The 63261-nt window shown below is 33.6% G+C and overlaps 3 long non-coding RNA genes across 3 annotated transcripts; all 3 read right to left on the reverse strand.

Annotated features, from left to right (window-relative positions):
• Positions 1-2749: 2749 nt before the first annotated feature.
• Positions 2750-11102, reverse strand: LOC134241854 (uncharacterized). Its single transcript, XR_009986737.1, has 6 exons — positions 10937-11102; positions 10553-10693; positions 10036-10115; positions 8443-8546; positions 8057-8223; positions 2750-2985 (listed from the first exon to the last, which is right to left on the reverse strand). It is a non-coding gene; the product is annotated as an uncharacterized LOC134241854 (long non-coding RNA).
• Positions 11103-13288: 2186 nt separating this feature from the next.
• LOC134241855 (uncharacterized) lies at positions 13289-21171 on the reverse strand. Its single transcript, XR_009986738.1, has 6 exons — positions 20208-21171; positions 19025-19124; positions 15601-15676; positions 14580-14712; positions 14164-14245; positions 13289-13410 (listed from the first exon to the last, which is right to left on the reverse strand). It is a non-coding gene; the product is annotated as an uncharacterized LOC134241855 (long non-coding RNA).
• A 38299-nt stretch (positions 21172-59470) lies between these two features.
• Positions 59471-61392, reverse strand: LOC134241856 (uncharacterized). The gene is made up of 3 exons (XR_009986739.1): positions 61151-61392; positions 60557-60695; positions 59471-59913 (listed from the first exon to the last, which is right to left on the reverse strand). It is a non-coding gene; the product is annotated as an uncharacterized LOC134241856 (long non-coding RNA).
• Between the last annotated feature and the right edge of the window lie 1869 nt (positions 61393-63261).

Here is a 63261-nt window from a genome sequence, read left to right on the forward strand (position 1 = left end):
CATCTTCTTTCCTTTTGAGAAATTTGGGCAACAATTATTTATGCGCTCACCATGTACAGTTTTAAAAATCGAAACAGCATTGAACAGGTCTGGACGATTTCTAAATATGGAAGTCAAGAACGATAACTGAAAGTTGCTATAAATGGACATCAAGTAAACGTAATTATTTTTGTGACCAATCAGACAACAGCATTTTTACACACCCCAAAACATATTTTAAAAGAACAAAAAGATAACACGTGCTTTTGTTTTTTTTCCTCAAAAAGATTTTTTCAACAAAAAATCTGTAGAAGCAAGATGAAAATTTTTGAAGAATAAAGTATTCCCCACATTTTTACCGTGAACAACCTTGACATTTTTATTTCGGTAAAGAAAAAATAATGTATGATAGAATGTAATCGTTTAGTACGCAGGTAAAGATCGCACCAGCAAGTTCCTATCAAGTTCAATTATAACATTTACCAGAATATATTATACATGTATGTTGGTAAATATAATTTTGCTTATCCGTCCGATTTTCATCGATAATGCTTAAATTCCATGTGTATAGATCAACTCACTCAAGTGTTTATCGTATGGACTATACGCATACAGTTTTAAATTATCACGGGTTTCATGAGCGCCGAATACTAAGCTATGCAGACTTTAAATGGGTATAAGGAAAGGCTTATAAAGTGGAGAAAATGTAAATATGTACATGAATGCGTTTTATCCCAATATCTTACCTCGCATATCAGAAAAAGCATGGACTATTTTGTTTTAAAAAAACGCTGAAAAAATAATAAAGACTGATATCTTTTCGATAAGATTTTTATGTCAGGCTATAAAAGCTGAAAATTTTCCGTATTTATATCAATTTTTTAACGTACGTTAAACTTTTGGGATTGCTACCTCCTAGTGACAGATTTTTTATCCCACTTAAAATGTATTCAAAGCTTTCAAGTCGTGTTTGTTCACGGTAGAATTGTCATAAATATTATTTAATTTCCAAATGCGCTTTAAGTTTACAAAAAGTTTGTTCTAAAAAAATCTTTTTAGCAAAAAACTTAATAACCACGTGTTTTATTTATTTTCTCATGGGTTTGTCTAAATGCTGTTATCTGATTGGTCAGAAGGACTAGCGCCTTGTTTATTATTTGTATTAATAGCAATTCACGGTTATCGTTCTTGACTTCCATATTTAGAAATCGTCCAGACCTGTTGAATATAATGGAGATTCGTGAATTGCAGTGACCCCTCTTTCAAAACACAGGTTCTTTCTTTATTTTTAATGACTTTTAATTCCTGAAATTTCCCAAAATTGTGATTTAGACCTAGAAGAATTGCTTTATTAATATCATGGGGCTTCTTCCTACGTGTATACTTTATTTTTGCGCAATTTACCGGGGGCGTGTTTTGTACAGTAAGTGCAAGCATTCTCTATAAACTTGTAAAAAAAAAAATTTAACTAATGCACAAGGAAAGACTTGAATGTATGTCACACACTGATCCTAATAAATTCATCAAGATGTAGGACTAACAAAACTCATCTTAAAAGTTAGAAATAAAAATGCTCAATTTTAAGACACGTGACAGCAGAGGTAATATATTTAAAAAAAAACTTATTGCATACAAAAATCTTTATTTACAGAAAAATTCTTAAATTCTCAAATAACTATTTTAACATATTAACTAAGATTTTTTTAAAAATGATAGATCTATTTAAAAAAAAAAGCCCTGATGAACTGAATTTTAAAAAAAATACCAAAATAACATTTATATGTAACACTTATTGAGCAAACAAATAATGATTTAATAAATTACAGGAGAATTAAAAATTCAAAGATGACAGTAATTAATCTAATTGGCGAGTCTTTTGGGATTTTTCTTCCAGTCCTCCTGCAAAGAAAAAATACAGATAATTTCAGAGGAATCAATTAAGATAATGAAATTAAAAATTAGATCAATGGCCTTGACCATCAGATATTCACAAATACGTGGTCACGTGGTCTTACAATGACATTAATCTTATGAATCCAAATCATATCGCCAGAGATCATTGAATACAGGAATTATTTAGAAAAAAATGAATGAAATGAAAGCTGAAATATAATTGTAGTTTTTGCTATCTGCTAAAATAATTTTTTTTACACTAATTAATGAGCTCTATTTAGCTAAGAAACAGGAAGTTAACTGATTTTTAAGGAATTAATCAGCAAAAAAGTGAGAATCTTAATTCTAAAACAAAGTCAGAGACTGGAAAAAATGGTGTCAAAAGAGACTTCAATATTACACATTGGAGCTTTGAAAACACTGATCACTGATTAATGGCTGGTGATTAAGACAAGGGGTTCTTCAGCAGTAGGGGTGATGAGGCTTTTCCATCAGTCGATCATCAAAGAATGGAGTTTCTCTTAGAAAAACAGGCAGCTCTAAAATAAATAAACAACACAAAAAAATTACAATATTAAAAATGTGCACCACATACAATAGCATATTCTTAGAAAAAGTCTGAAAAGTTAGAAAAAGTCTACAAGTAAACAGTTAAATTATGATTACTGTAGGAAGTACCTTTTCCGCGTGGTATTAATTTACGCTTTGTACTCACAAATTTGCACAAAATCACAAATTTTCCGCAGAAATTTTTCAAGCGTACTTAATAAAAATGTAAGGCATATAGTGACAGAAAATACTGCTAATTTGTGGAACAATATGCATTTAAAAAACACTCACATAAGTTCCCAGACTGTGATGGTCTACTCAGGAATGGTATCGGCATGGGGAGGAAAAAGGAGGCCTGGCATGGATCCTTTCCATCCAATTTAAGAAGAGCCACTTTACCAGTCACCGCGAAGCTTAAAGATCTTGCAGGGGACAAAGAGCTGCACAGCTGAATGTGGCCGTGGCTGTCGGTCACTTGGGTATCAGTCTTACAACAGAGGGTATCCGTGGTATGTTTCTTGGTGCAAATATTGAACCAGCATCAGCCGCCAACATGCAACAGACCTGCAACAAGGTGGAGAAAGAAGAAGGTATGGTTTCCATATTAATTTTGCCCTGTGATTTTCTAAAAAATGAAACTGGTGTAAAAGTTGAAAACTCGTGCTTTTTAAATAATTGAAATTCAATGCAGAAAAATCATACAAGTCATTTTTCTCATATGGGTTTTTAAATGCTAATTATGACATCATAAACGTGAATTTTCCTGTATTTTCTTTAAAAAGTTGCAGAAGACACCAATTTTCAATGGAATTTATTCTTTCAGATAACATTCACCGTATACAACGGGTAACGCGGGGGAGTCGCTAAAAAGTATGGGGGAGTCGTTTTCAACGTATGGGGGAGTAGATTTTCACCGCTTTGGAGTCAGAAGAGATGTGGGTCACGTCTTTTTTCGGTATTTGCAAGATGTATTTACAAAAAACAAATAGCCCACGGAAGGTAGCAATAATTAAGCTTTGGCTTGGTCATTTGTCCTGCTAGCATATAAGTCTAATTTTCTCAAACACTTCGAAACTATTCGACAGATTTCATATTTACGTTAATCGAGTGGTTAAAACATGCATGATTTGGACAATCTACGACTTTTGTTGGTATTCCGACAGTTAAAACAGCAAAAGCAAACGTTTATCTTTAAAATGCAACAATTAAAACTTGTGTAGACTTTATAAAAATTAATAATTAAGACATTTTCTCTTCAGACAGTATTGGTTACGTAAGGGGGAGTCGTTTCTGGAAAAACACAACGCATGGGGGAGTTGCAAAATAAAGTCAAATGCATACTTGGTGTTGTTTTCATTTTATTTTTTTTATACTGCCAATACCTTTTTATTTATTCGTAGACATCTATAAATCAATGTTTGGTTAATTTCTTTATAATTTGAAGTTTTGACAAGAGATTGTTTTCTGTGGCTTTATCATATCTAGAAAAAAATCAGCAGTATACATGTATAATTCGATTATATATCTTCGGAGCACATGTGCTAGTATTCTCTATTGAAAAGTTGATGGCTAGTTTCACTTCTCAATAGAGAATAATGTGCTGGGCAACACGACTCTCCCCTCAATATGTATTTTTCTTACATCACAAAATTTTTTAAAATATTCAAACCCTCACTTCCATCAATGACAGCCTCTCCATAAAGAAGAACAACCAGATTAATGATATCGAAAATTTCCTAAGAATATCAACCATTTTTTATTAGAAAAAGGGAAAGCTCTGGTGTCAGTCCCGCCCCTTGACTTTTTTTTCTTGGGGGGGGGAAGGTAGAAATTTTTAAACTGATAACATTCATAATTAAATAATTTCTATATCATATAAAGAAACACATCTTCAAGTACTTACTAATTAGTATGCTAAATGAGAATATTTTGGACAATCTGGGGTTAATACACATATGATAATATACACTCAGGATCCAAAAATGCTGAAGACATGACTGCATTGCATATTTCCCCTATTCTCTATTGAGAAGTTGATGGCTTGTTTCAATACTCCCCCTCAAGGGGTAGTATTGAAACTAGCTATCAACTTCTCAAAGAGAATATATTTCCCCAAGCGCTGGAAATGTTTGTATACAGTATGATAAATAAAAGGAGAAGTGTAAAAATAATTAACTTTGAACAGAACAAATACCAAAACATTTCTGGTTCACTGTATACATTTAATTATTTGATACCCTCCCTTACCTTTTCGCAGATGTATACAGTTCCTCGGAATATGAAACCTCCTTAATCTCCCCCCCCCCCCTCTTTTCGCACTTTCGTGAACACATACAATGACGGGTTGTTACATACCAGACTCAGTAGAGGAAAACAGTATGTTCTTTAAAAAATATTTCAATAAAGTAAGAATTTCACACTTTTAAATTAAAACTTGTAAATTTCTTGTATTAACTAATATTTCAAATGCACAATCAGTTATCAAATTAAAGGCACGAAATTGAAATAAAGAAATACTAGTAATCAAAAAGATACCTCTAATTATATTTGTTTTGTTTCCCTGATTAATATCCATGCCGCGTTTAAACTTTAAGTTGATATCCATGTATAATGAAATATTTACATCTCTTGATCAGTGGCTGTTCCATCAATGAAACGTATAAAGACGTTTGCACCATTAATACAATAATTAATCTTTTTAATATCCTACTTTAAATGATTATTTAAACAGATATAAATATAAACAATAAAATGTCTTTCTTTATTTGTTATTACTGGAAATAACGGTCGCAGCTATTGCAGAAAAAATTTACATAAACTGCTTACGCGGGTTATGTATTTTTTCTGCAACAGCTGCTTCCGTTAATTCCAGTAATAACAAACAAAGAAAGCATTCTATTGTTTAACACAGGCACATGAAAAGTTCTTTTGAAAGGATGTAGTTTTTGAAAGGGGGCAACCAGTACTATACATTCATAGACAGGTTTTCAGGGCAATATGTGTCTTTTCGAACCGATCGAATAACCAAACTTTGCCCGAGGCTGTTAGGCTGAAGGCAAATAGTTTTCGAGGGGTCAACAAAACGCATTTTCATCCGAGAACACATTCAATAAATGATTTGTTATAACTTTTACTGTTTATTATGATATTATCATTTTGAAATTTTGTTCATCCGCACTGCAGTTTAAACTTGGTCAATTCCGTGAAGTTCTGACTACTGACCCCACCCACACTGTGACGTAAGTGGTGCAATATGTACTTCACAATAATGAACAGTAAATACATGTCATTTTTTAGTTTAACTTGAACATGTTGCTTATATTGATTTTTTTTCATGTTAAATTTTACTAAAATTATCAAAAAAAGTGTAAAGAAGCATTTAACAAAAGAAAAATTGAAATTGAAAATAATAGTACTATTTAATTGTGCGACTCCCCCATGTGTTGTGTTTTCCAGAAACGACTCCCCCCTACGTAGCCATTACTGTCTGAAGAGAAAATGTCTTGATTATTGATTTTTATAAAATCTAGACAGGTTTTAATTCTTGCATATTAAAGATAAACGTTTGCTTCATCTGTTTTAACTGTCGGAATACCAACAAAAGTCGTAGATTGTCCAAATCATGCATGTTTTAACCATTCGATCAACGTAAATATGAAATCTGTCGAATAGTTTCGAAGTGTTTGAGAAAACTAGACGTATATGCTAGCAGGACAAATGACCAAGCCAAAGCTTGATTATTGCTACCTTCCATGGGCTATTTGTTTTTTGTAAAAACATCTTACAAATACCGAAAAAAGACGTGACCCACATCTCTTCTGACTCCGAAGCGGTGAAAATCTACTCCCCCATACGTTGAAAACGACTCCCCCATACTTTTTAGCGACTCCCCCACGTTACCCGTTGTATACGGTGACATTGTCCACAGGCATCGCCCACAAAGATCTTGAGATATGTGATTTGTTATTAAATTTTGCACAAAATATCAAAAAATTAATGTGGGCGACGGCTGTGGACACTGTTTTCTAAAGGAAAATTACCCTTGAAATGTGCCATTTTGAGGCTTTTTCTGTTGAAAATAAAGAAATGCTTCACATTTATGATGTCATATTTGCAGAATGGTAAACCTTCATGCGATATTCTTTCCTGATTTATCAGAGTCATTTATTTAACTAACATTTAAGTCGGTTTCAAAACTTTTTGATGTCAGTTACATTTTTAGGGTGCAATAAAGCTGAAACCATACCTTCTTCTTATAACCGATGTAAATAAAAACAGTATGAAGAAAATTTGGACGAACATTCAAGAACTTATAATGAACCAGAAGTCTCTGTCTAGACTGTAGCCCTACTGGTTTGTACTTATCAAAAATTATGTATCTTAGTATAGTCTACTTGTGTAATAAGTTACATTGAAATCAGACCAACACTGTAGAAGGAGTAGCGTTTTTAAGGAATTTCACAGAAAATTCTATTTTTAGTAACCATGGCAACACCATTCATCGAAATCAAAAACCGATGCACTATTCTATGTATCTTAGTGTAGTCTACTTGTGTGCCAAGTTATATTGAAATCAGACCAAAACTGTAAAGGAGTATCATATTAAAGGAATTTCTCAGAAAATTTTATTTTTAGTAACCATGGCAACACCATTCATCGAAATCAAAAACCGATGCACTATTTTAAGTATCTTAGTGTTGTCTACTTTTGTGCCAAGTGATATTGAAATCAGACTAAAACTGTAGAAGGAGTAGTGTTTTAAAGAAATTTCTCAGAAAATTCTATTTTTAGTAACCATGGCAACACCATTCATTGAAATCAAAAACCGATGCACTATTCTGTGTATCTTAGTGTAGTCTACTTGTGTGCAAAGTTATTTTGAAATCGGACCAAAACTTTAGAAGGAGTAACGTTTTAAAGAAATTTCTCAGAAAATTCTATTTTTAGTAACCATGGCAACACCGTTCAGAAGAAATCAAAAACCATTAATTTTTGCACTATTCTGTGTATCTTAGTGTAGTCTACTTGTGTGCAAAGTTATTTTAAAATCAGACCAAAACTGTAGAAGGAGTAGCATTTTAAAGGAATTTCTCAGAAAATTCTATTTTTAGTAACCATGGCAACACCGTTCAACGAAATCAAAAACCGATGCACAGAATTATGTATCTTAGTGTAGTCTACTTGTGTGCCAAGCTATATTGAAATCATGCTTCACTTACGTCATATTGCAGAAGGACCTTAGCGTTTTGATTTATCAAATTGTTTAACATTTAAGTCGGTTTCAAAACTTTTTGATGTCAGTTACATTTTTAGGGTGCAATAAAGCTGAAACCATCCCTTCTTCTTATAACCGATGTAAATAAAAACAGTATGGAAAATCTCTGACGAACAGTAGAACTGAAAAATGTGGACTTCCAGATATCCCCATCAAGCAGAGTGGAAGGAGATGCTTGGTGCAATAATGCCACATTCAGTGCCATTGAAAAAAAAACCCATTCCAAGCTGCGACCCAAGTGACTTATACCGTAAGTGAAAATGTAACTCAGAGGTAAAATGTGGTTGCAGTTTTCTGTGGGAATAAACTGTGTAAGAAAGGCGCACACCTACATGTACGAAGCAAAGGAAAGGAAGTTACCTGTCCAGGACATGAAGACTGCACTGCAACCATTCCTCCTGAGACCACCATTGGAGATGAGAAGAGATGGGCCACTAATTGTGTTGGTGAGTTACTAAGTGATGACCGTCCACTAATCATATCCCATTTCACTAATGATGGAGACAGTGCCGCTGCATCTGGTGCATCTGAAAAACACGGACGTGTGATTGAAAACCTTAAGGACTTGCGTCACTTCTTTGACTCTCAAAGAAAACAGACAGCTAAGGCTCCATTCAGCAGTCACATGTTTCCGGGAAGAACCAAGACCATAAGAGAATCCATGCAGAGAAGATTTGCCTTGGACCTGAAGCTTCGATGCAGGACAGAGTACGAGAATTGCTACAAACACTACTCCGGCGACTTACCTTTGATGAAGCGTGCTATGTCTACTGCGGTTGGTTTCCTCATAAACTGCTACCAGGGACAGTGCGGGAAGTCCTGTCAACTCTATTCCTTTTCCTGTTGTGGACTAAAAAGCAATAAGTGGAAATCTTCAGTGTTGCCTAGTGCATGACTTTGAATTAAACATGACAGAAAAAGACAAATGTTTGTTAAGGGGGGACCTATGTCCGAAAAGTCTTTGTGTGAAATTTTTAAAACTTTGACATTTCTGTCCTGATTACTTGATCTTAATATTTACGTATTAAAAACAATACCTTTATACGCTTATTTTTACACAGGAGCAAGTGCAAAAACAGTATGAAATGCTAAAAATAGATCATTTTCAGACATTATTGTTCTACCACAAAAATGCGCTAAAAAGAACCAAAAATGTCAAATCACACTCAAAATCAACAGGTATTTAATGTATATGACTTGTATCTTTAAAATGAGTGCAAATTCACTGTAATTCATCTTGCATGAAAAAATATAATGGAGCACAATGTAAGTATCATCCCGTTTTTCTTGTCATATTTTTTGCAATTCCGATATGCATAACAGGTAATATCTTGAAAAGTCTTTGTGTGAAAATGTTGTAATTCATATTTTTTTAAAGATGTGATTCATCTCTTTATTTTAACAAAGAAAAAAGTATACCTTTATGGTAAAATAAACGAGAAATATGACGTTTTCTTTTATTTTCGTACTTTTGTGTCATAAATATTGACCTTTCTGCACTAAAAAAAAGGTATGTAGGCACTGACAAGTATTTAAATATAAAACTATTTTGCGAAAAACAAGTATTTTGTTTTGATTAGAAACAATTAAAAGTTTAAATTTTTAACAGATTAACTCTTTTCTTCTTTATTCCATGCAATCATTCTGCCCCCCCCCCCCCCATTTCTACGTCAACAACCAACACCTATTAGAACCTAGAAATGACTTTATACAATAAAATCTACATGTACTATAAATCAATCAGCAAATATAAGTACAAGTACATTTCTTAATTTTTTTCTTAGTTTTATCCAGAAAATACAATTAATGGTAAACATATAATTAAACATATTTCTCTGATTTAAGCTGCTTTCTTTGCTGAATTTTATCTTATCCTTTTGCGCTTATATATCAGCAAATCATCAAGGTATTTTTTCACAACTGAAATTGCTATGAATTGTTAACCAAAGGAAGAGGATTCTAATATTAACAAACTCCATAAATCAAATAAAACTGTTATTAATGATGAATAAATTGTCTTTTTTGTGAATTGTATACGTTATTGATTATTAACAATGGTATATATGCCTATATCGCAGTTGCAAAAGTCAACAGGTAAAAACAAACGTCGCTATTGTGACGTCACATAACCCTGCTTTGATGTAGAACGACATAGGTCCCCCCTTAAAAGACTGTATAAATTTGACTTTAGGACAAAGTAATCTTGATAGAATCAAATAATTCATACTTGTACACAAAAATCTGAATCTGTAAATAGGGCATATTTTAAAAATCAAATCCAAAATGTATTACAAGTAGTAAGAATTTTGAAAGTAGAATACATAAAGTTGTGCACTCACTGAATAGGGGTCATGGAAACTCAACACTGGAACTTTGTGAATCTGTAGGCCGGGGCACCTGTTGTCAAAGGAAATATCATCTAAAACAACAACAAAATAGACAAAATTACTTTAAAATGAAACAAAAACTGTTAAAATAAAAATTTCAAAGAAAATTGACTACAGATCTAAAAGATATCAGCTGTACGATAAAAAATCTAAAGACACTTACAGTAAATCATTAACAGATCCAAAATTAAAAAGGAAATTGTAAGACTGTGAAGGGGGGGCATTGAAGATATGTACATGCATTTCAAATGTATAAAATTTGATGATAATGATTGTTTTTATGGTTCATTATGCATTGATTATTTTCAACGGTGTAAATGGGGAAAATGTGGACATGTGAATAATGTATTATTGTATATGTAAAATGTGACATTTTCTTATACGAGAGAGTCTGTACATGTAAAAATGTTATATTCTTTATTATTTAGCTCATTAAAATTTTTTGAATTAAAAATCTTGTTTTTCTTACCTGTGTGATGAACACAACAAAGGTTACAGAGGTAATTGGTAGAAATCCAGGTATACGGGTGTCAAAACTGTCCGTTGGTGACCAGACTGCATGCCGCATTGTTTATCCGCCATTATTGATCTTTTCAAGGGGAGACAACTCCTGAAATCAGAGAAATTTTAGTGAAAATGAGAGTTACCTGTCCCTCTTTAGGTCTCACACAAGGAAATAATTTCACTATTATATTACTATATAGCTTGAATTAAATTATTTAATTTATTAGACTCTCAGCAGAAAATTCATGAAAGAGAAAATAAAGATTAATGCTTAAACCAAAATTTGAGATCAGAAAAAATATGCCTTATGCGGCTTTTAAGAAAGAAAATCAACAGTAAACTTACCTACCCCAAAATGCACGTGGGATTCACATGTTGACAAACAGCCTACACACCATCCAGGAAGTTGCATCATGCGCACATGAAAAAAAGAGTTCCTTTTAATTCAGTGGGATAATTCTGCTAAAGAAATGATATTCCTAGTACATGAGTCCAACTTTAATATTGTAGGCCTAAAACAAATTGCCAAAAATGAAAAAAGAAAAAAAAATTGTCTCTATATATATGGAACTTCAATTGACTAAGTTCATTTTGATTGGCTATTAAATTTCCTTGCGTAAGACCTTTAAGACATCTGATTGGTACATCGTGTGCTTGCAAGGTGTGTCTAAGCTGTCGCTGACGGATGTCAAAGATACAGACTTTAATCCCCTTATCGTCCTCTAGATATTAAAAGCTGGTGATGTGGTGCCTATTCAATGGCTGGACAGCCGTGTTCATGACAGATGAATGCTGTTGTTAGAGAAAGCAGATATTTCATTCATGACAAAAATCCTATACATTTTAATTACTTTTTCTTTTAACAATCATAGTGAAATATTTACATCCACTGAATATTTTCTTCTTTATTTCTTAAGAAAACCCATTGCGTTCATCCCTGCATAAACTACATTAGGCATATCACCTGTACAGATTTCTTGATCAGTGGCCGTTCCATCAATGAAACGTACAAAGACGTTTGCATCATTAACACAATAATTAATCTTTTTAATCCTACTTAAAATGATAATTTAAACAGATATAAATATAAACAATAAAATGTCTTTCTTTGTTTGTTGTTACTGGAATGAACGGTCGCAGCTATTGCAGAAAAAATTTACATAACCCGCTAACGCGGGTTATGTGTAAGCGGGTTATGTATTTTTTCTGCAACAGCTGCTTCTGTTCATTCCAGTAACAACAAACAAAGAAAGCATTTTATTGTTTAAATAACCAGAAGTCTCCTTATCTACTTATAATAAAGGAAGAGAAAAGTATATAGCATGCAGTTGAGACTTAAAACTTTAAAAAGCAAACAGTAGAATAATGATCCTTAGGATCAAGTCTCTTTTTGTGGTAAGACTGCAATAAGACTTAGTAACAACTGTACGTAGGAATAGCTTTTAATAAAACTTAGAATTTTCAATTTTATTTACTATGGCAACATCAATCATCAAAATCAAAAACACAAAACTGATAATTATGTATCTAAGTGTAGTCTACATGCATGCCAAATTACATTATAATCAGACTAGAACTGTATTTGGAATAGCATCTTGAAAGTATTTCACAGAAATTTCTACTCTTAATTAGTAACCATGGCAATACCATTCAGGGAAAAAAAAACAGTACAAAGAATTATGTAACTTATTGAACTTTACTTGTGTGCCAAGTTATGCTGAAATCAGACCAAAACTGTAGGAGGAGTAGCATTTTGAATGTATTTCACCGAAATTTCTATTTTAAGTAACCACAGCAACAGCGTTCATTGAAATTTAAAACGGATAAAAAGAATTATGTATCAAAGTGCACTCTACTTGTGTGCCAAGTTATATTGAAATTAAACCAAAACTGTAGAAGGAGTGGCAATTTGAATGCATTTCCCAGAAATATCTATTTTTAATAACCATGGCAACACCGTTCATTGAAATCAAAAACTGATATACAGAATTATGTACATGTATCTTAGTGCAGTCTACCGGTATATGACAAGTTATATTGAAATCAGACCAAAACTGTAGAAGGAGTAGGGTTTGAAAGTTTGAAAGTTTTCCTTAGAAATTTATATTTTTAGTAACCACTGCAACACCGTTCAACAAAATCAAAAACCGATACACAGAATAATGTATTTTAGTGTAGTCTACTTATATGCCAAGTTATATTGAAATCAGACCAAAACTGCAGGAGGAGTAGCATTTTGTAAAAATGTTTACAGATGGACAGACAGATGGACGGACGACGGATGCATTACTATTGCATAAGCTCTTCTGGCCCCGGGATCATGAAACATCTTAAGCTTAAGTCAAAATCTCCATTTGATAATAAATGTTGTAGAAGTCAAGCAGACCAAAATGAAAATATTTTTCAATATTGCTTTTCAGAAGTTTTAATTGTTATCTCTGCACATTTCGAAATGAATTCCATAATTAATGAATATTTCATAGGAAATTGAAAATTTGACTTAAGTCTAAGTTTGTTTCATGATCCTGAGGCCTGGTCTTCGACCAGTAGAGCTAAAAAGCATAAACAAAGAAAATATATTTCTTGATCAAAATATCAAACATTGCAACACATGGGACAGTCCTTCTAATTGTTTTTAATTTTTACTCTCCCCCCCTTCATCTTTTTTTGTACTCACAATGTACACAAGCACAGGGGGCAGCAGTGTGTGGCATCAACAGACATTTCTGCTCTCTGACGACGGAGTGGCCTGCTGTAGCTATGAGACTGGAGGATCCAATTAAAGCTTAAATCACTGGTGGTCTTATTGTGGCAATGTAAACTCTGCAAATAATCCAGGGGAATGAAACAAAATACTTGCTTTTAATAAAACTTGATGGTTTGTCTATATATCAAATATTTGCATCCCCCTTTCCAGGCACAGCTTTTTTTTTACTTTCAGACTTCAGAGTCTCTACAGAATTCAGGTACAGTTTTAACAGATCTGAAAGTAATTAAACACACTTATAAAGAAGTCACAGGGACTGTTTAACTGACAATTTTACTTCATTTCATTCTTTATACTGTAGTCTGAAAACCTATTACATTTGGCAGTGTCTTCTTTTAAGCACTTTTGACAGAAAGCTAATTCATGCAAGTACATCGCTAAATGTCTTAAACATTGATACATGAATAAGAACATCAAGAAATGCGCTAAATCAAATCTACGCTAACTTGTTTAAAAATCATTTTCCACTAAATATTATACATTTACAGTATCTGTTATAATTGTTCAATAATTGTTAAAAACATTTCAAAGTGAAGGGGACTGTAAATCACTTCTGTTTAAGGGTCAACTCGTAATAAGCATATTCGCTATAAGTGTGTTTCACTGTATATTGACATATAAGGGGACTGTAAATCACTTCTGTTTAAGGGTCAACTCATAATAAGCATATTGGCTATAAGCGTGTTTCACTGAATTGACATATAAGGGGACTGTAAATCACTTCTGCTTAAGGGTCAACTCATAATAAGCATATTCGCTATAAGTGTGTTTCACTGTATATTGACATTCATACATTGTAATGTACATACCAGGATGGGTTTGGTGAAGTTGCTGACTGGAGACAGACTTGCCATTGACCTATATGGCTCCCTCAGTGTCACTCACACAGCACTAAAAAAGGAATTAATTTATACAGTAAAACTCGGTTATAATGAAGTCACTGGGACCTATGAAATTACTTCGCTTTATCCGTAATTCATTATATCCGAAAAAGAAATTCGTTAAATTTATATAGCTGGGGATCCAAGATAACTTCACTATATCCGTGAATTCACAATATCCGTGTTCATACTAACCGAGTTTTACTGTAGTTTAAAGAGATAAAAACTTAGAGACAAGCCTAAAATGAAGCATGCTACCAGAACCTTTCCATCTGAAATGACTGTTAAAACAAAAGAACTAAGCTAATAAGCTGAAAATCATCTGTAGGATTTTTAATTTTTACCTTGTTTCCTTGGAAACTAAACAAAACCTTTGTGACTTTGGAGAAGGGGCCCCTGTTTGTCAAAGCATTGTCAGTGTCTGCAAGTGACCCCAATCATACAGTCTGACACTCCCATCTGCACTTCAAGTCAAATCTTAAGAAAAAAGATTTACTTTCATTGCAAAGAACTTGGTAAAGATACAATTAAAATTCAACATTTACATCATAACCAGAAGTCTCTGTCGAGACTGAAGTTTTCTTAGTGTAGTTGCTTAATGCATGCCAGTGTATTATAATCAGACAAAAACTGTATTTGGAGTAGCATTTTGAGAGTATTTAAGAGAATTTTCTATTTTTAGTAACCAAGGCTATAATGTTCATCGAAATCAAAAACTGATATAGAGAATTGTGTATCTTAATGTAATCTACTTGTGTGTTTAAGTAACAACGCTAACACGTTCATCAAAATCAAAAACCGATATATTGAATTATGTATTTCAGTGTAGGCTACTTGTGTGTGAAGTTTAATATTAAAATCAGACCAAAACTGTAGGAGTAGTGGCATTTTGAAAAAATTTTACAGAAATTTCTATTTTTAGTAACCACAGCAACACCATTCATCGAAATCAAAAACCATTGCTCAGAATTATGTATCGTAGTGTATTCTACTTGTGTGCTAAGTTATATTGAAATCAGACCAAAACTGAAGGAGGAAAAGCATTTTGAAATTATTTCACAGAAATTTCTATTTTTAGTAACAAGGCCAACATCGTTCATCGAAATCAAAAACCGATAAACAGAATTATGTATCTTAGTGTATTCTACTTGTGTGCCAAGTTATATTGAAATCAGACGAAAACTGTAGGAGGAGTAGCATTTTGAAAAATTGTTTACAGACAGATGGACAGACAGATGAACGGACGCCGGACACAGTACTATCGCATAAACTCTTCTGGTCTCTGACCAGTAGAGCTAAAAAATTTGAGATCAGAAAAAATATGCCATATGCGGCTTAAAAGAAAGTAAACATACATGTACCTACCCCGAAAATACATGTGGGTTTCACATGTGGAAAAAGAGCCTACAGTCACCATCCAGGAAAAAACATCATGATAATTCTGCAAAAGATGATACTCCTAGAACATGAGTCCAAATTAAATACTGTGGGCCTAAAACAAAATGCCAAAAATGAAACAAGAGGCCCATGGGCCTTATAGGTCACCTGAGTATCATGTAACAACTTTCCAGCGATTGTATTTGGTTCATGTTTTAAGCCAAAAGCCATGAAATTCAAAAATTTTGAAAGAGGCACCATTGCTTATCAAAGGGCAGATTTCAAAGCATTAATTATTTTATTTTTAGTCAAAGTACCCCCCTGGTACCCCTGACCCAGCAGCCTTTGAAAGAGGCCGCTTTCTTCATTATAAGGCCAGCATTTTTTTTTATGTTTAGGTTTAGTTATGAACATGAGAATAAAAAAGTCCCGAAGGAGAAGGGAATAATTTTTTTTTTGATAAATCAATTATTAACATTTGTACATTCTTTTTTATGCTATCCTAATAGGCTCCTTACTACTGGACACATAAATGCTTACAAATAGGAAAGTAGAACATTTAATTGCTTATTTCATCATCTGCCAGTTTGGGCCAGTTATATAAATTTTGTGATGTTGATCAAAATATATTTTAAAAAAATCATTTCTTTAAAAGTCTTTCAATATATCTTCATTTTTTTTAATATGTGTTAGGTGAATGTGTAGACATTGTTCTAAAATTTACTTGATGCCTAAAATTATAATTCCTGTCATAAAACAGACAGGGAGTATTGGGGAGTAGGGTCAACATTTTTTCAATTAAGTGTAAAATAATTTTTCTGGCTGATACAAAAGATACTACATGCCTGTATATATTTGTATGTTCTTGCCTTTTAATAGTTGAATTTTTTTTTTATTTCTTCAGGTTATTGTTTATTTCTTCCTCAAATGGACTTCACTTCTCCCATAGTTTTATTCATTACATCTGATGCATTATAAGCAACCCTTTTCTGAAGAATGATGCTAATAGACTGTAAGCTATAACAGAGACCTAAACAATGTCCCTGGCAATATGCAATAGCTACCACGGGCAGTTTAAAACCTGGGGGAGGAAAATAATTTACAGTTACTTTTGAAACAAATACATAATTATCTCACCAGCATGTCATTGTGCAACAAAGTCGTCAGCATTTTATGTGTCCCTTGAACGGGTGAAACGTTTTGAATGGCACTCGTATCGATGAATTTTACACTAAACCAAGCTATCTTCTCAGATCTAGCTTTATTTACCTGCCGTTTCATCGTAAAAACGGAAGTGCGAGTTCGTAAATTTGAAATCTCGATCCCGACTCAAATTTGACATCGGAAAGAAAAAAAATTGTTTTATTTTCTTCAGAAAATTCAAAACCTTGAGCGGAGGGTTTGTAAAACTGAAAATAAAAGAAATCCTGGCCTTAAATATGTAATTAGATCATTAGCATATTAACCAGGAGCAAAGGATAAGATGTTCAAAGAATTCATGCATTTCACTATATAATCAAATAGAGTCCCACCCTAAAACAAGAACCCCTGACCCTGGGGCCATAAAATACACAATTTTGGTAGAGGCACTCTTGCTTATCATAACTATGTACTTAGTTAGTTTATTTAATCCCCAGGAGCAGAGAAGAAGATTTTCAAAGAAATAATGCATTTTCACTATATACTTATTTAGCCCCGTCCTAGCACTAGAACCTCTGACCCCAGGGCCATGAATTTCACAATTTTGGTAGAGGACTCATTGCTGATTACAATCATGCAAACAGTTTGACTGCTCGATGTCCAGGAGTAAAGAAGAAGATTTTTAAAGATTGCATTAATTTTAGTGGTTTTGGCCCCACCCCTTAGGCCCCAGGGGGACAGGGATCATGAAATTCACAATTTTTGTTCCCCTTCACCCATAGATGCTTTGTGCCAAATTTGGTTGAAATTGGTTCAGTGGTTGCAGAGAAGAAGCTGAAAATGTTCAAATGTTATTGCACGACGAACGACGCACGACGGACGACGACGGACGAAAACAGATAGCAATAGGTCACCTGAGTTTACTCAGGTGACCTAAAAAGAAAAAAAACAAAATGTGTTTGTGAAACACTGATGCTCCCGTTAGGCGACATAGCAAAGGTTAAACTTTTCTTCAATGCAAATTTAATATGATGGTACCAAAAGTACAATATTCTCACTGAAAATACAATTGTGAAATATGAAAGTAGGCCAAGGTTAAAGGTTCTGAGGTACCGAAATCTCCAAGGTCAAAAGGTCAAAGTTGTTGGTATCGAATGAAAGGTCTTCAAACAAAGAATACATATTTGAAGTATAAATGTCCTGGTATCTACTGCTCAAAAAAAATATAGCCAAAGTAAAAGTTTGGATTTTTTGTGTACAAGTGCGTCAAACTTCAAGGTCAAGGTTAAAAGGTCAAATTTAGTGGTACCCAAAGAAAGGTTTTGTCACAAGGAAAACAAGTATGAAATATGAAAATCATAGCTCCTCTAAATCGAAAGTTATGGGCAAGGTTGAAGCTTTTGCAGACAAACAGCTGGACAGACAGACGGATAAACCCGACAAAAACAATATACCCCCGAAACTTCATTTACGGTTATGGGGAATAAAAATTGTACATGTCTCTATATATATATGGAATTTCAATTGATTCATTTTGATTGGCTATTTCCTTGCTGAGACCTTTAAGGCCTACATGTATACCGTATAATGTCTCTCTATATATATATGGAATTTCAATTGATTCATTTTGATTGGCTATTTCCTTGCTGAGACCTTTAAGGCCTACATGTATACCGTATAATCCCTATTAACCGCCCTGGGCGCTTAGAAAATTGCGAAAAGGGGGTGGTTAATTTGGTATTCTCTTTATGATATTTGATGTCATAATTTAGCTTCGAAAAATCTTTTGAAGAAAAAAAAAGTAAATTCAAAGAACCACTAAAACAATTTCTAACTTTACATGAAGATAATCTACCCAAAATGGTAAATTATATGTTAATTGATTCATTTTCCACTGAGAAATTGGTTAAACGACAAGTTTCATTTTCACTTTTTTCAAATTTTGACAGACTTTTCATACCATTCTAGATGATTTTAATCACCTTACAGGGGGCCCTTATTACCTGAAAATTGAAAACAGACCTAGGGGGCGCTTATAGGGGCAGGGGCGGTTAATTGGAATTATACGGTATGTTTAGAAATTTAAATTGAAAGCTTTATATTTGAAATATATATAATACCTTCAGATATATATATTTAGGCTAATACTTTTTGGGGATTTGTACTTTTCAACTCTGCTAGCGTGACTGATCATGGTTGGATGTAGGGCTGGCATGGATGTTGAAATCCTGAGCCAATTGCTATCTGGCATTTGGCACATCTGAAAGCTTACTTTTATGTAGCTTCTGACACTTCTTCTGCTTTTTCATTCCTTTCCCAGGGTAGCAGGTCCTCTAATGTGTCATCTTTATGGGAGGAATGAGGTCTGAATCCTTGACAAGTCAAAAAAAAAGTTTGTAAATCTCTGCATGTTATTTGAAGAAAACTACATGTACAAACTCTTTCCTGCTTATCTTTTCTTTTGGTTATCCAATTAATCACATTCATAGCTGGCATTTATTGATTCCCATATTTGCATTTTTCAAGTTCATAGTACACTGTAACAAGAGGCCCATGGGCCACATCGCTCACCTGAGAAGCTTTGACCATTCTGTTCTTTACCAGATTTCCCCCTTGTAATATATAATTTATGCATCCCTACCCTACCCCACTGTCAGATCATAATTAAGACATTTTGAAATCTACACTACCCCAGGATCTTGCGTGTTAAAAAGTCCCTTAATTGTTATTATGCTTTGTTTTATGGATAAATGTTATGCACTTGATCTATTAAGTTTTCTTTTGCTATATTTTGCTAGATATGAAGGGGTATATAATAAATACATCATTATAACAGTAACTTGATCCGAAGAGCCGACGTATCACGTCTCGTTGACAGGCGTTGATCATCAGATCAAACTTGACGCTTCGCGTCTCGTTAGATCTGATGATCCGCGCCTGTCAACTTGACGTGATACAACCCTTCGGATCAAGTTTACTATTATAATAATATATATTTCTCTTGATACTGACAATCTTGACCTTGATCTTGGAGTTTTGTTTGCATTTAAGAAACCACACTCTTTTGCCATAAGCTGCCATACAGGGGCATCAGTGTTTCACAAGCACATCTTCTTTTTTTCTATAAAAATAACAGTATTTGAATTGCTGCTGTTGCTGTGATGTACGTAGTATAAGTATTAACTCTTAAATCTATTTTGTAAGTGGAAAAACTTTCTCAGTGAGGTATTTTTATGCGTCATGCACAGGTGTCAAACTTTTTCCACCAAATTCTGTCCCTGCATACTTCAATTACATCTTACATAAAACCTTCAATCTAGGAAATGGATTATTTACCAGTTGTGCCCAAAAGTTGAACAGAAATTGTTATTCGATAAAATCATAACACCGTGTAAAAAGTACATTAGATTTTACAGTATGTTCATTATTTCATTGTAAATTACCAGTATACTGACCAGTTGGCCATAGTGATCATATCCACAACTTTCTGGTGATTAGGCAAAGGTTTAAAGATCTTAAAGCATCTCATCTGATGAAAAGCTCCTTTGGAGACATCAGTCGGATGGAATCTTCTAATTAATGTATTCTAATTTCATAGTCGTGGTGATGTATCCAAGAAATAACAGAGGTAAAAACATCCTACATTCAGACTCTGCACGCATCTTTAAAGTTCACGATATAAAATAGCTTTGCCTGGATCGTATAAATGAAGTAAGTTATGAAGAATTGCTTACAATCCTTCAATGGTTAAAAGCATCGAGGAAGTGGATTATTGCAGAGACATGTTAAATGTGATTAGGAAGAACATTCTCCTGATGTAAAAGAAACAAGATCCTTTTTTGAATTGGACAAGGATACACTCTCCATGATCCTGGCACAGGACTCTTTGAACACAAAGTTTGAATTGGAAAAATCCTTAATGGTATTCCTTGAGTTCTTCTACTGAGGAGCAATTAAGATTGAGGCAACCATCATTTCTGATCTCCTCAAACTTGCACGTCTTTAAAGTTCATGATCTTAAAAAGCTGTGCCTGGATCATATAAATGGAGTAAGTTACGAAGAATTGCTTAAAATGCTTTTGACTGTAAGAAGCATCGAGAAAGTGGATTATTGCACAGACATGTTGAATGTGATTGGGAAGAACTTTCTTCATGTAAAAGAAACAAGATCCTTTTTTTGAATTAGACAAGGACACACTTGCATGATCCTGGCACAGGACTCTTTAATTAAACACTTTAAAAATCTCAAAAGGAGCCTCATGAAGCCCCCTTTTCACAAGTTTATTCGAAAAGGATCGAGGCATTTCATCAAGAAGCAGTTACCTCTAAAATTATAAAAGTGCAGGGAGTGTCAGAAGAAGCCAACACGATCTTATGGGCAGGAATTATTTTCTCCCCTATTCTGAAGGCTACATCACAAATCTTCTGATTGTAAAACTTTTCCCTAATGTAATATATTGTGTAATGATGATCTTGATCTTTAGAAAATGGAGTTAATTCAATTTCAGACTGAGCTCCGTGACTTAATGAAGGAGAGAGAGGAGACTTGTACTCTGTTTTGGATTTTGAACTTTGTGAAGGAGATGATTTATTGTTCAAAAATTGGTTTCTGGAGCTGGAGGGTGCAACAAATGAGAGCTGCTTCCACAACTCAATGGAGGATCAGGAGGAGCTGGGGTGTTGTTTTAAATGTTGCTCCTTGCCAGTTGCCACAGAGTCAGATGAAGGAGAGGATTTAGACGAGGTGTTGCTCCCAAATTTCCTGGAGTCCGTTGGTGGCTTGTCCCTCCCCAGCATAGATGGTGTAGCAGTCGGGGAGCTGTAACCAGAATGGATTCCATCCAGATTCACTGAAATATAGCAGTCATAGTTATGTTTAACATTGTTAAATTCCATTTTCATGGTATTAACTGTATCATTTAATGAATAAAAGTATACTACAGTATCTTTGTCCCATTTTAATTCATCTATCATTATTTTCAGTAATAGCAAAGGGAAACAACTTCTTTTGGAAGATTGATTGATTGATTGAATGTTGTTTTAATAACATCCCTCTTGCGAATTTTTCACTCATATGGAGACACCACCACGCGCTGCTGGAGAGCTACAAAGTTTGTCCTATACTCGGCACTTACGGCCATTTAGCAGGGAGGGATCCTTTTTGTGCCAGCACCTACTGTAACACCTACGGGACCTCAGTTTATACTGTCTCATCCTAAGGACCCCATCAAGCGGTAGCCCGATGACCGAGGCTAGTAAATCCGGGATCGGGCTACCAAGAATTATTTACGCGCTCGCCCGATGGGCTAGTTAGTAAATTTCCAGTGGCGATTTTTAAGTATGATTCCTTTTATAAAATATCAAGAAGGGCTATCCCAGGTCAGTGATTCACAAACAGGAGGGCTCTTGCAGAAAAAATAAAAGTTGGTTCACAAAATGAAGTACAGAGAATCAAAGCGTCAGCAAAATTGGCTGGAAATCTGACCATGGACTGAATACACTGGTACTACGAATCACCGAAATGCCCCTAGGAATCACCGAAATACCCCTTATTTTCTTATAAAATAAAATAAATAAAAGAGTAATAAATATATGATATCAACTGTTCTAAAACCAAGATACAAAGTTAAATTTTCATAATCTTACTGTAAGTATTTTTTATTTAAAGATGTATGCATGTCACATTGTTATCTGATGCAGCAAAGTGTTTAAATCTTCGCATAGTAAAGGTGTATCAATATTTTTTCATAAAAATTTTACATTCAAAACCCTAAATTTACACAAGTCTCTGCTGATAGTCGAATCTTATTAATGAATATTGAACATGACAACAATATTATTACTTTGGTCAATGTTTATGCCCCAAATTTAGAAACCCAACAAATTAGCTTCCTTAAAAAGGTTACAAAGTGGATATCACAATATGCTATGAATGAAGAAAATCTGATATTTGCTGGAGATTTCAATTGTAATGTAAATAATGAAAAAGATAAAAGTGGGAAAATAGTAAGGGAGATAATGCAAAGATTTGATTTATTTGATATGTGGTCGGAACTAAAACCTGATAAAAATTGTTTAACGTGGTGTGATGGAAATGGGTCACCCAAAAGTCAAATTGATTATGTCATAGCAAGCAAACATTTTTGTTATGCTCCAGAGAACATTTTTTTACGCAAAGCCCCAAATGTTAATACTTAATTGTAGAATGAGTGATCATATGTCAATAGTTTTTAAATTTAGAATATCATGTAACACTAGAGGAAAAGGCTTTTGGAAATTAAATGTATCTATTTTGCATGATACAAATTATGTTAAAACAATAAATGACTTTTTAAATAACCTTCCAGATGAAATAGAAAATGAGGAAAATCCGCATATTCAATGGGAATTAATAAAAATACATATAAGAAATTTAAGCATTAATTTTTGTAAACAAAAAGGTAAAACGATAAGAAATAAAATCCAACTAATTGAAAAAGAAATTGAGGAGATTGAAAATAGGAATTACGCACATATTGACGTTAAAAAAAAGAGAGAACTAGAAAATGAGTTAGACGAATTATATAAATACAAAGCTAAAGGCGCACAAATCAGATCTAGAGCAAAATGGATTGACGAAGGGGAAAAAATATGTCATATTTTCTTAGACTGGAAAATAAACACCAATCTCACAATGTAATCAACAAAGTTAACAACAATGGACAAATATACACTAAAACAGATGAAATTTTAAAACAACTTAGCTCATTTTATGACGATCTCTACTCGAGTAAACATGTTTCGGATGAATGCGTTGATAACTATTTAAGGGAAATAAATCTTGAAAGTAAAATAACAGATGAAAAAAGAGAAACAATTGAAAATTTTCCTACTTTAAAAGAATGTGCTGAGGCAATTTACCATATGAAACAAAATAAATCCCCGGGCAGTGATAGTATACCAGTAAAATTTTACAAAATGTTTCTGAAGCACTTAAAAACGTTTTTTTACAATGCCCTTATTTATTCCTTTGAACAAGGTGAACTTTCTAATACACAAAAATGTTCTATATTATCCCTTATTTATAAAAAATGGTCTCTAGACAAATTAGAGAATTACAGACCTATCAGTCTAACTAATGTAGATTACAAAATCACAGCTTTTGTTTTCGCTAGAAGGCTACAAGATGTCATAGATACCGCTATAAATGAAAACCAGACAGGATATATTAAAGGTAGATTTATTGGTAATAATGCTAGACTTTTCGCGAATTTTACACCCGCCAAGAAAACCCGCTATACGGTAGATTTATTGGTAATAATGCTAGACGTATCGTAGAATTATTCTAGAATACTGCGAAAATAATAACAAGAAGGGCATTTTACTCTTTGCTGATTTTCATAAAGCCTTCGATTCGGTTGAATGGAATTTCCTATTTAAAACTCTAGATAGGGGGTTCAGGTATAAATTTTCGATGAGATATATTCAAATATATTTCATAAAATGGATTCAATATATTTTATAAAAACCCCTTCTTTTATGTAATAAAAGAACAATGGATGGTTTCAAGAAAATGTCAAAAGATAACGTGGAATTAGACAAGGATGTCCAGTATCTGCGTATACCTTTCTTTCTAATGCTTTCGTAATGGAAATAATGAAATAAATTATTTTCAATTATTACTTTTAAAAGGAAAATGCTCATTAAAAGTCAGAGTTCTGTCTGGACATCACAAAGAAGAAAGCTGTCAATATTAATATGAAAATGGCAAAGATCGGGAAAAAAAAAGAAAACAATTAAAATTTGTAAAGATATAAAAGGTTTCAAAATTAATTCACTGGAAAAAGAAATACTGTACACAGTTATTCAGGTACATTAATATTTCAGAATCTAGAGGAAATCCTGGCAACATAATTAAATTTTTATTTATCGCCCCTGTTTATATATCCTGATTATGTGCGAATTTAAAACGGTGAAATGATATTTTTCAAATTATACAGCATAATTACTTAAACAAAACTTAGACTGGGCGAATTTAAAACGGGTCAAAATAGTTCGCAAGTGCAAAAGGGCGAAAATAACACGGGGCGAAAATAACCCTGTATACAGTAAATGTGTACAACACGCCGATGATACTACGTACGCTTCCACTGGAAGATGAATTATCATTGGAAAATGCGTTAAACATTATTTACGATTTTGGCAAGGTGTCATGCACAAAATTAAATATAACTAAATAACAGATTCAAAATGTATAAAAATTTTAGGACCATGGTTGTCAAGAAAAGGTCAAAAAGAATTAGCTCAGTATCGAACACATATTTGAAAGTCACACAAAAATAAATAAAGATACTGGAAAATGCGTTAAAATGTTTAGGCACAAAATTAAATATATCAGAATGTATCATTTTGGAACTAACAAAGAAATTTGTAATGAAAAAAATTGGATATGTAAACTAAAGGAGTTTGAAAAAATATTGGATTCATGGAGATGCCGAAAACTTACTATTTTCGGTAAATGTCAAATTGTGAACTCGCTTATTTTATCAAAAATTGTTTTCCCTGCAACGGTTTTAGAAAATCCAGGCAATTATTACATCAAAAGTCTGAATAAGCTCATTTTTTCATTCCTATGGGGCAATCGAGAACGCATTAAGCGACTTACATTAATTCGAGAAATTAAAGAGAAGGGTGTAGGAGTTTTTGATCCGAACACCAAAATTAAAGCTATTAAAGCAGCTTGGGTATCTATTAACTTATACAAAATAAGAGCAATCTAAGTAAGCTTTTAAATGCAGTTTTAGCAACTCATAAGATGAATATCCAATTTATTGCAGAGTCAAATGTAACAAAATTTTCAGACTTCAATAGTCTGAAAGGGCTTTCACAATTCTACAAAGAGGTTTTTACTGCCTTTAATGAATGCAAGACTTTAAATAACAATGAAACAATAGACAAAATTTTACGACAAAATCACGCCTGCTAATCGATCAATTGCACAACCAGCAGTTGTGTATAACAATCAAAAGAGATCGATTTCCGGTTGTGCATTAGAGGCGAATAATTCCAGTACACAGGTAGTAAATGGACCCGATTCAGGCAATAATTGATATTTTTATTAAAATATAAGAATGTGATTCCATGAGCAATTTATTTTTCGTTAATTTTACACTCTCATAAAATGCAGTGATTGTCGATTAGCGACGATATTTGTTTTGAAGCAAGGGCTGGTAGAGCGAAAACGCTGATTGAAAATAGTATTCGCCGACTAAAATTCGTTTTAATCTCAACTAACCTTGACAATTCAATGTCCACCATGAGTATATGCTACAAGTGTATCCTATCCACCAAAATTGGGACTTCGATATGTGTATAAATTGACAAATATTCGTAGAAAATAACATTGCTGATGCATGCGATCATTCAGTTGTGAAAGAGATCCCGGGTTATGCATGAGATGAAGGATAAAAAGTTACGAAAGTATTAAACAATCTCCATAATTCACCTCTTATACTTTTTTATTTTTGGTAATTATAAAATTTTAAATATTGGCTATAATATGAAGACGTTGCAGTGGCAGATCCGGCAATTTTTGAAAAAAAGGGGGGTGTTGTCCAGGTGTCCAACTCATGCATATAGAGACTTCAAACCTGGCAATACTGAGTTTTCAACAGTTCTATGGGGGACTTTGACAAGTCAAAAACAAACAAACAAACAAATAAAACAAAAACACAAACAAGCAAGCAGTAGATATACATGTAGCTATAATTCGATAAGATGACATTGTCAACATGCCATTTTGCGCGCACGTGCTTGCAAGAGCGCACACGTGCAACACGTGAAATGACCAATATATTGAATATAGCCGTAACTTTTCTATTTTTTGATGAAATCTTTTGAAATCTATAATGTAAGGATATATTAATAGACTCTATTCACGCACGCGCTAAAGTTCGTAGCGATAACGAGGCTGACCTGACAAAAAGCACATGTGCGAGCAGACGCTGAAAATGAACGGCCATGCGAAAACAGGCTCCGCGGCTTATTGTTGTGTGCCGCTTTGTAATGAAGACAGTCGTCGGGGTACAGCAACATCCTTCCACTCTTTTCCAAAGGATCCATCTGTACGGAAAGAGTGGATTATTAAAATACGGCGAGACGAAGGCCCCGACTTCCATGTAAGTTTTTCACGTGCCTAACACAAAGTTGATCGATTTTGTGGATATAAAAAAATCCCTCACTGAAACATCTTAAAAAAGCTACAGATTTTTAATTTTGATTATATTTTCCTTTAATTTCATTGAGTTTTGACATACAGGACCCCTTTAATTAATCACAGTGAGGCGATAGATTCCACATCACCAGTGTTGTTTACGTCCATCATGCTAAAAGGTGCGAGCGAGGTTTCGTATCATCTCGCACTTCATTACAGCTCTACACACTATTAAGTTAGATGATTACATTTCGATATAACAACTTTTAATAAAATTTCTAGTCATTTAAAATTTTTTTTGGTTGATAAATATCTATATAAACGTGAAATTCCAAGCCCAATTCCAACCAACACGCAGCTTAATTAGTTCTTAACAGGAAAACAACTCTCTTCATAACATCTGCAGCCTGTATAGTATTAAATCATATACACTGTATCATGATACATGTTCAATGTTTATACTGAATTGATCAGGCCTATAATTTAAAGGTCATATGGGCATCAACAAAACAAAATAAAATTCCAGCCATAAACTATTCTGACAATCGGTATTCCCTATTTAGAATATACACACAACACTTGTAATCAGGATGTCCAGTTCCTTTCTGTTTAACTATGAACTACTTGTCATCAAATTTTGTCGAAGAAAAATTCTTTTGTTTACAATATCCTGATTTATTTTATGCACCAACTTGAAATTTTTTTTTCTCAAGCAACCCCTTGCATAGCTCCTTCACAATAAGTGTGGTGGTACTCTTTTGCAGGGCAAAATGCTATATTTTGGTTAAATTTGATGTAAAAGTAATTGGCTTTTTTTTGACATTTAATTATCTATCTGTATATACAAAAATGCCATCAAACATTACACATAAATTTGCCCTGCAAAAGAGTAGAACCACAATTATGGTGAAAGGGCCAATTGACCTAATAAAGCCAAGGTAAGCAGTTAAAACCTTGTGCACCCGTTAATTAATTAATACCTTCCTAACATTATATAGATGTTTTAAAAGAAGCATAATAAATAGTGTACATACTTTTTAATACATGTATAACTTATGAATTGTAATTGAAACAATAACAATAACAATGCCAATTAGATATTCTACAACTTGATTGGTATTTTTCAGATATCAAAGTCCACATTTGTGTGTTCCAAGCATTTTAAGGACGATGATATTGTAAGAACATTGACAGGTACAAGGCTACAAGCAGCTTCAAAGTTTGAGTTCTAAATTTTGCTGTTACTTTATAATATTGTTGAATATTAATTTATTATCAACTTAAAAGTTTTAATAATGCACATTAGTTAGCATTGATCACTTAGATTTATAATAAATTTATATCGATAAATGTTCAATTCTAAATATATAAACTTTCTGAAAAATCAAGGAGACATTTCTATTTAAAGTTCAAAAATAAAGTTGTAATTTGGAGTCAAGTACAACAAACATGTATTAAATATTTTAATTTGGAAATAGATAATTAAATATTTTAGAATGGTTAAAATTAACATGTCTACACACCTTGTAGGACTAAGAAAATTGAAGAAAGGCACAGTACCAAGTATATTTTCATGGACTAAGAGTGCACCAAGCCGTAAACCACCCAAGAAGAGGGAAGGACCTCCTCAGTAAGACTTAATAAGTCATGATACAATTTGCAGTATTAATTTTGCTTCTGATAAACAAGGAATGCTGCATTTGTATTATTTAAGCACTGAGTTGTAAATTTTGATGTCCATCAATTCACAACATGGACAGCTGTGCTCACAAACTGAGTTATGCATAAGCACATATACGTATCATGTTTGTACAGCTGGTCATGTTACGGCATGATGGACATGAAAATGGACAGTTCGGTACTTATATTACCATTTAAATAACAAATACAGCTTGAATAATGCACACCATACCTGTGCAAGGCCATAGTAAATAAAAACCTAGATTTTTCCTCTCAAATTTTAAAACAAAATCTGTTTTCTTAGTCTTAAAGATCGGAATCGGTAATCAACTAGTATTCAACTTTCGTTCTCTATCCCCCATATTTCAGTGTGATTTTCACGGCTGTTAAGATCATTAAACAGGATCATCAGTAGTTGTGAAAGATTCCTGATGCGAGATGATGTGTAGTAAGAGATAAACATATTTAAATTGACCTCTATAACTATGTATGACTTTTAGATGTATAACAAAGATATATACCTGACAACGGATATAACGCTTAAATCTGCACCATTTGATAAGGTCAAAAAATATCTGTATAATGGAAGAAACGAAAATTTGTTATGAAATCCACCACCTGCCTCAATTTAAAAAAAAAAAAAAAATTGGATGAGAATCAAGTTTTTTTTATTTATTAAATCCTTATTATAGGTTATTGGCTGATTATTGTGCCATAAATAGCTCACCTGAGCAGACGGAAAGCTCAAGTGAAATTTTATGATCAAATTCACAGGCCTTTTGATTGCTTAAAACAATTGTGTGTGTAAAAAAAAAATAAAGATATTGAACTCTTATACTGGGTACCCTATTTCGCTAATAAAATATTTTTTATTCAAATGCTCTAAAATTCTACTTTCTATTCAAATCTATTCATGTAAATTTCATTTCTTTCAAAGCTCACTCCGAAATTCCATATACCGGGTATTTCTCGAGATATTCTGAAATCAATTTCAAAAATGACCTACTTTCTTGTACTCGACATTAGCTTGGGCCCCTGGTCATTCACGTGTAAACAGATGATGTTTAAAGTCCAGCGAAGAGTTGCAAAGTATTTGTAAAATTTTTCAACAATTCAAAGTTGATTTCTTACTCCAGATTGTAAGGTTAAGTCAGTAGTAATTCCTTTCGTGAAAAATTAATTTGAAAACATTTGCATCAACAACTGCACCCCCATGTTGATTAAGAATGTAAATGAAGCAATGGTAGAACAAATATTTTCCGGAACGCATTGTATACCTCATCGTCTCAAGCCACGGTCCGGAGTCCGCATTAAATTAGCTCTCTCCTACCCATGGCTGCTTGATCACAAAAAGTGTCGTAATCTTGAATATTTACGCCTTTCTATTGTGACGTCATATTCAGTCAGTGGCAAGTTTTGGTTCCATCGCAATCGAAATCAACAGCTGGCGTCAACAGTATACAAGAAATATTTCCTATACTGCGATTGGATATTGAAAGGTCGCGATAAAGTTCATCATCCGACTATACTTTACTCGCATTGGTCAATATTTTAATGAGCTACGAAGAATTCTCTCCTCGTTCAACCACGGCCTGAATGGGAGAGGAGCATACATTTTGGCCGTGGTTTGCGACGATGTGTATACCTTTCAATTTTCAAAACATTTAGACGGCTAAAATGTTGTTGGTGACAGTAAGATCATAGATCAAATTAGAGAAAACCTTGTTAAGCTCGAATGCAAATGAGCAAATATTTATTTGTAAATTCCGGGAAACATTTGTTGATCGTTCCCGCTTTACAATTAGTGTAGCTCTTCTAAGGCCCAAGCTGATGTCGAGTAAAAAAATTAAGGTCAATTTTGGAATTGATTTCAGAATATTTCGAGAAGTATAAGGAATTACGGGATGAACTTTGGTAGTAATGAAGATTGTTTATATTTGAATTGATATGGATAGAAAGTAACATTGTAAAGCATTTGATTTAAAAGAATTTTATAGGCAAAAGAAGGTACCCTACCAAAAGAGTTTCATACCTTTAGTTTTTTTTTTCAACACCTTAATTTTTTTTCTAAGCTATTTAAAGGCCTGTGATCAAATTTGTCTATTATCTGTCTTTGGTGTTTGTTGTCATTACAAATAATATTCACATTTTCTTTCACTGAGCTAGTTTCAACTAAACTTGGCACATGCATGTACAATCCTTGGGCGAAGGAAAACCAAGTTTCTTACTTCCAAGGGGAGATAATTAAGAAATAGTCAATGAAAATTGTGGGATCCTTAAAAAATCTTCTCAAAAAAAACAGGAGCCACAAAAAAATGAACCTTATTGATATAAAGTACTATAGATTCAACTTTTACTTAATGGGAATGCATAGAAAAAAGAAATAAAATCTGTAAATTTAAAGATATATATGAAATTTATATTTATAAACATGTATTTTGCATGTAAAATGTGTGGAAATTTAAGGCATTTAAAACACCATTACAGGGACATTTAATTTGTTTGCACACACCGTTGCAATTACGAGACTATATATCTTTCAAAAAATGATTCATTGCTTAAACATATCATCTCATATTTAGTTCAAATCATCCCAAATGGAAAGGGGCACAATAATATGGGCGAAAGCTTGGATTAAAATAAGTAAATTGTTTTATTTAGACACTTTTTCTCCAGATAAATCTGTATTGGTACCAAAGGATTATGGTATTATCTGGATGTGTAAATGTTAGTGAAAAGCATGTCATGAAAATTATTTCTACCGGGGGTACATGCAATATTGTGTGTGACTGCAAACTTGTTCTTTTATCATTTTTGTATGTAGTGAAGCTTGCATGCAACCACTGACTTGTAAAATGTATTGCATTTTGTGATCAAATGAATCATAAAGGTTTAGGAATGTGCAAGATTTTTAAGTCCCAATAACATATAGCTGAGTTTTCAAAATTCTACTGTATCAAAATAAAACATTGCTATTTATAATATTTTACATGTATTATGATACATATTGATCTTTTCAGAGAAGAAACATCAATTATTAAGAAGCAGAAAACATCATCCTCAATCTCGTTAGACACAGACCAACATTCATCATCAACTGCAACATGTGCCATTGACACTTCAACAGATTTGCCATCTGAAGAGCATGACTATTACGCCAAGCACCATCTCTTGAAGAAGATCTTGATTACACGGATCATGTAGTAGTTCCTTTGATCTTGGGTGCATGTTAGCTTCAGCTCACACCTGAGCTGAAAACTAAGGTGAGCTTTTCTGATCACCCGTTGTAATCGTTTCTGTCTGATCTGTTAACTTTTCACATTTTCAACTTCTTCTCATGAACCACAGGGCCAATTTTAACGAAACTTGGTACAAAGCATCCTTGGGCAAAGGAAAATTAAATTTTTAATTTGAAGGGCCAAATCTCCTTCTGAGGGGAGATAATCAAGGAAAGACAAAACTAAGGTGGGGTCATTTATAAATCTTCCCAAGAACCATTGGGCCAGAAAAGCTGAAACTGATGTGAAAGCATCCTGGGGTAGTGTAGATTCTAAATTAATCAAATCATGACCCCCCAGGGTATTGGGGCCACAATAGGGAATCCTAGTTTTACACTGAAATATGAAGGAAAATTTTTTTTAAAAATCTTCTCAAGAACCATTAGGTCAGAAAAGCTAAAACTTGTATGTGGAAGCATCCAGCTGGAGCAGTGTATTCTAAATTAACCCCTGGGGATAGGATGGGGCAATAATAGGGTATCCAAGTTTTAAACAATAGACAGTAGAAGGGGGAAATGTGTCAAAGAACACAATGGACCAAATTACTCAGGTGAGTGATGTGGCCCATGGGCCTTTTGTTTATGAAAACAACAATGGAAATCTTATCAGTTAACACTGTTTAAAAGCAAACCACGTGTACAAATTTTTTAGCAGCATCTGTTCCATCAAAGAAACATCCAGTGATGTGCATTCAATAATATAATTAATGTTTCATCATGTAAATAATACTGTATTCAGTTGCTTATACAAATTTAAATAAAAGAAGAAAATGTCTCTGTGATATTGTGGTAATGTTGATATTAATTTGGAATAGATAAACCATATATCACTGTGTAATACATGTACTATATTGCAGGCCATGAAGATACACATTTCTAAACTAGAAGAAAGGGTACAGCACCTTGAGGAGAAAGTAGAGAAGTTCGGAATTGAAAGATTTTCCAAAGATCCAAATTTGATAAATTTTTACACTGGTTTTTCTACTTATGATATTTTTTGTGCTGTATATAATGTTGTTGAGCCAACAGCCTCAAATATGATCAGGTGGTCACAAGTTCAGAGAAATAAGAACATTGTTTGTAATCCTTTTAGAGAAGAGTCTTTGTCAATTGTAGATCAATTTTTTATGTTTTTATGTAGAATTAGACAAGGTTTTTTTGAAGAAGATTTAGCACAACGTTTTTGTGTGTCTCAAAGCACTGTTAGTCGTATTATTATTACTTGGAGTAATTACTTGTATTGTATTTTGGGATGTTTACCCATATGGCCAGATTTAGATATTGTTAAACAGAATATGCCAGAATGTTTTAAGACTACTTATCCCAATACACGAGTTATTTTGGATTGTACAGAAATACGTGTGCAGACTCCAAGTGCCAAAGTACTTAACTCTCAGTCATATTCAAATTACAAGTCTCATACTACCTTTAAAGGCTTGATTGGTATAACCCCTCATGGTGCTGTATGTTTTGTTAGCAGATTATTTACTGGCAATATTTCTGATAAAGATGTAACACAAAGAAGTGGTATACTTGATCTATTAGAACAAGGTGATGATGTGATGGTTGACAAAGGTTTTTTAATCCAAGATTTACTTGACAGTGTTGGTGCACACTTGATTATTCCACCTTTTTTAGGAAATAAAGTTAAATTTAGTAAGGATGAAGTTACTAAAACTCAGCAAATAGCAAGACTAAGAATTCATGTAGAAAGAGCTATCAGAAGGTGTAAAGAGTACCATATTTTTGATAATGTTCTGCCATTGTCTGTTGCTGGGACTGTAAACCAGATCTGGTCTGTGTGTTGTTTATTAACAAATTTTAAAGAAAAGTTATTTTGACAGTTATATTTTCAATTGTTTGATACTGTTTATGTGTGTGGCATGTAAATGAACATCATCTGCATATTTGATATACCAGACATGTACAAGTGAGAGGGTACACATACCTGTATATATTCAAAACAGAAATATGGCTTTAGTGCACAACACTTTTTTCCTTTGCATGCTTTGGGAAATTGATTTTTCTTTGTAAATTTTCATTGATATGTTTTCAAGTGATATATAGATCTTTTTGGAAAAACATTAATACCATGGGATTTTATCAAGGATTGGGTAACTTTGAAAATCTAATACAGATATTTTAAAATTTGATTTAAGTACAAGAATTTTTAAATTATACTGTATATGCAATGCTATCATAATTACTTTTGGTAATCAACGCAATTGCAATTTTATTAAGATTTATGTTGCATGATTATTTTTTTTGTATGAACATAAATGACAACTTTTTTGAAAAGGACAAGGCTTTGAACAAATTGGATTTGAACAAACTTGAATCTACACTATATAGGGAAGCTTTTGCCTCTTATGGCTATGAAAGTGGGTTTTTTTTTCAGTAGAAAAAAAAATAATGATGCCAAATTTTCATTCCTTCCCAATCATCTCCCCATTACATACATGTATAGAGAGAATGGGGTACTTCATTTAAAATTTTAACAGATGACAGACCCTCTTTAATCAGAAAAAAGCTTATTTAAACTTTTGGATTAACAAAACAAAGAAACCAAACAAACAAAAATAATAGCATGCATGTACTCACATGTACAATTTTTTTCTTTTTATGATCCATCATAGATGTTATTTTCAGTATCGAACACATTTTGGTAAAAAGCAATTGAAGTAAAATATGTCAAGTTTCTGTTTTATTTCCTGCCACTTTCCTGGTAGAAAGTTAATTCTTTCCAGATGGTAGTCATCTTTACACCAAATGAACAAATCGCACCACAAAGCACCGGTCAAACCCATTTGACCCATTATCTGATAATAATATTCATGGGAGGATTTTAGTTTGTAGCTGTTATTCACAAGAGTTAAATATTTTAAATTTGTGATGGAATCTGAATTTGGACATTTAATTTCTAAGAGTCCATACATAGGAACAGAGTTGGGGTCTATGACTTTCCTGTCAGGAGAAGTTCCCAAATAAAAACATGAGGGATTGATGACTAAGCCTGCTTTAAACACATTATTTCCTGTTATAGTGGCGTATGCTTCTGCTGCCTCCTGTTCGTGTTCAAGTCCAAATTTCATTGCTGCTGTTTGAATTTTGTTACTTTTTAATAATGCGTCAGCCAAAGTTTCGAAATCTTTTTTCCGTGAACAAACTCTTTTAAATTTAGATGAAGTAATTCTGTGTTTTCTTGCTGAATTCCAGTAGGGATTTTTAGACTGTTCAATTGTATTTTGTTCAATGTCATCAGAATCAGTTTTTGACACGGCAAGTCCATCATAAAAATTTTGTTCACCCAGATTTAGAGCTGTATTAAAAGTTTGATCAAGAATAGGTAAATTATATCCAGGAAAAGTAGGAAACGCAGGATTGTTTATAATTGTATCGTTACTTTCGTCAATTTTCTTTTGCTGATAAGAAAGAAGGGAACCTTTGGGCACTGGTCCAACTTTTGATTCAATGGTCTCAATGGAATTAATTTTGGAGGAAGGTGGCAGTATGGTTTTAAATTGAGCATTTGTTGCCATTATATTTTGATTGAGAGATTCCAAAATGTTCTGATATGGTATAGGTTGCTGTATTGGACAATAAAATTTTGATTTCACACCATCTGTTCTTTTTATTTTTTTACAGGTAGTTTTCTGAATATGTACATCCTCAACTGCTTCAGGACGGATACCCTCTAACCGTTGGGGTATATGCCATGTTTGAGGCATTGATGTCTTAGATTTGACACATGGCACTGTCTTTAAATCAAGCTTTTGATAGTGGGCTAATGTGTACATAAGGCCTAAAATATGGCTGCAATTTCCAGAGCCTGCTTTACATGTGCAGTTTGAACTTTCAACATCAGTACAAGCTGCAGCTTTTAGGGCAATTTGTAAATTATGTGGGGGATCATTTTTCCTCATAGAAGGAAAGCACTTGGCTCTAATACAAGCACCAGTGCCCCCTGATGTACATGGTCTCACTGAAACAATAGAAGAAGCTTACTTAGCTTCCTTGTAAATGAAAATTGATAAGGAAACAGAAATAAAAACAACCAAGGACAAAATGAAACTGATTTCAAGAAATGAAAAGAAACTTGGACAAATGATATGAAATAAAAATGAATAAAAGAGATTGAAAACCAGGTTGGGATTTATTTGCTACATAAGCAGGAAAGCAAAAGATTCAAATGATCATTTTTTTAATTTATACATGTATTGAATGTAAATTTAAGCTATATAAAGACTTGAAATTGAAATTGCCAGATTTCTTGGTATATAACGTTACACCTCTACAGGACTTTGACATTTGTGAATATGGTAGTGTGGAACATGTTACATGTACATATTGACTAGGTTTTTAAAGAGGAAAAAAATAGGGGAAAAAAATAACCCTGATGCAGTGCATAAATTCTAAATTAATTGTTGTCTCTGGCCTCTTCAACATATATTTTCCAAAGGATTGCTTCTTTAAATCTGCATGTATATTCACTTTATATCGTAGTATGCACAATGAAAATATTGAAATCTGTTGATCTAAATCATAATCAAAGCTTGTCTTTCATTCTTTGAAAGTATGTAGCACATGTATATACATGTGTGCATTATTCAATCTGATTGATAGTACACCTGTACATGTGCAGGCATTGAAAATGCAATTGCAACTACATGTCTAAATTTATACACAATAATATTTATTACATGTAATTTAAATGAAGCATTCCAACCAATACTAAAACTAAGACATCACGTACTTCGCAAAAAGGTTGATAAATAAAAGGTTAAGAATCCTAAAATTTGAAATGTGTTTGTATATATGTACATGTATTTGAATTTAGTTTATAGTACCCCCCGGTAAGCATTTACATGTAGTAACCATCAAATTAAAGTGCTGTATTAGTATATATGCATACCAAATGTTAAAACAGTGCTTTGTTTACATTTAAAATTCCATGTTCTATTAATGAAATGCCTTGCAAATTTCAAAAGGAAAAAATCTATCAAAATACGGGAATATCAAGACATATAAATAATACCTGGTAATTAAAAACCAAAAAAAAAAAAAAAGGAAGAAAGAAAAGAAAACAAAGACATATATCAAATGAAAATAGTTTAAATTTATTTATTAACAAAATAAAAGAAGTAATGTGTTTATAAATGACACAAGGTAAATAATCACAGCATCGATAACGTCTACGTTAAATGGACTTCATTCTTTGATAACTATATAAGCCACGCCCACTTTAGTGCACGTACATTTCACATATAAACGTGGACATAAATTTCTTAATTTATATTATTTTTTTCCTTAAAAATGATAACTAAATGTATGTATTCTCTACTTGTGGTGAATATTTATTGTCTTCCATTCAATGAATTTCAGTAATAATGACAGATATCAACGTAAAGGATTCTATGAATGTTGTCCGATGGTCCATCGTAAAATTGTAAACAAACCTTCAATATCATGAACATATCCTTCAGCAAAATTGCTGTATCCTCTTTTGAGAGATTTATTCGGGATTTTAGACGTGGTAGACCATGCCGATATTACATCGTCGGTTATCCTTGGTACGCTTGCGAGAGAGCGCGTCCAAGCTGGATGACCTTCGCCGCACTTCGCCATTTTCTCGTAGTGAAGGACGCTAGTTTGTCAGGTCAGCCTCGGTTTCGTATTTTAATGGCGGACGCATGAATAGAGTCTATAGCGTAGAAAAAATGACATGGTCAAAATAGCAAGATCTCACGTGCATGCACGTGCGCTTCTCTCTGATTGGCCGAAACTAAAGTCTCTATATCTTTCTTGTTTTTCGACGAAATCCTATGAAATTTTGAACATAGCCATGCAATAGGATATCCTACAAAATGATGTATAGCAATTATCATGAAAACACGTGCATGCACGTGTGCTACAATCTGATTGGCTTAAACTTTAAATAGCTATAACTCCCTTGGTTTTCAACCAAACAGGATGGAATTTGGAACATAGATAGATATAATGAACTTCTACAAGAGGGTATGGTCACCATGCACATGCATACACGTGCGTGTACGTGCGCTGTAATCTGATTGGCTGAAACTTTAAACAGCTATATTTCCCTTGGTTTTCAACCAAACGGGGTGGGATTTAGAACACAGGACTTCTACAAGAAGATACATGTATGGTCACCATGATCATGTATGCACGTGCGTGAACATGAAATGAGATAAATCAAAAATACACTTGAATGAGCGTATTTTTTAATACTTTTGGATTAAATACTTTAATATTTAGTATATAAAAATATTTAGATTGTGTAGACAAGACGATATGGTCATTACGCACAGGCATTCACATGCGCACGCATGCAATGCTAAAATTTGAATGAACTTGGCGTTGTTAAAGTCTCAAATACACAGATTTTGTCCTATTTAATGAAGCTTACAGGGAATATGGCACCAAAAGGGAATCTGGGAGCGTTTGGGGAACATCTGTAACGGTCCCCGTTACAATTAGCACTAGTTTTATTAGAAATATTTTTTTTTATTCAAAGTATTTATTTTATTCAAAATATTAGACGTAATAAAATATCCATGTTACATAACTCTCTCTCTCTCTCTCTGCAAAAATGAAGGGGAGAGTCCAACCCCAGGAACCACCTTCTAGATCCGCCAATAATGTTCAGTCATTTTTGCAAGCACATTTCTAAGACTTTTTCAGCAGCAGCGGCCGATCTCTTTTATAAGGAATGAAACGTTATTTTTCAATAGTTCTGTAAACTAATCTTAATTTTAAAAACTTGCTTTGCTGTTGTTTCAATTTCTTTGTCATTTCTAATTGGATAATTAATAATATATGGTTATATAGAAAAAGTTTGTACAATAGGTACTCCCCAACCAGGGAGTGTTCAAGATATGAAAGGAAATCGTCATGATTTTAATTTCCGGATAATAATGAAGTGGTAAAAGTTGCGAGATGAATAAAAAGTTTTTCAACAACACTGTAGTAAAAATTGTTTTGAATGTGCTACAGATGTGACAACAAAGATTTTTCTTACATTTTTTCTATCATACTACGCGCCTTGAGTAGCCTATTCTGCAGAAACCATGGGTATTATCACGTGTCAGACAAAGATCCATGCTGCGTTTCAGCATGTGGTTCATCTTGAGAGGTCTACATCTTCATTCATACATTCTTATCATTCATCATATATATTTTATTGATTCATTGATCAGAACTCTGCGGCCGATTGATTTTATTTGGAATGTTTAATAGTGGTATTTTTATTGAACGATTATTTTTGGTTTTTGACGAGTTTTCACCTATGGTATACATAATGAATAAATGTAATAAATATAATTTGTGAGAAAAAAAGTGTCCAACGAGTTCGGGGGTTGAATATTGGAGGGGGGGGGTGTCCTATCCACAAGCACCTGTAATGTGGTGTTGTCATCTTGATCCTTTCCATCTCGATAACAAAATTCAGGAAACTGAGATTCAAAACACCAGGAAATACTTACCCCATGGCAAACACATATCATCGAGAGCCTGCCTCTTATTTTCTCACAGACAGCACTTTTTACTATAAAATATATATGAAATGAAAGTATGAAAAATTCGGTCTTTCCCTCCACTTTTGTTGCAGTACTGTCAAATAAAGATAAGGTATGTTTGAGTTAAACAATTTCGTACTGAAAGAAGTCGATATATAATTGCTGTTTTTTTTTTTGTTGATTTTATCTTTTTTTTTTTTTTTTTTTTTTTTGCATACGGAATAGCCATATTAAAGATGCATTGGATAATTCACACAAAATTTATGATCTAAATAATACACACATAATTTTTTTTAATGTAATTATATTTATTGTAACTGAAACTTTAACCCCACCCCCCTTACAGATCTACTTCAACAGTTTACTTATCTTATATATCTCTTTTTTCTCACAATTTCAACCTATTTGCAAGAAAATCCTATAATGTTATTTTTTAAATTTTGCAAAACTACTTTATAATTATATAATGTTTAATTTTATTCATACAGTTTGAAACTTTTGTCCTTAATCTCATGCATAACCCGAGATCTCTTTCACAACTGAATGATCGCATGCATCAGCAATGTTATTTTCTACGAATATTTGTCAAATTATACACATATCCAAGTCCCAATTTTGGTGGATAGGATGCACTTGTAGCATACTCATGGTGGACATTGAATTGTCAAGGTTAGTTGAGATTAAAACGAATTTTAGTCGGCGAATACTATTTTCAATCAGCGTTTTCGCTCTACCAGCCCTTGCTTCAAATCAAATATCGTCGCTAATCGACAATCACTGCATTTTATGAGAGTGTAAAATTAACGAAAAATAAATTGCTCATGGAATCACATTCTTATATTTTAATAAAAATATCAATTATTGCCTGAATCGGGTCCATTTACTACCTGTGTACTGGAATTATTCGCATCTAATGCACAACCGGAAATCGATCTCTTTTGATTGTTATACACAACTGCTGGTTGTGCAATTGATCGATTAGCAGGCGTGAAAATATTTGGTTTAATACAAACTTTAGATACAAAGGGAAAATCCTGTATTTTCAGAACTGCATGGTTCGAAAGCGGCTTTCATTATGTGAAAGATCTTGTTAATGATACTGGTTTTAAATCGCTTAATGAAATAGCTGAAATATTAAAGTCAAAACGAAACTATCTAATATTAAAAAACGTTTTTTATTCTAAAATATATGGTGATACAAGTATGGGAAAATATATTAATATCAACAAAGAGTTTCATTTTAAATTACAAGGGAAAACAGAAGATATAAGTAAAACAAAATCTAACTTCTTTTACAAAATCTTAATATATAACAAGTCCGAAAAGCCTATCATGGAAAGTTTTTGGGAAAAGGAATTTAGCGATATAAACCCACTGTGTTGGCGAAAAATATATGAAGAAAAAATTATAAAAATTCATGATAAAAATATTGCCGAGTTCAATTTTAAACTACTGCACATTATGTTACCAAATAACTTACAAAGTATCTTAGTAAATGGAATAAAAATATTGAAAAATATTGTTCTCATTGTCAAGAAATAGAAAATACAAAGCATATGCTTTTTGACTGTACACTTATAGAAAATATTTGGAAACGAGTGTCTGTTGTATTTAAAGTTAATATTGTTTGGAAACATCTTGTATTGGGTTTTAGTTACTATGGAAACCAAACAATCACAGTTTTGAATAATGTTGTTTCTTTCATAGCATTTAAAATATTTAAATATAAGATGAAATGTAAAATGTTAGAAGAAGATATAACAAGCGATGGGCTTAATTTATTTTTGAAGTCATCGCTTGCTAACTTTTACCTTGTTAATCAGCAAGCACAAACTATCAAATTTGATTATTGTATGCTACAAACTCTGTCTGAAAATTTGTAAATTATTATTATTATTATTATTATTAATTTTTTTTATTCATCACTCACTACAGGATTAGCCAGTTATCTTGTATTTCGGAGGTAAATTTATGATATGGACTCTGTGGTGTGTAAGGATTGTACCTCCGAATTCGTGAGTGGTCCATCATCTTATTATAGAACATATAAGAAAAAAAAATCATATATATTATAGTAAGAATGTATAAAATAACTATATGAGTACTAGTAATTTTTTAAGACACAATCCAAATATATTACTATATGAATACCTTTAATAATATTTTTGAATCTATATATTATTTGTATATATATATACACATATATGTTTTAAATTTCCAATCCAGGGGGCCCCATAACCGGAAGTCAAGTTTTAGTCTGCTTAAGAGAAATCAAAAATTGCATGTTTAACAAAACATTTGGCAATATTATGGAGTTTTAAGGGTTTTTTACTGTCCATCCCAGGTGAGGAATACACGGAGGACCTCTTAGGAGGTATTGCCTCAAAACTTGATTTATATTTTTGTTGAATAAAAACTCTGAAAAAAAAAAAAAAAGCGAAGTGTTTAAAACAATTACTCAAAGTGATTTTGAACGTTTAGTGATCAAATTGAATTAGATCAGAAGTGCAAATGTGATTGCACTTATTAAAATGTCATTTGTTCATTTGTTATTACTCTTGAGTTGGGCTAGTAAAATTTCGTTTGGGCTACCAAATTTTATACTTTAATTCACTTGCCCTACGGGCTTGTAGTCGAAAAAGCGCGAAGACTGAGGACCTGTCCCACAGTGGGATTCTAACCTGCGACATAAGGATCAACTCATTACCCAACTACTCTAAAGCAGAAGCTCTAACCATTGGGCCACACGGGTGACTCTTTTGAAAGAAATTGATTGACTAAAGGGTTCAAAATTTGAAAATCTGGTTATGAAATTAATTTAGATAGGGTCTAAAATATCTATAATTTTGGAAAATGCACCCTTGCTTATCATGATCATAACCATGCCTTTAGTATGTATGCTTGTCTGTTTCCTCAATAAAACTGATGAGGATGATGATGATTATAATGATGTTAATGATGACAATGATGATCATGATGATGAATTTCTAGAATATAGTATTACACTTTATATTGAAAACAAACGAGTCTCACCCTTCAACCATGATAAACCACTTACCCCAGGGATATGAATTTCGATTAAAATAATTTAAAATAATTTTTCATAATTATTATGAAGTTTTTCCACTGAAAACCAAGGGATTCAGAAAAGATTAAAAAAAAATAATGCATTACCAGTGACCACCACTTAATTATTCAATAGCCACCGCCATCAACCCCTGACTCAGGGGTCAAAATATTCACAATTAAGTTGAAAAGAGAGATCCAGTTGTTCATTGTTAAACTACACATATATAAACTTCATTTATCTGCTAAATACAAAAGAGTATATCAAGAAGATTTTTCAGATAAATAATGCACCTTCACAATAATCAATACACCCCCTCCTACAGAATGCCTGGGTCACAAACAGGAAACCAGAAAACTGCAAAAGAAATTATGGACCTGCCAAGAAATGCAAACTGACTTGTCAAACAAGAGGCCCCAAGGGGCCACATCGCTCAACTGAAGACTGCAGCCAAGGAATAATAAAAATCAGTTACATGTATCAGGGGATGACAAATCCCATTGCCCTACACCTGGGGCTTGTGAATTTTAGGGTTGGGCAAGTGAAATTTTATCAACCACTTGCCCGTGGGCAAGTGACTTAATCAATTTAATATCAAAAATAAAATCCATATGTATGCCAATATTCTACTCAGTATTTGTCTTTCTCTTTTTTGAAATATTTATAGATACAGTATAAGTTAATGGTAGGCAGACAAAAATTCAGGTAGGGCAAGTGAATTTTGACCATGTACTACTACTAGCCCTTGGGCAAGTGCCTTAAAAATCTATCTGTCAGCCCCTGATGAAATATATATTAAAATTGGTCCAAATTTAACTGCGCTCCACAGGACAGAACATACGTCATAATATGCACAAATAAGGTTTGACATGACCTTGATTCAAGGTCATTTAATTTGACCAAGATCAAGGTCACATCATCAGCATGGTTGGTCCATAACAAGAACAAGAGGCCCATGGGCCACATCGCTCACCCGAGCATTGTGGCTATGAAAAAGTAGTAAATGGTTTACTATTGAAAAGTTTAAATCCAAAAGTTTGGCCCCGCCCTACCACCAGGGGTCATGATTTGAACAAACTTGAATCTACACTACCTGAGGATGCTTCCATATAAATATGAGCAATTATGGCTTTGCTGTTCTTGAGAAGAAGATTTTTAAAGAATTTTCCAATATATTTCTATATAAAACTTTGGTCGGCCATTGTGGCCCCGCCCTACCCCCCGGGGTCATGATTTGAACAAACTTGAATCTACACTACCTGGGGATGCTTCCATATAAATATGAGCAATTATGGCTTTGCTGTTCTTGAGAAGAAGATTTTTAAAGAATTTTCCTATATATTTCTATATAAAATTTGGTGGGCCATTGTGGCCTCGCCCTAACCCTGGGGATCAGGATTTGAACAAACTTGAATCCACACTACATGTATCTGGGGATGCTTCCATATAAATATGAGCAATTATGGCTTTTTTGTTCTTGAGAAGAAAATTTTTTAAAGAATTTTCCTATATATTTCTATATAAAACTTTGGTCGGCCATTGTGGCCCCGCCGGTAGGTAGGTAAACTACAGCACCTTTGGAAATACCTTTATAAATAAGTACAAAGGAAATGATGTGTGAACAAAATTTGTACATATGCCGTTTAAAAGCAAAATTCATGATTATTAATTCTCAACTGTTATTTAATTAAACTTGTGAAATATCTCACTCCATTACATCGATTTCAATTGATATAAATATGAGCAAATATTTTTTTTTTCAGCCTTCATAGCCTATAGAGAATGTAAGGGCTATTTTTAAAGAATTTTCCTATATATTTCAATGAGTAATGAAAAACTTTCAAAGGGGCCAAAAAATTGTGGCCAGTGCGCAGAAGATGCTACCCCCACTACTTTATGGCAAAAAGGTCTGAGTATGACTAAATTTGGAGCAAGATGTTGAAGTGTCGTACACTAACAAATCTCGAAAGGGATTGAAACAACCAATCTTCCATATCAAAGAAAAATACATGAAGCAATTGATGGCTTTGAAAAACTGTTAACAATATTTAAATGAAGAAGATTTTTAAAAAGAATTTTCCTATATATTTCTATATAAAACGAATTTAAATGTTCATTGAATTACGAAATATGACATTCATATGGTGGCAATGCTTTTACCCCCGAGGGTCATGATTTTTAAAAACAAATTTGAAAATTGATGAAACTACCTGGGGATGTTTCCATATAAATATAAGCATTTAATAGTGCTTTGCTATATTTATGAGAAGAAGATTTTTAAAGAATTTTCCAATATATTTCTATATAAAACTTATGTTCATTAGGTGGGCCATTGATGAGGCGGGCATGTATCACGCGCATGTACCTTAAACGAAAATTTATTCACTCCATGGAGATGCCAAGACATGCACTCTTAATTTTGATAAATTTTATTAACAAATTTGAATCAATTAGCTAAAACATATGTTGCCTGGGAGCTTATGCTGTAATCACATCCATCCAACAAATAATATCACATAGAACAATTATGAAATTGCTTTTTTGTTAACAATAAAAAAAATATTTGAATCATCTTATTTACAAAATTTTTTAAAGAATTTTTATATATTTCGTATATAAAACTTTTTCGGCCATTGTGGCCCTGCCCTACCCCCGGCCGGGGAACATGATTTGAACAAACTTGAATCTACACTACCTTAGAATATTTCCCCATAAGTTTCAACTTTCCTGGAACAGTGGTTCTTAAGAAGAAGATTTTTAAAACATACCACCAAGTTTTCACTAATTCTCAATTATCTCCCCTTAAAAAAAGGCGTGGCCCTTTAATTGAACAAACTTGAATCCCCTTCACCCAAGGATGCTTAAGCTTTGTGGCAAGTTTGGTCGAAATTGGCCCAGCGGTTCTTGAGAAGAAGTCGAAAATGTGAAAAGTTTACAGACAGACAGACAGACGGACGGACGCCGGACAAAATGTGATCAGAAAAGCTCACTTGAGCCTTTGGCTCAGGTGAGCTAAAAAGCATTGAATGCTCATATCTGGCACAAAGTTTGATCATAATATGAGGGTGTATCATGACCCTGAACCATGGTCACTTGAAAAAGTCAAGGTCACATTATCTTTAATATGATTTTTATCCAAAAATGACCCCATGAGGATAATTAAGTCCTTCTAGGACAACTGTAGTTTTGTTGTGATTTTGTTTTCAATTTTGAAGTAATTTGGATTTTTCTATTAAGTATGATTAACATTTTATGATCTTGCAGTTTAATGCTTGTATAGGCCTACATGTACCCTTTTTGTGATGACCTTGATCATTGAATGTCTTTCAAAAATGGTGCAATATACTTATCTTCATAACATACCCCCCTCCCCCCCCACTCCTGATCATCCAACTCTTGGTGCCACAAATTTCATAATGCTGGAAGCCTCCTTTGATCATCTTCAATTAAACATATATGGAGATAGCAAACACCATTCAAGATCAAAAGTCCATAAAACAATACAAAAAAAGAAGCAGAGTAAACGTTGACCTCCAAAATATCAGTGGTGGGATCAGGTGCCATGGAAAAGTGAGCATCCCCTGGCGACGGGTCACTATACATGCTATATACACCTAGTTTATCTGCTTTATATGCCAATATGCAGGGGGATCGAGTGAAAAAGATTTTAATAGCGAGCGCAGCGAGGCGGCGCGTAGCGAGCTCAATAGACTAACGTGTACGAACAGAGGAAATTCAGGTTGAATTCTGCACATTGTTCCAAGAAATTTTTATGAGTCCACGTGAAAAAATTCCAAACTCCCAATTATCCTTTGCGGTGCATAGCAACATAGTGGCTTAAACATAGCAACAACTTACTTGAAAAAAATTACAAACAATGATTTAATGCAATCTCCACGCCATAAAAATATTGTTTGCGTCCAAAGTCAACCGAACTTTTTATCTGATGTCATACTTTCGTCACTTAACGGTTCGGGTATTTCCGATTTTGACGGAAACTTCCGAGAAGTTCGGAATCTCGATCCTGATGCTTGGGATTGTGATTTCTTTTTATTGTTTTTTTTTTCTTTCTTTTTCTTGAATGATAGGCAGTACATGTGTAGGTTAATGATAGTAGAGGTGCAAGATTCATAACAAAAGACTATAAATCAAGGGAAGAGGGCACAATGACAAAGATGCTCAAAGATCTTGACCTTCCCTTACTACAAACCAGACGCCAACAACAACGTCTAATCTTTTTTTACAAAGTGGTTGAGGGGCAGATACCATGGCTATTAAATCAGACCAATATATTAAATTCCAAAAACTGAAAAGAAACATCAGACCGAAAGTGTACGAGGACTACCAAGCGACAAATATTATATGTAATAGGATCAGGAATAACAGCCATGCAGTTGAGATACTTGATACACAGACAGACCAACTGAAGAACTCATTCTTTGTACGCACAGCTGTAGACTGGAACCACCTGGAAGAAGAAGTGGTCCGCGCCCTAAAGCTAGAAAGCTTTAAGTCAGCGATAGAACATCTTCGCGACTAATGCGCCCTCTATCCGTCACGTCAAAGCCCAACGGGTTACTGTGACGTAACAATACAGATACAGATACAGATAGTACGTAACTGCGCTCGCCCCAACGGTCACACCGTAAAACATATTAAATTTATGCATTTTCACTATTGTGATATATGATCATTGGAGCTTCAACCTTTTTCAAGAATCCCTGTCCCCTGGCCCTGATGTCATGAATTTCAAATTCTTTTTACGCAGAGAGTGGTTTGATGTCCAGGAGTAGCCTAAAGAAAAAGATTTTGAAATATTTACCAGAGTTAGCGCTACTGTAGGATGAACTTTTCTGTTTCTTTTTAACGGATATCTAGTCTATTCTCCTCATGAAAATCGTGTAAGGACACAATATCCATATGTGATGTGCAGCCCGCTGCAACGCAAAATTTCCCCGTTCTTTTCTTCGACGTAAGATCTCCGTGAAATCTGCATGTCACACTTGTGACGTCACACACGTCACTTCCGGTATACAGCTAATATTTCAGTGTGAGCTCTCAGGTGTTTTCAGTGCGAGCTCTCAGGTTTGAACTAAGCTAATTTTAGTAATATCTCTAATCAGCGGCCGAGAGAGAAGTAGTTGCGCTGAATATCATATTACTCGTAATTATAATGACTATCGAACAATGTTAAAATGTAAAAGCTACCAATTCTTTCTTTAAACTTTAAAGACTAGGCTATCGGAAACATATGACTATCGGAAACATATGACGGCACGATATATTTTCTTAATTGTGTTGCCTTTTATTTTATTTTTATCTTAAAAATATTTGTTGAAATGCAATAAAATTAAATAATAAAAGAATGGTTAACCAAAGATTCGTCATCTTTACAATAAATAAATATTTTGAAATATTTATAAAACAAATCCTACTGAACGTAACGTTAGGCTTAACAATACTTTAACAATATTATAGTACAGATGAGCCTGTTTGAAATTAACATCAATGACTCTCTCAGAATATTTTATGACTATCCCAACTACTTTGTAACTTTTATTTATTTATGTATGGTTTTATTCATCTATTTAATTATTTTAATTCAATTTTTATCGCTCCCCCCCCCCCGGAATTTGCAGTTATTTTAAAAATGTATACTCTAAACTACGGAAGCGTATTAGGGCCGCACCAGTACCTTTTATTAATTTGTTTTAACAAATTATCACTAATAAGTGTTTTTGTTTTAATTTTACAGAATCAGTGATTAGATTTATACATGTATACATACTGGATAATGCAACAAAAATTTAGTCATGTAACATGGATCCCATGTAAAACTGGTATTACGTTATCACATGTACTTTTAAGAAACATCTCTTGTTTATATAGGGTCTGTCCCCGCCCCCTACCACTTCTTATTTGTTGTTGCTCTAGGTTCGAATCTCCCGTGTCCACAGCTGTCGATCTGCCTTGCAGGTGACACAAAGTTCCGCGTAACTTTATAAATAGTTCAATGAATATGACTGCATAAATGAACAAATAAAAAATCACAGAAATTCTAGATCAATTGTACACAACTTTTTCTTAAATCTATTTACATGCAACTTTCTTGGGTTTGCTAACTGCAGTACTCGATTCTGGTGGTGCAAGCTTTACGTGTGCATGTGCGTAGGAACCGGGGGGGGGGGTTGCAAAGATAGACATAATATAGGCATTGAAGATTGAAACATATAGGTTTAGCCCCCCCCCCCCCCCCACACACACTTTCAACAGGCACACTGCAGTGTAGTCAAAGGAGGGAAAGTGACATTCTAATTAAAACAAAAGGCCCATGGGCTACATCGCTCACCTGAGCACACGGTCTAGTTAAAAAACTCAAATCATGCAGCTCAGTATTGAAAAGTTTACTTGTTGGGGAAGGGGATGATTTTTTATTATTATTTGAGAAATTACTAGTATATCAATAAAGCATACATGTATAATTTCCCCATACTTGAGAAGAATTTTAAAGATTTTTTCTATATATTTCTATGTAAAGATTTTATTGCCCATTATGGTCCTACCTTAACCCCCAGGGGTCATGATATGAATAAACTTGAATTAACTGAGGATGTTTCCATAATAATATCACCGATCATAGCGTTGCTGATCTAAAAGATTTTTCCTATATGTATTCCTATGTAAAACTTTGATCAGCATTGTGGCCCCTCCCTATCCTTGGGGGTCATGATTTGAATAAACTTGAATCTACACTACCTTAGGATGCTTCCACATGAGTTTCATCTTTCCTGGTCCAATGAATTTGAAGAAAAAGATTTTTCCTTTATATTTCTCTGTTAAACTTTGACCAGTCATTGTGGTCCCGCTCTACCCCTGGGGGTCATGATTTGAAGAAACTTAAATCTTCACTACCCGAGGATGTTTCAAAATAAATATGATCATTTATGCCTTTGTTTTCCTTGAAAAGAAGATTTTTAAAGGATTTTCGTTCATATATGTATCTATGTTACTTTGATTGGCCATTGTGGCCCCACCCTACCCCTAGGGGGTTTGATTTAAAAAGAAACTTGAATCTTTCATATAAATATGGCCAATCATGGCTTTGCTATTCTTTAGAAGAATATTTTGAAAGATTTTTCTTATATATTTCATATAAAACTTTGATTGTCCCTTGTGGACCCGCCCTACCCCTGGGGGTCATGATATGAACAAACTTGAATCTACAGGAGGAATTGATGCTTACATATTTCTTTGACTTTAAATTTTGCCCTTTACATTTGAACTTACATTTTGGCCCCGCCCTATATATACCCCCAGGGGTCATGACTTGAACAAAATTGAATCTACACAACCTGAGAATGCTTCCATATGAACAGGACTAATCACGGCTTTCCTATTTTTGAAAAGATTAAGATTTTTAAAGATTTTTCTTACATGTTTCTATGTAAAACTTGGCTTCCATGTTGCGGCCCCGCCCTACCCCCAGGGGTTATGATTTGAACAAACTTGAATCTCCACTACCTGAGGATGCTTCTATAAAAATATGTCTTTCATGCCTTTACTATTCCAGAGAAGAAGATTTTTTAAAAAAAATTCTATATATTTTTATGTAAAACGTTGATCGGCCATTGTGGCCCGCCCTACCCCAGGAGGTCATGATTTGAATAAACCTGGATCTATACTACCTGAAGATATTTCCCTATAAGTTTCATCTTTCCTGGCACAGTGGTTCTTGAGAAGAAGATTTTAAAAGAATTTTCCTATATATTTCTATGTAAAATTTTGATCGTCCATTGTGGCCCCGCCTTACCCCCAGGGGGTCAAAGTTTGGATGAAAAGAAGATGAAAATGTGAAAAGTTTACAACGACGACAGACAACGGACAAAATTTGATCAGAAAAGCTCACTTGAGCCTTCGGCTCAGGTGAGCTATAAATGTAACAAAAAAAAAGTTTACAGACGGACAGGTGGATTACAAACAAAATGTGATCAGAAAAGCTTATTTGAACTTTCAGCTCAGGCGAGCTTACAAAAACTATTAACGAACTAACAGTGTTGCAGACGGAAGTAGTCCAGGATTTTTTAGACACATCTTTAACCACAGTGACAGTTTGGCTTGACTGCTCATTTACTGCAAAAGCCTGCGCTGAATTTCTTGCTAGTGCCCATATTGTCTCTTGAGCAGGTGTGACAGAGTTTGTCAATCCATGATTTGGTGTGACAGAGTTTGTCAATCCATGATTTGGTGTGACAGAGTTTGTCAATCTTTGAAATTGTGTGACAGAGTGTGTCGATCTTTGAGGTAGTGTGACAGTTTGTCGATCTTTGAGCTGGTGGGACAGTTTGTCGATCTTTGGGCTTGTGAAACATTTTTTGTCGATCTTTGGGCTTTTTGCAGAGTTTTTCGATCGTTGAGCCGGTGCGACAAAGACGGAGCTCTGGGTGATCGGGGGGCTGTCTAGGTAACAGGTCATTCCGAGGTCCTCCAGTGTCGGCGTCGGGTGATAAATGTAGTCGGAAGGGGCCTACCTGTTGATAGCTTTAACCAGAGGCTGACAAAAATCAGTCAGGACCCCACACGCTAGCTGCAGAACTGTAGCGTTATGGTTTCGTGTACATGTATTAGTCTTTGACCATAACGCTACAGATCCCGTAATACAAAAATGTGCAATTTACAGCACAATATTTTTTTGCACACATTTGGGCCAAATTTCTCCATTTTCTAGCATTAGTTAATCAACTACCTTTCACTCCCTAATTTTAGACACAATCTTTATCCAATCCGTATACTTTATCCACCTCCCAACGTACCCTATGTAGTCTTCTCTATATATGCAATAAACTCACTTAATGTGAATATAACGCAATCCAACAGACAATTCTAATCAAGTTAAAACAAATGGACGCCTCAGTATCCCCTTTTAATACGAAATAGGATGTTCAAGTTTGGACAATTTTCTTCTTTTTCAGGTAAATTGATTTTTTATTTCGGGCAGAGAGTGAGTGCCCCTCACCCACACAGAAAAACGCTGAGCTACGTCACTGGTTTACAATTTATAAATGGTAAAACATGTCCTGCTTCCTTTAAGAGCCTTTTATATCCCTGAATCCTTGTCATAAAGGTCTACAGGGATGCATCGTCTCAAGCCACGGTTCGAAGTCCGCACATAGCTCTCTCCCAGAATGGGAGAGGGTCGTACATTTTGGCCGTGGTCTATGATGATGACAGGAATGTGGTCATGGTAAAGTTTCCGACAGCTTCAGTTCCATCAATCGTAATTCTACAATTCTGACTTACAGTATTTTAATACTAATTTTTATTTTAAAAAATTGTATTCACAAAAGTCCATATCATATTGGAGAGAGAGAGAGAGAGAGAGAGAGAGAGAGATTTCATGTAAATAAAATATAAATGAAAATTAATCACCACAAAAAACATTTGGGGAGGATGCGATAGTGTAATATTATTCAAGTACACATCCCTGAAATCAGTATAGATTTTCGCAGAAAGCGATCAAGAAGGCCGAAAATATCGGAAATTCACTTATAGCTGGGTCTACACCACGGCTTTCCCAAACCTCATGCCTCCTCGGGCGTCCATTTCAAAAGTACCCTAGGCTAGCTATACCCTTGGTTTTAATAGATGTCAGAGAAGTTGAAAGAAAATTCTCAGGTTATTGCTATTAAAACGTATTTCTATACACTCCCCGTAAATTGTCGATTTCAGGGGATTCCGAAACATTGATCACGTGACGCGAACCTGCTTACGTCAGACTGATTTTGAAGGTTCACCTGTCAACATCCGTCATAGCTTTTGCTTCTGCATTTGCATTCATTCTGCGATTTCACACTGCTATTCAACGAGACAACTTGCACAGAAGAAGATTCCTACGAGATGAGGTTGGTTTTTTGATGTCTTCGTATTTAATTCGCGACTTTATACAGCTTTTCATAAAAATAACACTCGGTGAATACCCGAACATTTGCCCTCCAGCAAAAACCATGAGGGATTAGACCGGAACATATATTTTGAATTAATTGTTTACATGTATATTCAAGTGTATTATTATTAGTTTAACATGTATAATTTTGCGACTTATTTGTGAAATTGCGTAGACAAATGTCAATGTTCATTTTTATGGAAAATTGAATACATCCGGTTAAAAGTGCGCATGCGCATGAAGATTTCTTATGGGAATTGCTCACCATGCGTTCAACATAAATTTAATTTTGCATGTTTTGAATTTTTAAAATTATATCCTTATCTACATGCAGATCAATCTTGAATTATTTCACATACATGTAACTATGTAGCCAAATCTGAAAAATGTGAAAGACACTGATGTCCCCCATATGATAGCTTATGGCAAAGTAGAATTTCAATGCAAGTTAAACTTCAAGAAGTGATCAACAAAAATGATTTTTTTTTCAAAGACTTATGAATAAACCTATGAAATATATAAAAGCCCAAGGTAATCTTTCAAAAGTTATGGCAAATGTTAATTTTTTTTTTTTTTTTGAAGAGAGAGTCTAACTCGCAGGTCAATGTCAAATGGTAAGAATCAGTTATCTCCAGGAAAGGACTTGTCACAAAAATATACATGTACATGTGAAATACAAAAGCCCTAGCACCAACTGTTTAAGGTTATATCCATAGTGTAAAGTTTTTTTAAAACTAGATCAAATTCCAAGGTCAAGGTTAAAAAGGTCAAAGTTGTTGGTACAATGCATAAGTATTCTTAGAAAGATTTTGTCACAAGGAATACACATGAAATATAAAAGCCCAAGTTCTAAATTTTGTTCAAAAGTTAGGGCAAAGGTTATAGATTTTTTTTAGTGGGCCAAACTTCAAGGTCAAAATCAAAAGGTCAAGAATACTTATACCCAGAGAAAGGTCTTTCACAATGTGTACACAAGTAAAATATAAAAGTCCTAGCTCCAAGGTCAAGTCAAATATATTCATACCCAAAGAAAGTATGTCTTGTCCAAGAAAGGGTCTTAATTGTCACAAGCAATACAGAAAAGTTTTGTGAGACAAAATATTAACAGAGAAAAAGACAGACAGGGCAAAAACTATATACCCCAAATCTTTGATTACATGGGCACAAATATAATTTGTTGAAAAAAATTAATATTATTCAGATGAATGGCTCTTAACCATTTTATATTAAGAGATGGTCATTTTAGCTCACCTGATCTGAAAGCTCAAGAGAGCTTTATTGTTCGTAACTATTTTGTCCGTCTTTCGTCCGTCTGTCCATACATCTGTAAACCTTTTACATTTTTGACTTTTTCTCAAAAACCACTAAGCCAATTTTATTGTACAAACAAATAAACTCATTCAAGGGGAGATAATTAAGAAATAGTGAAAATTTGGTCACATGTTTTAAAAATCTTATCCTCAAGAACAACTGTGCCAGGAAAAATTAAACTTATGGTGAAACATCCTCAGGTAGATTCAAGTTTGATCAATTCATGTTCCACAGGGTATTTGTGAGCCCATAATGGGCAATCAAAGTATATAGGAAAAACTTATTAATAAAATAATATTTTCTCAAGAATTTAAAGACATTATTGGTCATATTTATATGGAAGCAAGGGATAGAGTGGGAGCACAATGGATGATCAAAGCAATATTTTGCAAAAATCCTTAAAAATCCTCTTCTCAAGAACAACAAAGCCATGATTGTTCATATTTATACTGAAACACCCTCTGGTCATGTAGATTCTATCATAAAGATTTGTTCTAATCATGTCCCCCCCTATCCCCCCTCCTGATTAGGGCCTGGCATAAAGGATAATGATAAAGTTTTTCATAGAAGTTTATCTGAAAAATCTATAAAAACCTTTTCTCAAGAAGCACTGGGCCAGAAAAGCTAAAACTTATGTGAAAGCATTCTGGAAGTGTTCAAATCATGGGTCACAATAAGGAATCAAATTTTACATTGAAATATATATAGAAAAAAATCTTTGAAAATCTTCTTATCAAGAAACACTGGGCTAGAAAAGACTTATTATCTCACCTGAGCTGATTGCTCAGGGGAGCTTTTCTGATCACCTGTTGTCCATCTGTCTGTGTAATCCAACTTGGTACAAAGCATCTTTGGGTAAAGGGGATCGAGTTTAAATTTTTAAAATGAAGGGCCAAGTCCACGTTCGAGGGGAGATAATCAAGAAAAGATAAGCTTGATAACTATTACTTATTAAAACAATTTCGAATAAATCTGCTGCTTTAAGTAGAGGTCCAAGGATTTCAGGGGGTCCAAGGTGACTTTCACTGCCCCCCCCCCCCCCCCAAAAAAGCCCCTCTAAATTTGCACATGCAGTTGTCATAAACTTATCATTGTCAGTCACTTAGATTTATTCACTTGAAAGACCAAACGGAGGTATAATAAATAAGATATGAAAATTGAGCGAGAGAGTTAAAAAAATTTTTTCTCAACAAACTAGATTTGTTTCTGAAACACAAATGCCCACCCATGAATGACAGCTTATGGCATTAAGGGTTGAAGTTTCTCAAATTTCAAAGTTCAAGGTCAAAAGGTCAAAATTGTTGATGTCCAAAGAAAGTTCTTGTCAGAAGGAATACATCTTGAAATATGAAAAACCCTTGTACTAACAGTTGAAAAATTATGGTTAAGATTAGTTTCCTTAACAAGGATCAAACTCTAAGGTCAATTTCAAAGTATGAAAGCCATAGCATCAGCTACATGTATTCAAAAGTTATGGCCAACTAGGTTAAAGTTCAGAAAGTTTGGTAAAAGTGGGTCAAACTCCAAGGTCAAGTTCTAGAAGTCAAAGAAGAAGTCTCAATAAGCCATTATCTGTGGTCCCCGGTTACTTGTCAAATTTTAAACTTTCATTAAAAAGCTCAAAAAGTAAATTACATTGTTCTCTTATGTCTGTAGTATATGCTCCAACGTTTAAAAATTTCAAATAATTGCAAAAAAGAACACGCGAAGCTGTGTTATGAAGGTGGGGTCCTTTGATTTTCATGAATATCAAAAGAAATTTGTGGCAGGTACCCACATCACGGCTTCCGTAAATATCGAGCGCAGCTTTGTTCAAAGTCGACGTCAAAATATATTGTGTATATTATATTTATACAGATTGTGTGAAAATATCTTTGTTGAACAACCTTGCGCTGTATGTTTTCTACTTAAAAGTAGCATGGTTTTGAATCTGTTCGGTGAGTACATTTACATAGGATTAACCTCTTGTTGACCTGCTAAGAATAGATTATATATCACGTGATTCCATTCCGCCACAGGTGAATATCTTTGGAAAGCTTGTTTTCTATAGGAAGCGACACATGTAGCTCGTATTTGAAAAGTGCAGACACCAGCTTTCATTTTTTTAAATTAAAAAAGGCTCTCTATAGACCTCGATGAATATTACTTATGTTAAACTTTGACGATTTTCCGGGACATTTTTTTTAATTCTCATGCATGTAATCGCAATATTCCTGTTCATTGCGCAAAGCACACGTGTAGATGTATATAAATACATATTAAATCAAATTCTTGCGAAAAAGAAAAGCAGAGAGTACCAAAGAAGTAATAATTTCTTCACATTTAATCAGTCTAAACAAATGCACTCACATACTGACCACTTCAATATTGAAAGCAACCTCATACTCTTGTTACGTTTTTGGATGCTAGCTGCATGCATATAAAATTTTATATAAACTCGGAAAAACTCTGACTGTATTTATAATCGATAAGTAAATCGGAATATTGCTGAATTTACAGCGAAGTTAAGAAATATATAATTATACATGTCAGGCAGGTAGTATCTGGGGAAGAGGTGACCCATTCATTTCAGGGATAAATCTTGAGCCCCCCCCCCCCCCCAAAAAAAAATTATACGCCTTTACGCTGTAACAATATGAATAAACACACATTAATGTTAATGTTTAATTTTTCAAATAAAAAATGAGTATTTTTTTTTTACTCCTAATTCTACATTAATCGTTTTCAAGTTTGGAGAAGGATTCCCTCGATCTTTTTTCTTTTGCTTTATCAAATTCATGTTTTTGTTTTCTTTTCTAAGCCTCTCCCCTGAATGGGAGTGTATGTCTGTCTGTATTAACCGTTAATTATTTTGCAATCGCTTGTGCTTTTCAAACAATCATATAAAAGAAAATTATTGTCGTGAGTAAAATATCATGACATTTTATTCAACAATGATAGATTTAAAAAAATTATTGTGATGAGGGGGATTTTCAAAACCCCGATAAAAATACCTCAAGAACTAAAAAAGACTGCCATCCACCCCAAGTTCAGAAGAATACGATTGATGCAAAATAAAATTCAAGCGTATTGAAGATTATTATTACCCATCGTATATTGTTTATTATTTCTTATCTCACGCTACAGCGTCTTCCTTTATATAATACCTAATTTAAATGTCTCCGCCCATTTGTATGTAATAGAAGAACCGTACTCTGTTCGAAAGAAAATGTTCCGGAATTTGTGTGTTCAGTAGGTGTTGGAAATCGGCTTCTATTTCTTGATATTCCAAGTTACTGATAACGATTGTACAAGATTTTAATTAGAAATACTTTGTTATAACGTGCGAGTACCCATTATTGCCGAGTACCCATTATTGCCGATTTTCGTTTTTACGTTTAAAAATCTGTCAAACGGTAGTTATTTGTAATTTTTTCGCAAGATACATAAATTACAAAATTTTTTCAAACCCCCCAATCGTCCCGGAGAAAGAAAAAGTTGTTTAGAATTAATAAACTCACCGGTGATATATCAAGTCTTTGAAAACGCACAAAATAGCAGTCGTGCGACAGGGCATGCCATAGAATTATTGGCTAGATTTCCATTTTCCTGACAGAATCAGTCATGTTTTGGTGCAAATCAAATGAATATTCTCCTGCATGCAATGATACTAAACGAAATTATCCATGATAATATTTCTACTTGCAGTATTTCACGAAAATTACGATGAGTACGAAGCGTCTGCTATACGACGCCATTTTTGTTTTATACGGGAGCGGATCAAAATCCACCACACGCACCTGTTCTTAATAAATCTGCAATAGGTTATTTTTATCGATTTATTTTTGCTCATATCGCTTCAAAATTATATGAACAACTTTTTAAATTAACATAACAAGGTGGAAGTGTCTTATTTATTTTTTTTAAATAAAAAAAATATTTATAAATGGGAAAATAAATGGGAAAATGAGAAAAAAATTCACAAGTTCTGGATGACATGAGAGTACAAAGACATATCCTGGATTCATCCTTGGAGAAGCAATATACTCAATAACTTACTCTAATTTTTTTTTCTTCAAGAGATAAAAAAAAAAATAAATATTATGAAAAATGAAGTTCTATTGAGGATGGGGGTGCAAGCTACTTTTCTTCAAAACCCCCTTTTATTTTATAGCTATAAAAATTGGAAACTGAAACCCATGCAGGGGCTGAAGGGTCTAAAGTCATACCTTATAATTGAACAAAATTCTTTTGAATAAATACCAGGGTTACCCTTAGCTATTGACATACTGCAGTATTTATTGAACTTTCATGTAGTTTTATAATCTATAAAATATACAGTGACAAATTTACATGTTTATAATTTAACAAAAAACACTTTAGAAAATTAAAATGCTTTGAAGCTGTTTTATTTGTTTATCTTGCGACTTGTGAAAAAGAAGCAATGTATTACACCCACCCCAATGGTTTAGAGAGTACCTTAAAATTAAAGGTGAAAGCAAAGTCAAAATATTGTTTGCATGCAGTTTGTAAAATTACTAATACCTGGAAATCAAATGTAAACAATGCAATTTTTATCCAACAGTCTGCTTCTGAAGGGGGAAATATAATGTTTACTAAAATAAATTTAAAAAAAAACATGCATTGCCAAATATATTGTATACTTCATAGATCATAAAACATTTAATTTCTGGAACATGATATCTTGCACATTTCTCTGGTGATATGTCAATTTAGAATTAAAAAAAAATGGAAGGCTTAGGAAAAAAAATATCAAACCAAAAAATTAGATTACCATTGCAATCTAATTTTTCTCAGTGGAATTGTTTTTGTTTTTTTTTAATTTAATATTAAAGAAGATGGGATACATGTTCAACTGAAGATTCCCTGTGTAGAATGCAGAAGAATTAGAAATACATGTTTTTAAATTTTTTATGGCTTATGATAGATATAAAAATTCTACAAACTGAGCTTAATTCAAGTGGAATGTAATTATAGTTCAAAAACATTTTTTCCTTAGTACTAACAGAAAAGACAACGAAACAAACACATGCTAGAAGTGCTTCATTTACAAACTACATCAACATACATGTGTGTAACAGAAAATATTCAAATTCAACTTATTTCTTTTTAGTACATGAAAAAAATAATTTTTGTTGAATTGACATAGATAGTAAATGCCTATAAATCCAAATTCTGTATTAAACATTGCAAAATGATACTTGTATATCTGTACATCAACAATCATAAGGTACCTTAGGCTAGTATTAACATTTAAATATTTCCATCTTGTGCATCTGCCTTTGTGTCTGATTCTAAGGAGGTCCAATATTCATGTAAATCTTGTGCGGCTGTCTTTGTGTTTGACCTCAATGGGTGGGGAATATCGAAATTGACACGGGTGGCCTCGTGTAATTTGAATCTGTTTATATTTTTAAAATCTAAGTTTACAATTTTATTTCACAATGAAAAGTAAATATAAGGAATCACTGTGTAGTTAGTTAGCTTCACTCGTTATGCAAAGTATCCCACAATTTCAACTACTGTATGCAGGGAAATTTTCGCCCCCATTTTATTTTCGCCCCTTTCGCCCTCTTTTTGAATGGGCAAATTTAAGACGGAGCGAATTGAAATTACACAGCATAATTTCTTAAACAGAACTATGATTGGGCGAATTTAAAACGGGGCAAAACTGTTCGCAAGTGCAAAAGGGCGAAAATAACCCTGTATACAGTATCGTTGATGCCCTGGTATACTCTACTAACTTGACAGTTATTCCTTAAATAACTATTGAAAATGATTGCCTTAATTTTATATAAAATGGACACATACTTTTCACAATTTTAGAATCCAAATGATTTCAATCACATGGCCTTAAACTTTTAGATGTACAGTTTAAATTTGCAACTTTTTTGACTACTCAGTGTATATCTATGGAAACATTTTTTATTAAATCTAGATGAAAATAGAAAAAAGTTACTTCAATTTACAGTTACAACATTTCTTTACATACTCCTATATATTTTTTTAATTCTTCACATAACACTGTAAAACTTTGATTTTATAGCAGCCATAGGCAGAGGTCTGTATGACATTCAACTCCTTAAAAAATCTTCAGATACTGTAGTCAACCATTTATTGGTCATTGGCAAGGCAAAGTGAGGACAAGTGCTTGATATGTGCCTAAAAAAAAAGAACAAATTTGGGATATAGAACAGTAATCCAAAATAAATAAACAAAGAAATAAGTTATTTTTATTTTAAAGTTAATTCCAATTTTTATTTCTAAAAATATTTCAAACATTAACAGTACATACTGAAGATTAGTTGTTAAGAACTTTAAATATCTTTAAACACAATTGTAACAGAAAATAAAAATCTACTACTTGACAGATTCATAGAACCTTTCTGAGTTAATATGTATTACATGTATTTAGAATACAAGACACGTTCTGTATCGTAGGTACAAATCTGGGGGTGGATGAGTGTTATTCCAAAATATTTATAGCAGGAAAACATCAGCATTTACTATTTGTACACGCTTTTGATAAATTGAATCAGATTTATTTTTAGATCGTGCTGTATTTTGACTAATACAAGACAGTATACAGGGCTAATACCGAACGGAAAGTAGCTAGGCCCACCATAGTCCCGTTCTGTATTGCTTATACAGAACAGTAAACGTCAAAGAAAAACACCGCTATCATGTCACAATATACAGTTATAGACTTCATAAAGGGCAATATGTGGTTATAAGAACTCATGGCAAGTGATACTGGCCAAAAACACAGGAGGTCATAATTATTTTTTAAGTAGTACCGTTATACCTTTGCACATGTCTCATCTTCCTCAAAGAAGCTCCTCTTGACAGTCACAAAATACTATGTTATCTTGTGCGGGAAAGCACCAACTAGTCTTATGACAATGGTCTTCTTCCAAAAACTTCTGAATTCACATGAAAAGGACCTTCAACAAATATAAAGAATCATGATAAATTCTTGAACACATATAAAGTAAATAATTATACTTTCATTGATTCCACATAAATGTGACTATCAGTTGCCAACTTAATTTTCTTCAATTGATAGTTTCTTAAAGATTTCCTTCATTGCATGCAGTTTGTTGCATAATGGTTGGGATGGGGGAGAGGTTCAAGTGATTTGTTTCATAAAAATATTAAAAATTATACAAATTCAACATTTCATATATTAGTTAGCATTTAAAAAAAAAATCCAAGTAACATAACCTTGCTGAAGAGGTGACACCACAAAACAAAACCTCCAAACTTGCAGTTCGGGTGAATTATATCAGGTGCAGGTGCGTGGGGGATGGGCTGGGATTTTTTCGATATATATTTTAATGCACAGGAAAAACATTATCAATACTTCGTATTATTTAAAAAATATCAAGATGACACTGACCAATGACATCCATTTACTGCCATCGATGTGGAAGTACGCCATGGGGCTCAAGCGTCTCTGCTTTAACACGGAGCTCCTCCCACCATGTTGGAAGGAATATTTGAAGGCTGGTTCACAAGCAAAAGTATACGCAAAAACTGGTTTAAAAGTGTTTGCCAAAGCTCTGCAGCCATTGAGGCTTGTACTTCTCGTTCTCTTATCTGTCAAAATACTGCGTCCACTTGAAAAAAATGGCGTTTCGGTCATTGTCGGTTCCGATAAACTGATAAAGCTGCAAAGCACATGTTCCTCCGAATGTCAGACTGCTCGGCCCAACGACACCTCGGCCCAACGATACCTCGGCCCATTGACACCTCGGCTCCAACGGCTCGGCCCAAATTTAAAGACACCTCGGCTCACATAAAAGACTGGTCGGCTCACATAAAAGACTGGTCGGCCCAAACAAAATATATCATTTGAATTAAATATATTTATTATTTATGCTGTTATATATCTATGAAATGCGAAAGAAAATTAATTTATCACATCAATACATTTGCAATCTTCCAAGACGGCAATTTGACGGTAATTAAAGAAAGACAATCCATTAGTAACTTGATTATATAAGTGCTAATCATTAAACAAACAAGAAGACACAGTGCATCCTTTAGAGTCTCGAGCGCGTGTCATAGGGGGTGGTGTCTATGGGGAGTTAATTACGAGAAGCCGTTAATGAAAAGTTCCTTTAAGAAACCATTGTTGATATTTTATTGAATTGATTTGAAAAAAATATGAGTTTTTAAAATTAAACAGTAAAATATATATATATCAAAAATAAACAAATCAATAAATCTTGTGGACCATTACATAAACTTCTGTTAGACCTATTGGTTTACACATAATTATTTGTAAATTCAACGGTACAATGCACTGCAGTAGACAATTTTAGTCAGTCAGTCGGGAGAGGCCAACCAAAACTTTTTAAAAATGGCTAATAGATATTAATAATGTATAATGTTGCATTTTAATAAACAACAAAGTCAATAAATAAATAGACCTGTTACCTCCCAATCAACGGATTGTAATTTGATGTTGTGTTGTGGTTTGTTAGAAAATACTGAAATTATCGTATATTCATTGTAAACGTATAGTGATTATATATAAATAGTATACATTTACATTACCATAGAAAATACAAAATAAAAAAATAAGAATTAAACTGATTTAAACAAACTAAATTCAATTTTATTCCTTGGGCCGAGCAGTCTTCGGTATGGGCCGAGGTGTTAATGATTTTGAGCCGACCTGTCAGGGCCGAGGTGTCAACCAGCACGGGCCGAGGTGTCGTTGGGCCGAGTAGTCTGTCTACCGTTCCTCCATAAGTTTATTTTTGCGCACGAGGTCGTAGCAACATCGAAAAAAAATAGGTCACCAAAAATTAAAATAAAACATTAAAATTGCGCTTCTAATTGCATAATTTTATATTTAAGACATTTTTCTGTCTATTATTGTCATGAATTTAAAAAGGGTTGGTTTATTTTTCGTTTATTTGGTGAATAAGGAGGAAAAGATATAAGCGGCAATAATGGGTACTCTACTTCCTGTTTATCGAAGGTCAAGGACGGGGGTTATTTTTAGCCCGAAAGTAAGTCGAGATGGACTTGTTTCAAATGAAAAATATATCTCATGTTAATTGAATGAACATTGCAGAGATACATAAAGAAATTATTTTAAATCAACTTATATTTTGGATATGACAAAGAAAAATGTGGTATTTTTCGGCAATAATGGGTACTCGCACGTTACACAATGAAACTAAAAATAATACCGTATCCTCATGTATATTCTGTAAAATAAGGGCAAAAAAGGGACCACGCTGCTATACTTAAGTGGAAAACTCCTTTGTTGGTCTTGTTACAAGGAATACTGCTGTCAGTGAAAATTATGAAAACCATAGCCCCACCCACTCAAAAATTACGTCCAAGGTTTAAATTTTTGGGGACAAACGTCTTTAGGTAGTGTTCATTCTAATATCTTCAAATTTTGATCCTCAGGGTCTTTTATATTGGTGTATTCAAAATTAAGCATAATCATCACTAGGTATTGAATTGCCGGTATATTCTTGATTTAGC

Source organism: Saccostrea cucullata, unplaced genomic scaffold (assembly GCF_032062105.1).
Source record: "Saccostrea cucullata isolate Sc308-1 unplaced genomic scaffold, CSIRO_AGI_Scuc_v1 ctg5262, whole genome shotgun sequence".
In the NCBI taxonomy this organism is placed as follows: Eukaryota; Metazoa; Mollusca; class Bivalvia; order Ostreida; family Ostreidae; genus Saccostrea; species Saccostrea cuccullata.